The following is a 72,089-nucleotide window of genomic DNA, read 5'->3' as shown; positions in this document are numbered from 1 at the left end:
TGCCCTCTATCACCAGTTCTATTCAATTTAGTTCTTGAAATACTAGCCAGAACAATTAGACAGACAAAAGAAATTAAAGGCATAAAAATAGGAAAAGAAGTATTTAAATTATCGCTATTTGCAGATGTCATGATAATATATTTAACAGACCCCAAAGGGTCTACAATGAAACGGCTAGAGTTAATAAATGAATTCAGCAAAGTGGCAGAATATAAAATCAACACGCATAAATGAAAGGCATTCCTGTATGTCAGCAACACAACTTCTGAAATGGAAATGAGGAAAACCACTCCATTCACAATATCCTCAAATAAAATAAGATACTTGGGAATCAACCTAACAAAAGAGGTGAAAGTTTTATATACTGAAAACTACAGAACCCTAAAGAGAGAGAGAGAAGAAGATCTTAGAAGATTGAAAAACAAAAGACCCAGAATAGCAAAAGCAACTCTAAGCAGAAAATATGAATCTGGAGGTATAGTGATACCAGAGTTCAAACTGTACTAAAAGCAATAGTAACAAAAACAGCGTGGTACTGGTAACAAAATAGGCAGATGGACCAATGGTACAGAATAGAGGACACAGAAACCAATCCACAAAATTACAACTTTCTTATATTTGAAAAAGGGGCTAAAAGCATGCAATGGAAGAAGGATAGCATCTTCAAACAATGGGGTAGGGAAAATTGGGGAAAGAGGGGGCAAGGGAGAGAAGTGAACAACAGCAGAGGAGGTAGAGAAAGAAGATGGGAGGGGATGGGAGGGGGGATAGTAGGGGATAGTAGGAGACAGGAAATGTAGCAGAATACAACAGTCACTAATATGACATTATGTAAAAATGTGAATGTGTAACCGATGTGATTCTGCAACTCGTATTTGGGGAAAATTGGGAGTTCATAACCCAATTGAGTCAAATGTATAAAAGATAATATATGATGAGCTTTGTAATGTTTTGAACAACCAATAAAAAATAAATAAATAAAGGTTTAAAATTGAGTGGGAAGAAATCAGCTAAAAAAGAGTTGAGATGCATTCATTTTGCTAAGCAGAAACTTTGTTTTGTGTTGTTGTAACTATCACAAATTTATTTTACCAGAAAACTGGCTTTAAAAATGCACATAATTGAGATTAAAGGATAATCCACTTACCTTCATGAAAAACTCATAGCATTTTCTATATTTTTCATATTTTATTTTTTTGTGAATATTTTGACATGGACAAGGTCTAGACTTAGGCTATTCTTCCAGAATACTACCTCATCTGACAAGTTGGTACAATGTGTTGGATTGTTCTTTTCATCTTTTATTTAATAGTTTCTAGATGATAATGTGTATTTTTCCTTATCTTTGTTTGGACATACATACCCAACTATATCTTTGCATTTTATGTTTTACTGGGGAAGAGACTCATCAAAAGCTCTTTATTATATGTATCAACAATCAAACATTTAGAGCATGCAATTATACATAATTTTGCATGAAAATATTTTTGTACCATTTTTATAAAGATTTAGAATTATTAATACTGTCCCTACTGTAATTAGTAACTACTTACAAAAAGAATTAAACAATTGACTTTATATCAATTATGAATATGAAAATTACTAAAATAAATATTTGGCAATTAATACACAATTGATAGAAAGTGAAATCACAAGAAAGCCATTTAAAATGTCAGTGCATATGGTCCTTAAATAATAGGTTGTTCAAAAAAAATTTCTCTAATTCAAAAGAGTTAATGTGCCATATTACAGCTAAATGTGATATAAAACCTTAAATTATCAGTATGATAAATAAGAATGATACCTGTTTACTTAAATATGTTTATTTGATTTTCACTGTAAGATGTTAATTCTGGAAGACTTGAGAATTAAGAAAGACTTGGTCTATATTATTTCTAACAGGCTAATCAAAGTACTTTTAAATATATATGTATATATATAATATATGTAACACATATGCATGAATATAGATACATATGCATAATAAATGTATTGCAATATATTTATCAGGTGGTTATAATTTTTAAATTTTCTCAAGAAAAAAGAATGACTATAAAACAGTTTTAAATGTAAATTTCATAGCATAGTACTGTTTGTAATGCTATGAGAGAAAAATACATATGGAGGGAAAATGAAAAAGGAAGAGAGAGAAGGGGAAAATGAGGAAGAAAGTGAGTAAAGAAGAGAGAGAGGAGTGTTTGATGAAAAGATAAAAGTGGAGGGGCTGGGTTTGTGGCTCAGTGTTAACATGCTTGTCTAGCATGTGTGAGGCACTGGGTTATATTCTCAGCACCACAAACAAATAAATAAAATGAAGGTCTATCAACAACTGAAAAAATAAAAAATAAAAAAGGAGAAATATTACCAAAATTCCAAGTTTTTATGAATGTTAAATAAAAAAAAAATATGTTTCATAGCCTTATGTAATTTCTAGACTCCGCAAAATAGTCATTAAATGTTAGATTATTAGTGCTACAACTAAAAATCCATTGCTCTTTCCTCTACATTCAGTGGCATGCTAGTGCTAAAATAAATTGTATTACAACACCAAAAAAATTCTTATATTTCTACAGTAACTGACCCAGTTTAACATCAATGTAAGAAGATTCCTATGGGATATAATGTGTATTTTGACATTCATTTTTATTCAACACTGGTACATTACTATTTCTCCAGTTTATGCACATCATAAAATGTATATTTTATCCACAATTTAGCAAATTTATACGCATTTGTTTTACTTTCAATCACTTCCTGCTTCAGAACACATGTATTCCTCCATGTTTCTTGACTACTCTTTTCATGAGACTTCTTTCCAAACCCATTATTTTCGATTTCCATTATCAATTTTGAAGCAAAACTTACACACCCGTCATGATAAACCATAACCCTAATATTACCATTAGATGTAAAACTGGTTGGAATGAATGATTGTATATCAATATAAGATTTCTTGTATACATTCAGATATCAATTCAATCCAATATTAAAAGTGGCATAAGTTATATTATTTATTCACCGTATGGTCTATTTATGCATTACCTCTATATTGATAGACACAGGGTACACCTCTGTGTACCCCCAATAATAATTTGTATATCTACAAAATATGTTCCTAGTAATGGTGGAAGAAATACTCATGTCAACTGATCTACATATACATTTTATCACAGTAATATTCTGGACAAAAAATAGAAAAGGTCACACTTATGATTGTCCCAAAGCCTAAATGGAAAGTGAACATGGATTACTAAAAACATCCATGTCCAGGTTGCCTAATGCTCTCAAATGTCAATCATATTGGTGACTACATATGTGTTTCTTCCTAAGATTACATTTTCAATCTCAACCCTGTGGTAAATGTCTAAACCTATCACTCATTTTATAATTTTCCTGATTTCCTAATCTCCATTGATTTCTGCTTTCCTACTTTTTCCCCCAGTTCATCATTGTGACTGACTCTTCACATGTGCTGACATTTATATTCAATCTCTACCCGAAACCCTATTGCTAAAGAACTTTTTGTCCAAGTCCTATACTCAATCTTCTTCCTAAACCTACCGACTATCTTCCTAATCCTAGCAACAATCCCTTTTTGACTGGATGTTCTTTCTTTATTCAAGGTACAAGGTCCTATGCCATTTTATATCGATTTACCTGAAACATATGTGCAGAACATAATTCAAAGCTAGGTATCCCACTCAAGGGCCCAATGCCCTTCTGGGATTCAAATCTTCCCTAGATTTCTGTTTCCATACTTATATTTCACCTATATATTCTTGTAAATATCGCAGGTACCCAATTACATTATTCATCCTGCAGAATGATTGCTAACCCATATTGATTATGTTATTAACCCTAACCATACACTGTTCTTCAATCTAACTTTACAGAAGAGCAGAGACAGAGTTGGTCTTACAATACAGGAATGTAGGGATCTTCCACCTGCAGAGAACCTCAAAGGTCCATGCAGAAATAATTCCTGGAGAAGATGTAGGATGCTATGAAGGACCTGAGAGAGCAAAAGTCATCTTCCATGGCAATCAACATGGTCAGGATAAAGGAATGTGTCAGAATCAGCCTCTCTCTTCTTAATGTAGAGAAGATGGACCAAACCAGGACTGTGTGGGGAGCTGTTTCCCTGTACCTATGGTTGATATACCATTCTAACTTATGAAAATGTCACAGGAAGTAGGGGCAGCTTCCATCTCATGGGACCCTTGGAAGCATCTTTTAGGACAAAATGGTTGCCAAGGCAGTGACCTCATTCATTTCCTGAAGGAAGTGACCTACCTCACTTCCTTGGTGATAGAACTTTCTAAACTTGGGATCCAGAAAGCCAGGCACCCAGAGCCAGTCCCAGTCCCAGTCCCAGTGGTCTCACTTATTTGGATTTACCAAGGAGAGAGTCAGTCTTTTTTGGTACCTGCTGATGTGAGGATGGCCAAATGCAAGAAAAGCTCTGAAGAGGGGCCCTTCCTGAGAAAGCAGGTAGTGGCTCACCGCTGGCTTTTCACAACTTCACTGAGTTGGCCAAGGAGAATGGATCTCTGACAGGACAGGCCACTTTGGCGTAACATAGTATGGCCCACCAGTCAGAGGACACTCTGTATAGTCACAGACCTACTTAGGGGAAGGAGGTGCCTTTTTGTGTTGGTGTGAGTTTGTGGTTCTGTTTTATTTTCTGAGAATAGATAGGAAATTCGGTTTGTTTGGTTTGGAGTGGACTCTTTACAGTAGGTCGTTTGACAAGACGAGTTGTTTCTTTGTCTATATATCCCACTATGTCCATGGTTGAAGACATTAGAAAAGAGAATGCATCAAGGATGTGTCCTGTCTAGTAGAAAGCTTACCAACATTCATAATGCCCGATTTGTGAATGGACTGTGGCTTGTCTTATGGATGGGAACACCTACTATCTTCCTAAGTCACTGTTTTCTTCCTGAATTCTGGCCACCCTCCAAAATAGACTCATGGATTTGTGTCCAAGATATGTACCACCTCCAAGCTCTGTGACATGGCCATGTACTGGATAGCTGAAAGGAATGGGAGCATCAGAAAACTCAGATATAAGTGTGACCAGTAATGTCTCAGTGGAGAAACCCTGCTTTTGGCCTTTTGCTTACCTATTGTTCTGTTGCCCTGAATGTCAGTAAGGTCTTTGCCTCAGACCACCCATTTGGGAATCCTGAAGAAAACTGTTTTGAAATGAAAATGCATGGGCATCACCTGTAGCTCTTTGTTTAATTGCTTAGGATAGGGATGTGTCTGAATCTGCCTCTTGGCCTTGTGTGAGGCTGTGGCTTAGATTCTCAGCAACTCAAGGATCTAAAGAAAGATCCCATGTGTGTATCCAAAACAAAAATGGTAAAAAATCAGTCATTGTGGATGAAGTCTCTTGCCTACCTCTGTCAGGTTCCTGACCTCCATCAAGTGAGAATAGTGATCCTTTGGGTCAAATGAATTCTTCAAAGCCCTGCAGAGGCCAGCCCATAGGTGCTTGCGATTTCTCATTACTCGAAATCACATAAAGAATCTATACATGACAGTAAGTAGGCCTCAAAATATAGAATCAGAGCAGTATGAACAGCAGGCCTATTTGATCACTCCTGGTTCACAGGAAGGGTTTCCAGGCCACCCGGACTTTAGGCAAATGAGTGGCAAGGGAGCATATTTTGGACACTGTCTTGGGCTGCGCCCCTCATGGAAACTTCCAGCAAGAGGTGATGATGAGTGTCTATTTGGAAGAGAATGAGGGCCATGTGGGAGTGTTTTGGTTTTAATTGTGGTCATTTGTGTGGTGGTTGGAAGAGATGACTGGGTCAACCTGGGCTTGAACTCTGGTGTGATTCCCCTTAGAGACTGAGGTCTGCAACTGACCTCTGAGAAGTATTGCCATGAATTGTGTTGGGATTTTAGGAGGCCACGCATGAGAGTCGCCCTTGGAAACTGAGATCTTGGACCAGGGTGGCTTTCCACAGAGCACTGGAAATCTCAGCAAGGATATCACAAGATTTCATTCTGAAAGACTTGGCAGCCATAGTTGAGAGTCAAAACACACATGGACCTCACATTGTAGACCTCAATGGGCCTAGCTTCATATGACCTTTTGGCCACTCTTTGGGAAGACTTTCCTCTGAGAGTTCTCCAGAACTTTCATTGAAATGAGCTTTCTCAACATTTAATGGTTCCTGAATAAATTGAAACCCACAGTGCTTCCAACTTCATCCTTGAAAAATGGCTAGATAAATATTATGACATTTTTAAAATTCCAGTGACCAGATGGCACTGGAGTAACTTTGGATCTCCTGTTGTTGATCATGAGTGTACCAGACAGTTCCTTGATTCAATTGGTTTCATGAGAATGGTGTAGAACAGAGATGCCAGTAAGTTGGACCCTCCTGATTAGTGGGCCAAGAGCAGTGGTGTGCAGGTGTGTGATAAAACATCTGTGTTGGGGCCATGCAGATCTGCCATTGGCTTCCAAATGGATATTGACTGACATTGTGCAGCCTGCAGACCCTTATATGTAAAGGCATCTTGTTATATGGAGATTTTTCAGGGCAATGTTCAGAATCAGGTTGCTATGGTCAAGGGGGCAAGCATGTGGGTTAGAAGCCTGGTTGGTGCATTCTCCTGCACTCTCTGAACCACCACATTTGAAAGAACTCCCTCCAGCACTGTGTCCCAGTTGAAACCCTTGTATTTCATGAAGCAAATACCAAACTCCCAGTGCAGCAGCAAGAACCACCACGAAAACTGGAGGATGACCAACTGGCTTCACAGTCCAAACTGGGAGACACTTAGCCACCAATGGCCACAGTTTACCTACAAAGAGAGAAATCAGCAATGCTGCCTCATGTTCATTGGAAAATAAGAAACAACCTCTTCCAGGTCACATAGATGCAGACACAACTTTTTGGTCTCACTAGAAATTAAACTAAAGCTCCTGACAACAACATATATTTGAAGTGCCCAACCTCAGAGGCAGTTTCTCAAGAAGTCTTTAGTCCAGGAAAGCTCCATGTTTGTGGAGTGTTTACCCTGTCCCTTACTTTTGGAAACTCCTCTACCACCTTCAAGGTTGTGAACTCCTGAGCTTTTTCCATTCCAGATATGTATTCACAGATTTTCTAATTCCACTCCTCTAATTGTGTCTTACTTGGGCCGAAGGAAATGTCAAGGCATTGTTCTGTATGAGAGTGGGAAGATTTTTTGTAGCATAAGTTTGCATATACTTTGGATTCATTTTCCTATTTTGCATTTGAAATACTGAATCCCTGACACTGACGCATACACTACTAGACTCTGACTAGTAATTCTAATATGATGGAGAAAAAAAAACCCAAACAGAATAGAAATAGAAACCGTTCAGAGGAGGCATGGTATATATTTGGACTTGCCTTTTGCATGTTAAAGGATAGGTGTTATAAATCTAGTCAATTTTTAATTGAAATAGTCCTCCATGTGTTTTTAAAGTTAACAAATATGTGAATTCCTGTCACCTTTTCTCTGTATCCTTTTCAGCACATGTATTTTTATACGCACATATAGAATACTACATTAATCACACATATATTTTTGTGAGGTGGCTGACGTGGCAGATATAAATTGTGAGAAGAGATCACTCCTCCTAAATGCTGTTGGAACTGAAAATTCAACCTATGGGTGAGCTTCCTAAAAGAACAACATTATACGTAAAACCATGTTTAGTAAAATAAATTTTTTTGCATCTGTGGATGATATATATTTCATGATGAATATCGATTGACAAATATATTGCTACATTTTAATGTCTGTGTGTGTGGTTTGTGTGTGTGTGTGTGTATATATATATATATATATATATATATATATATATATATATATATACACTCTACAGATTTTTCAAAATATGAAATATATGTGTCTTATATACACTCCCTAAATTCAATCATATTCATGTAGGTGGATTTATAATTAACATTTCACAAGATTATTCTCAGAAATATTCATCCACCTGAAATACATAACTGTTTCCTAGTACTGAAACCTAACTTCAGTGAATGATGCTTACAGATCCTAATATTTCTACAGTAACTGACCCAGTGAAACATCAATGCAAGTAGATTTGTATGAGACATGATGTGTATTTTGATGTTCATTTTCATTCAACATTGGTACATTAATATTTCTAAAGATTTGCACATCATTGGATATTGCCCATTCAGACCATGGAGCTGCTCATTGGGGGACTTTTTTGGCTCTGCCCACGTGACCCAGCCAATCTGCCTCAAGAGCAGGAGGATTGTGAGAAGTGGATAGAGGCTTGTGTGGGAGGGAGAGGCTTTTGGGAAGCCGGTGTTGGGAGTTGGGGTTCTGAGGATTTTTCCTGAGAGGCTGTTTTGCTTGGCGTGTGTGGTTCTAAAAATAAAGTTAGTTTCTTTTGACAAGTGGATCCTGATTGTGCCCAGCCAGACTGCGGCATTTGGTGGCTCGCATGGGGAGTGACTGAGGGTAACTGATAAGGTAAACTGCTCGCTCATGAGGGCAGGGCGAGAGGATGCGTAGCCATTTTATGATTCCTCTTTTGTTTTAAGTTGCCTGTCCCTGGAGATGAGTGAGATGGAAGAAAAACCGCTCACATCTGAGGAAAAACTATTTGTGTCTGAGGAACAGATAGGGAGAAAGGCTATAATAATTTTTTGTTGTTCCATTTTTATTTTGTTCTATCTCTTTTTTGTTTCGTGTTATCTTGTTGGTTTGTATTATAGTAGAAATATGGGATCAAAAATTAGTAAAAAACAAACCAAAAAAGTGTTAAGTAAATTGTTAGAGGAAGGAGGCATCCCAGTAAAATTAAGAGCAGTCATGGCAATTGTTGATACAATACAAAAATGTAGACCATGGCTTTTTAAGGAGGAGTTGTTAAATATATCACAATAGAACCATCATGGTGCAGATTTAAAAAGAATAGAAAAGAAAAGCCAAGGAACTCTGCCAGTTGGCACATTGCCATTGTGGACATTCATATCTTGTTTGCTTAGTCCAAAGCCTTCAGTTCAGTCAATGGTAGAGGAAGGAGAAGACATATTGATTCAAGTAAAACAGAAGGTGTCTCAAGTTAGACAGAGGAAAAAATTCAAGTAAAAGAGAAGGTCTCTCGAGCTAGTGAGATAGAGGAAACTATGCAAGTAAAAGAGAACGTCTCTCGAACTAGTCAGACAGAGGAAAAAATTCAAGTAAAAGAGAAGGCCTCTAAAGCTAGTTAGACAGAGAAAGAAAGTGTAAAACAGTAAAAACCATCAGGGGAAATTTACAACAGGAGACTGCTACTAACACCTTTCTATCACCAGATGACATAAGTGTCCAACTAACAAGGCCACCTTCATATGCTGGGAGGCCCTCAACTCCCACAGTTGATAGTTGGGATCCTGAGACAAGATCTCAAATATTAACATGCCCTGTATTTGAGGGAGAAGGGCAGCGTGTTTACCATGCTTTAAATTTCAAAACAGTGAAGCAGCTAAAAGAGGCTGTAACAACCTATCGTCCTCAAGCACCCTTCACTGTAATCATGGTCGAATCCATTAACAACTTGAACATGAAGCGAGCGGATTGGGCTAATATGTGTAATGTTGTGCTAAATGGAGGACAATACATGTTATGGAAGGTTGCCAATGAGGAATGTTGCAAGGAGACATCTAGGCGAAATGCAGGAGCTGGTTATCCTCAGAGAAATCTAGATATGTTGTTAGGAAAGGGACCTTCTGAAGATCAGCAGCAACAAACTGCATATGATCATGGTGTATGTGCACAAATTGCTGTAGATGCAATTAAGGCATGGAAGACTTTACAAGAAAATGGAGGTTTACAAGGTCAATTATCTAAGGTAATTCAAGGAGCTAATGAACCTTATGCTGAATTTGTAGATAGACTTATTCAAAGAGCTACCAGAGTTTTTGGGAATACAGAACAAGCAATGCCATTTCTAAAACAACTGGCTTATGAGCAAGCGAATCGTTGTTGCAGAGATATCATTAGACCATGGAAACATGAAGATTTAAACACATTTATTTAATTATGTAGAGACATTAATGAACAAGAGCAAGTCATGGCAGCTGCAGTAAAACAGGCTTTAGTTACCAGAGACATTAATGAACAAGGGCAAATTGTGGCAGCTGCAGTAAAACAGGCTTTAGATGCCAGACCAAGAACATGCTACAAATGTGAAGATGCAGGACATTTTAAAAGGAATTGGCCCATAGGTGGAGGGTTTAACAAAATTAGGTATCAAAGGAATAGAATACCAGGTATTTGGCCACAATGCCATAGAGGGAGACATTGGGCTAATGAGTGCTCTTCTCAAACCACCATAGAGGGTACTCAATTATCAAAAAATGAACAAGGGCCAGGTGTTTATCCACGACATCATGGAGAAAGGCATTGGGCTCAATTGCCAAAAAAATGGACAGGGTGTTCCAATGCTCCGGGGCCCAAAACCACAAATATACAGAGCACTGGAGGAACCCAGCAACCCCATCAGGGTAGTGCCCAGGACACATTGTCCATCAGATACCTCATCAGACAAACAAGAGGGAGCACAGGGTTGGACATCTGCACCTCTGCCAGATCAGTACTAACTCCAGAGATGGCAGTTCAAATCATTCCCACAGGGGTAAAAGGACCTCTTACCAAAGGAACCATAGGCTTATTATTGGGATGCAGCTCTTCTATTCTAAAAGAACTTATGATAAGTCCTGGGGTGATTGATCCCGATTATGAAGGTGAAATAAAAATTATAGCCAGTTCTCCAAAGGGTATATCAGTAATTTCACAAGGAGATAGAATAGCACAGTTACTAATAATACCCAGCCTACATGATAAATTTTTCAGTCGTACTGTAGAAAGATGTTCCAAGGGATTAGGCTCCACAAGTGTAGATTTGGCTATGCTTTCTTTAAATTTAGAGTCTCGCCCCATGCTAAAACTAAATATTCAAGGGCATGAATTTAATGGGCTACTGGATACAGGTGCAGACATTAGCATCATCTCTCGTCAAGAATGGCAAAAACATTGGCCATTACAACAAGCCACTCAAACGCTTCGAGGCCTATGAGTGGCGACTAATCCCCATAGAAGTGCAATGGTATTAGATAGGAAGGATCCTGAAGGATGTGAAGGAACTATACAGCCATATGTATTGGATCATCTTCCCATAAATTTATGGGGACGAGATGTCCTAGATCAATTAGGTTTGACATTAACAAATAACATCACCAAAAATTCAGCCACTATTATGACTAGACAAGGTTTTAGGAAAGGAAAAAGATTAGAAAAACAAGAACAAGGCATTGCAGCACAAATACAAATAGATCAAGGAACAGACAGACATGGGTTGGATTTTCAAAAAGGGCCACTGAGAAAATAAAAATTACCTGGAAATCAGAAAGACAGTATGGGTTCCTCAGTGGCCCCTGACGAAAGAAAAGATACAAGCAGTCCATTACCTGGTTAAACAACAATTAGCAGAAGGACATATACAACCGACTGTATATCCCCAAAATACTCCCATTTATGTCATCAAAAAGAAATCTGGTAAATGGAAACTATTGCAAGATTTTAGAGCCATTAATAATGAGATGGTTATTATGGGACCTGCTCAATCAGGGATTCCTCAATTGTCTGCTTTGCCAATAACCTGGTATGTTTTAGTTATAGATATTAAAGATTGTTTTTTTTTTTTCAATTATAATTCATCCTGAGGATAGTCCAGGTTTTGCTTTTACTATCCCTGCACTGAACCATGAAGGTCCTGATCAGAGATATGAATGGAAAGTACTCCCTCAAGGGATGGCTAACAGCCCAACTATGTGTCAAATTTATGTTAACAAAGTAATCCAGCCACTTAGAAATCAAAATCCAGAACTACAAATATTTCACTATATGGATGATGTATTATTAGCACACAAAGCTAAAAACACATTACTAGAAAGTTATGCCACACTTACAAACTTATTAAAAATTATAATCTAGAGATAGCAATAGATAAAGTACAATTAAATTTTCCAATTAATTATTTAGGAGTTCTATTATCCTCAACCATGGTCAGTCCACCAAAAATTCAAATACAAGTAGATCAACTCAAATCACATAACGACTTTCAAAAGTTATTAGGAGACATAAATTGGATAAGGCCTTATATAGGTATACCAACAGGAGAGTTGGGACCTTTATTTGATATCCTAAAAGTTCTATCAGTAAAAATTCACCCCGCATGTTAACGCCTGAAGCAAGAAAGGCATTAAAAATCAATGAAACATATATGGAAAATATGCATTTGGATAGAATTGATATGTTTGCCTTTATTATTTATTGTACTACCAACAAAAAAAATATTCCTACAGAAGTATTTTGGCAAGAAGGTCCATTATTATGGATACATTTATCTTATTCTCCTAACACTATTCTTACTAGGTATCCTGAGGCTTTAGGATAATTAATACTCAAAGGAATTAAAGCAGCAAAGGGAGTGTTTGGAATTTCTTCCAATAAAATTTTTACTCCATATACTCTGAATCAAACTGATGAGTTAGCTAATGAGTTAAATACTTGGGCAATAATCATGTTCCAATCTAATGTTTCATTTGATAACCACTTACCATATAACCCTGTATTGTCTTTTTGGTCATCGCATCCTGTAATTTTTCCAAAATTGAGAAGAAAAACACTTATCATGAATGCTCCAAATATATTCACTGATGTATCAAATAATGGTACAGCAGCAATAGTTATACCTGATAAAACTTATACATTTTTAGTACCCAAACAATCAGCTCAAAAGGTAGAGCTTAATGCAGTATTACAAGCTTTTGAGATATTTAAATATTCTGTATTTAATTTATTTTCCGATAGTCAGTATATAGTTAATGCTATAGTATCCCTTGAAGATGCTGGTAAGACTTCTCCTTTCTCTACTGTTTTCTCTTTGCTTTCCAATATACAAAGTCTAATCTGGGACAGAAAAGATCCATTCTTTATAAGACATATCAGGGCACATCCAAAAAGAAGATGATTTGACTCAAGTCCATATCAGCTGATATCCAAAATTCCAGTTTGGCTATCCTTACATCTGAGATAGAACCAGGATGCTTTTTTCATTATCTATTTTATTATTGCCCTTTCCCACATTCTATTTTGTTTTTTGAGCTCATACAGACCTAGTTTAATGTTTTGCTGATCAGTTCTATTTTTTGACAAAAGAGTTTTTGAACATTGCAATGGAGATTTCACGTGTAAAAAGTTATAAGGCCTTTACTATTAGGTTATGTGTTGTATGTATTATATTATGTGTGCACACTTGTGTTTTGTGTTATATGTTTGAATGTTCGTATGTCCATATATCATATATGATGAGTGGTCATAAAAAAATGGATCCAAATATTTTTTTTATTCACATTATTTAAATGGTTTAATTTAAATTGGGTAAAGAGCTGTTAAGGTTTGTTTTAAAATGTGAAAAAAAGGAGGTTAACAGATCTGTTTCCCTTCTTTCACCTTTCCTTTTCATTATATTTAATAATTATCTTCAAGACAATGTAAATAGTTAAGAAAATTGTTTTCTTTCAGTGCCTTCTGGAATGTTACATAATTTTTCTTTAGCCATTATTGCCAGAATTCCTATCTTCATCCCAGTGCCGGTGAAATCAAAGATAAAACCAATCTACAGCTTCTGCAATAGCCATCACTGAAATGCTTGCAGAACTTGCCTAGACACATTGAGAACTCACCTGTATGCATTGTAAACTATCTGTGCAGCGACTTGTGGTAGTATTCGGGTATATTTGCTGATGATGTCATCAGTGGTACAATTTTTCCAAAAGGAGCCGTCAATTGGCTTGGTGTATCTTCCTCTCTTCTGTGTGTCATTATCGTCCAGCTAATGTTTGGAGGCCATTAGAGGTGAGGCAAAGAACCTCACCACCCCCCGGTGGTACAAAGACCTCTCCACAGGTGTTGCTGTATACTGGACCGGTAGTCAGTGACGGGTAAGATCCAATTGCAATGGTACCAACTTAACGGGTAAGGACCATATGTACTATTGGACAACCTAAGGCAGGCACTGTCCCTAAGCCACATGTGTGTTGTTTAAACAGAGAGGGGGAGATGTTGAGAGCCACATCCGAAGGGGCCCCAGCAAAATTCCAGAAGCCAGGAAACTTCCAGCTGCTGGCTGATGATTGGCTCACAGAGGCCCCAGCAACATGTAGCTGATTGGCTCCTCTGTGGTGATGCTGAATGGAGATGCTCATTGAGATGTTTCCCGCCCTTTCAGACTGTCAGCTGATGATTGGATCACAGCGGCCCCAGCAACACCTAGCTGATTGGCTCCTCTGCGGTGATGCTCATTGGGCTGTTTCCCTGCCCTTTCAGACCACAGAGTTGCTCATTAGGGGAATTTTTTGGCTCTGCCCACATGACCCAGCCAATCGGCCTCAAGAGCAGGAGGATTGTGGGAGGTGGAGAGAGGCTTGTGTGGGAGAAAAAGGCTTTTGGGAAGCCAATGGTGGCAGTTGGGGCTCTGAGGGTTTTTCCTGACAGGCTGTTTTGTTTGGCGTGTGTGGTTTTAAAAATAAAGTTAGTTTCTTTTGACAAGTGGCTCCTGATTGTGCCCAGGAAGACTGCGGCATTATCCTAATATTTCTACAGTAACTGCCCCAGTTTAACAGCAATGCAAGTAGACTCTTATGGGACATGATTTGTATTTTGACGTTCATTTTTATCCAACACTGGTACATTACTATTTCTTCAGTTTATGCACATCAGAGGGTATATATATTTCTTGAACAAGTTAGCAAATTTATAGGCATTTGTTTCACTTTCAATCACTTCCTGCTTCAGAACACATGTATTACTCCAGGTTTCCTAACTGGTCTATTCATGAGACTTCTTTCCAAACATATTATTTCCAATTTTCTTTATAATTGTTGAAGCAAAACTCACACACCCTTCATGATATACCATAACTATAATTTCACAATTAGATGTATAACTGGTTGGAATGAATGATTGTATATCAATATAAGATTTCTTATATATTTTCTGATATCAATTCAATCCATGATTTAAAGTGGAACCAGTTATATTATTTATTCACAGTATGGTCTATTCATGCATTATCTCTATATTCATAGACACAGGGTACACCTCTTTGTACCCCCAATACTAATTTATACGTTTTCAAAATATTGCTCCCAGTAATGGAGGAAGAAATACTCATGTCACCTGATCTAAATATGCATGTTATCACAGTAATATTCTGGACGCAAAATGCAAAATTCACACGTGTGATTGCACCAAAGCCTAAATGGAAACTGATCATGGATTACTAAAAACATCCATGTCCAGCTTGCATAACGCTCTCAAATGTCAATCCTATCAGTGACTACATATTTGTTTCTTCCTAATATATTCAACCTCAAAACTATTGAAAATGTCTAATACTATCACTCACTTTATACTTTGCCTGATTTCCTAATGTCTCTATTGATATCGGCTTTCCTACATATTTTCCCCAGTTCATCATTGTGACTGACCCTTCACATGTGCTGACATTGATATTCACTCTCTAACCAAAACCCAATTGCTAAAGAACTTTTGGTACAAATACTAAATTCACCCTTGTTCCGAAATCTACCGACTATCTTCCTCATCCTATTGATTATCCCTGTTTGAGTGGAAGTTCTCCTCTACATTCAATCATCCAAGGTACAAGTCCTATGGTATTGTATATCGATTTATCTGAGACATGTGTGCAGAATGTAATTTAAAGCTATGTATCGCAATCAATTGCCCAATGCAGTTCTGAGCTTCAAATCTCACCTAGATTTCTGTTTACATACTTATATTTCACCTCTGTATTCCTATAAATATTGCAGGTTCCCAATACCATTATTCATCCCGCAGAATGATTCCTAAACCAAATCGATCCTGTTATTATCCCTAACCATACACTGTTGCCTCAATCTAACATTACAAAAGAGCAGGGACAGAGTTCGTCTTACAATACAGGAATGTAGGGGATCTTACACCTGCTGAGAACCTCAAATTTCCATGCAGAAATGATCCCTGGAGAAGATGTAGGCAGCTATGAAGGACCTGAGAGAGCAAAAGCCATCTTCCATGCCAAACACCTTGTGATAACGAAGTGATGTGTATGAATCAGCCTCTCTCTTCTTAATGTAGAGAAGATGGACCAAACCAGACCTGCGTGGAGAGGTGTTCCCAGGTGGCCATTGTTGATATACCATTCAAACTTGTCAAAGTGTCACAGGAAGTAGGGGCAGCCTCCATCTCATGAGACCCATGAAAGCAACTGTTAGGACAAAGTGGTCGCCAAGGCAGTGATCTCATTCAGTTCCTGAAGGAGGTGACCTACCTAACTTCGTTGGTGATGGAACTCTCTGAAATTGGGATCCAAGAAGCCAGCCACCCAGAGCCAGTCCCAGTCCCAGTCCCAGTGGTCGAACTTGTTTGGATTTACCAAGGACAGATTCAGTCTTTCTTGGTACCTAATGATATGAGGATGGCCAAATGCCAGTAGAGTTCAGAAAAGGGGCCTTTCCCGAGATAGCAGGTAGTGGCTCAATGCTGCCTGCTGACAACTTTGTAGAGTGGGCCAAGGAGAACAGATCTGAGATAGGACAGGCCATTTTGGGGGAACATAGTATGGCCCACCAGTCAGAGGACAGTCCAGATAGTCACAGACCTACTTGGGGGAAGGAGGTGCTTTTGTGGATGTGGATGTGAGTTTGTGGTTTTTGTCTCATGTTCTGAAAATAGGTAGGAATGGTGGTTTGTATGGTTTGGAGTTGACTGTTTCTAGGAAGTCGTTTGGCAAGGCAAGTGTTTCTATGTCTGTGTATCCACTGTGTTCGTGGTTGTAGTCTTTAGAAAAGAGAATGCATCATTGGAGGTTTCCTGTCTAGTTGGAAGCTTCCCAGCATTCATCCTGCCCACTTTATAAATGGACTGCGGCTTGCCTTATGGATGGGCAACACCTACTATCTTCCTAAGGTCCTGTTCACATCTTGATTTCTGGCCTCTCTCCAGAATAGGCTCATGGTTTTGTGGCCAAGATATGTACCACCTCCAAAATCTGTGACATGGCTATGTAATGGATAGCTGAAGGGAATGGGAACATCTCAGAAAACTCAGATATCAGTGTAACCAGTAAAGTCTCAGTGGAAAAACCTTGCTTTGGGCCATTTGCTTACCTATTGTTCTGTTGCCCTGAATGTCAGGAAGGTATTTGCCTCAGGCCGCCCCTTTCTGAAGCCTGAAGAAAACATTTTTCAAACGGAAATGAATGGGCATCACCTGTGGATCTTTGCTTAATTGCTTTGGAAAGAGATGTGGCTGAATCAGCCTCTTGGCCCTGTGTGAGGTTGGGGCTTTGATTCTCAGAATGATAGATCTAAAGAAAGATCCCATGTGTGCTTTGGTTTTCTATTGCATCCAAATCACATAAAGAATTTATACCTGACAATCAGTAGGATTAAATTGGAGAATCAGAACTGTATTAACGGCAGGCCTATTTGATCACTCCTGGTTCACAGGAAGGGTGTCCAGGTCACCCTGACTTTAGGAAAATGAGGGGAGGGAGTTTATTTTGGACACTGTCTTGGGCTTCGCCCCTCATGGAAAACTCCATCCAGAGGTTACGATGAGTGTCTATATGGAAGATGATGAGGGCCATGTGGCAGTGTTTTGGTTTTAATTGTGGTCATTTGTGTGTTGGTTGGAAGAGATGACTGGGTCCACCTGCACCTGAACTCTGGTGTCATTCCCCTTAGAGACTGAGTTCTGGAACTGACTTCAGGGAAGTATTGCCATGAATTGTGGTGGGATTTTAGGAGACCACGCATGAGAGTCGCCCTTGGAAACTGAGATCTAGTCTCAGGGTGTCTTTCCACAGTGCACTGGGAATCTCCACCAGGATATAACACGATTTTATTCTGAAAGTCTTGGCAATTATAGTTAAGAGTCAAAACACATATGGAACTCACATTGAGTAGACATCAATGGGTCTGTCTTCATGTGACATTTTGGCCACTTGTTGGGAAGCGTTGCCTTTTAGAGTTCTCCAGAGCTTTCATTGAAATCAGCTTACTCACCATTTAATGGTTCCTGAATGAATTGAAAAACCAGTGCATCCAACTTGATACTTGAAAAATGGCTAGATAAATACAATGAAATTTTTGAAATTCCCATGACCAGGTGGCACTGGAGAACCTTTGGATGTCCTGTTGCTGATCATGAGTGTACCAGACAGTGCCATGAATCACTGGTTTTCATGAAAATGGTGTAGAACAGAGATGCCAGTAAGTTGGAATTTGCTGAGTAGTGGGCCTAGGACAGTGGTGGGCAGGTGTGTGATTAAACATCTGTTTTGGTGTCATGTGGATCTGCCATTGGCTTCCAAATGGCTTATGACTGATATTGTGCAGCCAGCAGACCCTTGTATGTAAAGGCATCTTGTTATATGGAGAGTTTTTAGGGCAATGTTCAGAATCAAGTTGCTAGGCACAAGGGGGAAGTCTATGTTGGATAGAAGACTGGTTGGTGCATTCTCCTGGCAGACCCTGACCCACAACACATGACAGAACTCCCTCCAGCACTGTGTCCCAGTTGAACTCCTTGTATTTTGTAAAGCAAACACCAAACTCCCATTGCAGCAGCTAGAAAGACCATGAAAAATGGAGGATGACCACATGGCTTCAGAGTCCACGCAGGAAGACACTTAGCCACCATTGGTCACAGTTTACCTACAAAGAGAGAATTCTGCACTACTGCCTCATGTTCATTAAAGAATAAGAAAACATGTGCTCCAGGTTACATAGATGCAGACCCAGCTTTGATGGTCTCACTGCAAAAGAAGCTAAAGCTCCTGACTACAACATATATTTCCAGTGCCCAAACTCAGAGGCAGTATCTCATAAGTCTATCGGTCAGCAGAGCACCATGTTTATGAAGTGTTTACCCTGTCCCTTACTTTTGGAAACTCTTCTACCACCGCCAAAGTTGTGAACTCCTGAGCATATTCCATTCCAGATAAGTATTCATAGATTTTCTAACTCTTCTCCTCTAATTGTGTCTAACTTGGGGCAAAGGTAATGTCAAGGCATTGTTCTTGATGAGAGTGGGAAGATTATTTTTAGCACATATTTGCATAAACATTGGATTCATTTTCCTAATTTTTATTTGAAATACTGAATCACTGACACTAACCCATACCCTACTAGACTCTATATTCTGATTCCGAATCCTAATATAATGGAGAAAAATAACCCAAAATGAATAGACATACAAGCATTTCAGAGGAGGCATGGTGTATAATTGGACTTGCCTTTTGCATTATGTAGAATTGTAGTTATAAATCTAATCAATTTTTTGTTGAAATAGTTCTCCATGTTTTTTTTTTAACTTTTGTTGTTTGTTGTTCAAAACATTATATAGTTCTTGATATATCCTATTTCAGACTTTGATTCAAGTGGGTTATGAACTCCCATTTTTATCCCGTATACAGTTTGCAAAATCATATCAGTTACGCATCCATTGATTTACATATTGTCATACTAGTGTCTGTTGTATTTTGCTGCCTTTCCTATCCTCTACTATCCCCCTCCCCTCCCCTACCCTCCCATCTTCTCTCTCTATCCCCTCTACTGTAATTTATTTTCCCCCTTGTATTTTTCCCTTTCCCCTCACTTCCTCTTGACCGTAATTTTGTATGACCCTGAGGGTTTTCTTCCATTTCCATGCAATTTCCCTTCTCTCTCCCTTTCCCTCCTACCTCTCATCCCTGTTTAATGTTAATCTTCTTCTCATGCTCTTCATCCCTACTCTGTTCTTAGTTACTCTCCTTATATCAAAGAAGATATTTGGCATTTGTTTTTTAGGGATTGGCTACCTTCACTTAGCATAATCTGCTCTAATGCCATTCATTTCCCTGCAAATTCTATGATTTTGTCATTTTTTAATGCAGAGTAAAACTCCATAGTGTATTAGTGCCACATTTTTTAACCATTCGTCTATTGAAGGGCATCTAGGTTGGTTTCACACTCTTGCTATTGTGAATTGTGCTGCTATGAACATCAATGTAGCAGTGTCCATGTACCATGCTCTTTTTAGGTCTTTATGAAATAGACTGAGAAGAATAGTAGCTGGGTCAAATGGTGGTTCCATTTCAAGCTTTCCATGAAATCTCCATACCGCTTTCAAAATTGGCTGCACCAATTTGCAGCCCCACCAGAAATGTACATGTGTACCCATTTACACACATCCTCGCCAGCACTTGTTGATGTTTGACTTCATAATGGCTGCCAATCTTACTGGAGTGAGATGGTATCTAATGGTGGTTTTGATTTGCATTTCTCTGACTGCTAGAGATGGTGAGCATTTTTTCATGTACTTGTTGATTGATTGTATTCCTCCTCTATGAAGTGTCTGTTCAGGTTCTTGGGCCATTTGTTGATTGGGTTATTTGTTATCTTATTGTCTAATTTTTTGAGTTCTTTGTATACTCTGGATATTAGAGCGCTATCTGAAGGGTGAAGAGTAATGATTTGTTCCCAGGATGTAGTCTCCCTATTTACCTCTCTTATTCTTTCTTTTGCTGAGAAAAAAAAATTAAGTTTGATTAAGTCCCATTTCTTTATTCTTGTCATTAACTCTTGTGCTATGGGTGTCCTTTTGAGGAATTTAGAGCTCGATCCCACAGTATGTAGATCATAGCCAACATTTTCTTCTATCAGACGCCATGTCTCTGATTTGATATAAAGCTCCTTGATCCATTTTTTGTTAACTTTTGTGCATGGCGAGAGGAAGGGATTCAGTTTCATTTTTTTTCATATGAATTTCCAGTTTTCCCAGCACCATTTGTTGAAGATGCTATCCTTCCTCCATTGCATGATTTTAGTCCCTTTATCAAATATAAGATAGTATGTAGTTTTTTGGATTGGTTTCTGTGTCCTCTATTCTGTACCATTGGTCCACCCGCCTGTTTTGGTACCAGTACCATGCTCTTTGTGTTACTATTGCTCTGTAGTATAGTTTGATGTGTGGTATCGCTATACCGCCTGATTCACACTTTCTGCTTAGCATTATTTTTGCTATTCTGGGTCTTTTATTTTTCCATATGAATTTCATGATTGCTTTCTCTATTTCTACATGAAATGCCGTTGGGATTTTGATTGGCATTGCATTAAACCTATAAAGAACTTTTGGTAATATCGCCATTTTGATGATGTTAGTTCTGCCTATCCATGAACAAGGTATATTTTTCCATCTTCTAAAATCTTCTACTATTTCTCTCTTTAGGGTTCTGTAGTTTTTATTGTATAAGTTTTTCACCTCTTTTGTTAGGTTGATTCCCAAGTATTTTTTTTTTTCCTGAGGATATTGTAAATGGAGTGGTTGTCCTCATTTCCATTTCAGACAATTTTTCGCTGATATACAGGAATGCCTTTGATTTGTGCATGTTGATTTTACATCCTGCCACTTTGGTGAATTCATTTATTATCTCTAATAGTTTCTTTGTAGACCCTTTTGGGTCTGCTAGGTATAGAATCATGTCATCTGCAAATAGTGATAATTTAAGTTTTTGTTTTCCTATTTTTATGCCTTTAATTTCTTTTGTCTGTCTAATTGCTCTGGCCAGTGTTTCCAGAACTATGTTGAACAGAAATGGTGAGAGAGGGCATCCCTGTCTTTTTCAAGATTTTAGAGGGAATGCCTTCAATTTTTCTCCATTCAGAATGATGCTAGCCTGAGGCTTAGCATAGATTGCTTTTACATTATTGAGGTAGGTTCCTGTTATCCCTAGTTTTTCTAGAGTTTTGAACATAAAGGAATGCTGTACTTTGTTGAATGCTTTTTCTGCATCTATCGAGATGATCATATAGTTCTTATTTTTAAGTCTATTGATGTGGGAAATAACATTTATTGATTTCTGTATATTGAATCAGCCTTGCATCCCAGGGATGAATCCTACTTGCTCATGGTGCACAATTTTTTGATATTTTTTCGTATCCGTTTCACCAGAATTTTATTGAGGATTTTTGCACCTAGGTTCATTAGAGATATTGGTCTGTAGTTTTGTTACTTTATAGTGAGTTTCTCTGGTTTAGGAATCAGGGTGATGTTGGCCTCGTAGAATGAATTTGGAAGTTCTCCCTCTTTTTCTATTTCCTAAAAGAGCTTGAAAAGTATTGGTATTAATTCCTCTTTAAATGTTTTTTAAAACTCCGCTGTATACATATCCGGTCCTGGGATTTACTTAGTTCATAGTCTTTGGATGGTGTCTTCTATTTCCTCAATTGATATTGGTCTGTTTAGGTTGTCTCTATCCTTCTGACTCAATCTGGGCAGATCAGATGACTTAAGAAATTTATCGATGCCTTCACTATCTTCTATTTTATTGGAGTATAAGGATTCAAAGTAATTTCTGATTATCTTCTGTATTTCTGAAATATCTGTTGTGATATTGCCTTTTTCATCCCGTATGATAGTAATTTGAGTTCTCTCTCCTCTTCGTTAGCATGGCTAGGGGTCTGTCCATTTTATTTATTTTTTGAAAGAACCGACGTTAAGTTTTGTCAATTTTTTCAATTGTTTCTTTTGTTTCGATTTCATTAATTTCAGCTCTGGTTTTAATTATTTCTTGCCTTGTACTTCTTTTTCTGTTGTTTTCTTCTTCTTTTTCTAGGGTTTTGAGATGAAGTATGAGATCATTTATTTGTTGGTTTTTTTCTTTTTTTAAGGAATGAATTCCAAGCAATGAAATTTCGTCTTAGAACTGCTTTAAATGTGTCCCATAGATTTTGATATGTTGTGTCTGTGTTTTCATTTATCTCTAAAATTTTTTTAATTTCCTCCTTGATGTCTTCTAAAACACATTGATCATTCAGTAACCTATTGTTCATTCTCCAAGTGATGCATGATTTTTCTTTACTTCTTTTATCATTGATTTTCAGTTTCATTCCATTATGATCAGATGAGATGCATGGTATTATCTTTACTCCTTTATATTGTTTAAGTGTTGCCCTGTGACGTAATATATGATCTATTTTGAGAAGGATCCATGTGCTGCTGATAAAAAAGTGTAACTGCTTGATGTTGGGTGATTTATTCTGTATATGTCAGTTACGTCAATGTTATTAATTGTGTTATTGAGTTCTATACTGTTTCCTCAATCTAACATTACAAAAGAGCAGGGACAGAGTTCGCCTTACAATAAAGGAATGTAGGTTATCTTCTAACTACTGAGAACCTCAAAGTTCCATGCAGAAATGATCCCTGGAGAAGATGTAGGGAGCTATGAAGGACCTGAGAGAGCAAAAGCCATTTTCCATGGCAAACGACCTGGACAGGATGAAGGGATGTGTCTGAATCAGCCTCTCTCTTCTTAGTATAGAGAAGATGGACCAAACCAGGCCTGCGTGTACAGCTGTTCCCAGGTGCCTATTGTTGATATTCCATTCTAAGTAGTCAAATTGTCACAGGAAGTAGGGGCAGCCTCCATCTCATGGGACCCATGAAAGCAACTGTTAGGACAAAGTGGTTGCCAAGGCAGCGACCTCATTCAGTTCCTGAAGGAAGTGACCTACCTAACTTCCTTGTTGATGGAACTCTATGAACTTGGGATCCAAGAAGCCAGGTACTCAGAGCCAGTCGCAGTACCAGTACCAGTGGGCTCACTTGTTTGGATTTACAAAGTACAGAGTCAGACCTTCTTGGTAACTACTGATGTGAGGATGGCCAAATGCCAGTAGAGCTCTGAAGAGGGTCTTTTCCTGAGATTGCAGGTAGTGGCTAACCGCTGACACCTCACAGTTTCACAGAGTTGGCAAAGGAGACCAGATCTGAGACAGGACAGGCCATTTCGGGGGGAAAATATTATGGCCCACCAGTCAGAGGACACTCCAGATAATCACAGTCCTACTTGGGGGAAGGAGGTGCCATTGTGGGTGTGGGTGTGATTTTGTGGTGTACCAGACAGTGCCTTGATTAAATGGGTTTAAGGAAAATTGTGTAGAACAGAGTTGCCAGTAAGTTGGACCCTCCTGAGTAGTGGGGCCAAAGCTGTGGTGTGCAGGTGTGTGATAAATCATCTGTGGTGGGGCCATGTGGATTTGCCATTTATTTCCAAATGGATTGACACTGACACGGTGCGGTGAGCAGACCCTTGTATGTAATGGCATCTTGTTATATGGATAATTTTCAGGGCAATGTGCAGAATCAGGTTGCTATGGACAAGGGGGCAAGCTATGTGGGAATGAAGCCTGATTGTTGTATTCTCTTGTAGACCCTGAAAAACCACACATGACAGAACTCCCTGTAGCACTGTGTCCCAGTTGAACTCCTTGTATTTCATAAAGTAAATACCAAACTCCCAGTGCAGCAGCAGGAAAAAACCACGAAAAATTGAGGATGACCAAAAAGCTTCACTGTCCACACGGGGAGACACTTAGCCCCCAGTGGCCACAGTTTACCTTCAAAGTGAGAATTCAGCACTGCTGCCTCATGTGCATTGGAAAATAAGAAAGAATGTCCTCCAGGAAACATAGATGCAGACCCAGCTTTGATGGTCTCTATACAAAGGTAGAAAAAGCTCCTGACAACAACATATATTTCAAGTGCCCATCCTCAGAGGCAGTTTCTCAAGAATTTTTTTAGGCCAGCAGACCTCCATATTTCTGGAGTGTTTACCCTGTCCCTTACTTTGGAAGACTCCTCTACTACATCCAAGTTTGTGAACTCCTGAGCATTTTCTATTGCAGATATATATTCACAGAATTTCTAACTCTTCTCCTCTAATTGTTTCTTATTTGGGGCGAAAGGTGACGTGAAGGCATTGTTGTGGATGAGAGTGGGAAGATTTTCATGTAGCACATGTTTGCATATACATTGGATTCATTTTCCTATTTTCCATTCGAAATACTGAATCTCTGACACTAACGCATACCCTACTAGACTCAGACTACTATTCCTAATATGATGGAGAAAAATAACCCAAACAGAATAGAAATACAAGCAGTTCAGAGGAGGCATGGTGTATAGTTGGACTTCCTTTTGCATGAAAAAGTGTAGGTGTTATAAATCTAGTCAATTTTTATTCAAATAGTTCTCCATGAGTTTTTTTTCCTTTAATTTTTATTGTTGGATCTTCAAAGCATTACATAGTTTTTGACATATCATAGTTCACACTTTGATTCAAGTGGGTTATGAACTTCCATTTTTCCCCGTATACAGTTTGCAGCATCCCATCGGTTACACACTACTGTTTTACATATTGCTATAGTGTCTGTTGTATTCTGCTGTCTTTCCTATCTACTATCTCCCATCCCCTTCCCTCCAAACTTCTCTCTCTACACCACCTACTGTAATTTATTTCTTCCCATTGTTTCATTCCCCTTTCCCCTCACTTCCTCTTGTATTTAATTTTGTATAACCATGAGGGTCTCCTTCAATTTCGATGCAATTTCCCTTCTCTTTCCTTTCACTCCCACCTCTCACCCCGGTTTAATGTTAATCTTCTTCTCATGCTCTTCCTCCCAACTCTGTTCTTAGTTACTCTCCTTATATCAAAGAAAGCATTTGGCATTTGTTTTTTAGGCATTGGCTCTCTTCACTTAGCATAATCTGTTCTAATGCCATCCATTTCTCTGCAAATTGTATGATTTTGTCATTTTTTAATGCAGAGTAATACACCATTGTGTATAAATGCCACAATTTTTTTTTTTATCCATTCATCTTTTGAAGGGCATCGAGTTTGGTTCCACAGTCTTCCTATTGTGAATTGTGCTGCTAGGAACATCGATTTATCAGTGTTCCTGTACCATGCTCTTTTTAGGTCTTTAGCGAATAGACCGAAAAGGGAAATAGCTGGGTCAAATAATGTTTCCATTCCCAGCTTTCCAAGAAATCTTCATACTTCTTTCCAAATTGGCTGCACCAATTTGCAGTCCCACCAGCAATGTACAGGTGTACCCTTTTCCCCACATCCTTGCCAGCACTTGTGGTTGTTTGACTTCATATTGGCTGCCACTCATACTGGAGCGAGATGGTATCTTAGGGTGGGTTTGTTTTGCATTTCTCTGACTGCTAGAGATGGTGAACATTTTTTCATGGACTTGTTGATTGATTGTATGTCCTCCTCTGAGAAGTGTCTGTTCAGGTCCTTGGCCCATTTGTTGATTGCGTTATTCATTTTCTTATTGTTTAATTTTTTGAGTTCCTTGTATACTCTGGATATTAGGGCTCTCTCTGAAGTGTGAGGAGTAAGATTTGTTCCCAGGATGTAGGCTCTCTATTTACCTCTCTTATTATTTTTGTTACTGAGAAAAATCTATTTAGTTTGAGTAAGTCCCATTTGTTCATTCTAGTTATTAAATCTTGTGCTATGGGTGTCCTATTGACGGATTTGGAGCCCGACCCCACAGTATGTACATCGTAGCCAAGGTTTTCTTCTATCAGATGCCATGTCTCTGATTTGATATCAAGCTGTTTGATTCATTTTGACTTAACTTTTGTGTATGGTGAGAGAAAGGGATTCAGTTTCATTTTGTTACATATGGAACTCCAGTTTTCCCAGCACTATTTGTTGAAGATGCTATCCTTCCTCCATTGCATGCTTTTAGCCCCTTTATCAAATATAAGATAGTTGTGGTTTTGTGGATTTGTTTCTGTGTCCCCTATTATGTACCATTAGTCCAACCGCCTGTTTTGGTACCAGTACTATGCTCTTTTTGTTAGTATTGCTCTGTAGTATAGTTTGAGGTCTGGTATCGCTATACCGCCTGATTCACACTTCCAGCTTAGAGTTGTTTTTGCTATTCTAAGTCTTTTATTTTTCCATATGAATTTCATTATTGTTTTATATATTTCTACAAGAAATGCCATTGGGATTTTGATTGGCATTGCATTAAACCTATAGAGAACTTTTGGTAATATCGCCATTTTGATGATGTTAGTTCTGCGTATCCATGAACAGGGTATATTTTTTCATCGTCTAAGATCTTCTTCTATTTTTCTCTTTAGGGTTCTGTAGTTTTCATTGTGCAAGTCTTTCACCTCTTTTGTTAGGTTGATTCCCAAGTATTTTATTTTTTTGAGGATATTCTGAATGGAGTGGTTTCCTCATTTCCATTTCAGAGGATTTGTCACTGATATACAGGAATTCCTTTGATTTATGCGTGTTGATTTTATATCCTGCCACTTTGCTGAATTCATTTATTAGCTCTAATAGGTTCTTTGTAGACCCTTTTGGGTCTGCTAGGTACATAATCATGTCAGCTACAAATAGTGATAATTTAAATTCTTCTTTTCCTTCTTTTATGCCTTTAATTTCTTTCATTTGTGTAATTGCTCTTTCCAGTGTTTCGAAAACTATGTTGAACAGAAGTGTTGAGAGAGGGCATCCCTATCTTGTTCCAGATTTTAGAGAGAATTCCTTCAGTTTTTCTCAATTCATAATGATGCGGGCCTGAGGCTTAGCATAGATTGCTTTTACAATATTGAGGTATGTTCCTGTTATCCCTAGTTTTTCTAGAGTTTTGAACAGAACGGGATGCTGTACTTTGTCGAATGTTTTTTTCTGCATATATCGGGATTAATCTTATGGTTCCTATTTTTAAGTCTATTGAAGTGGTGAATAACAATTATTGATTTCCGTATATTGAACCAGCCTTGCATCCCAGGGATGAATCCAACTTGATCATGTTGCACAATTTTTTAATATGTTTTTGTGTCTGATTTGCCAGAATTTTATTGAGGATTTTTGCATCTAGGTTCATTAGAGATATTGGTCTGTAGTTTTGTTTCTTTGAAGTGTCTTTGTCTGGTTTAGAAATCAGGGTAATATTGGCCTCCTAGAATAAAATGGAAGTTGTCCCTCTTTTTCTATTTCCTGAAATGTCTTGAAAACTATTGGTATTAGTTCCTCTTTAAAGGTTTTGTAAAACTCTGCTGTATATATATCCAGTCCTGGGCTTTTCTTTGTTGGTAGTATTTGGATGATTTCTTCTGTTTCCTCTATTGATATTGGTCTGTTTAGGTTATCTATATCCCCCTGACTCAATCTGGGCAGTTCATATGACTTAAGAAATTTGTTGATGCCTTCACTATCTTCTAATTTATTGGAGTATAAGGATTCAAAATAATTTTTGATTATCTTCTGTATCTTTGAAGTGTCTGTTGTGATATTGCCATTTTCATCCCGTATGCTAGGAATTTGAGTTCTCTCTCTTCTTCTCTTCCTTAACACGGCTAAGGGTCTGTCGATTATATTTATTTTTTCAAAGAATCAACTTTTAGTTTTGTCAATTTTTTTCAAATGTTTCTTTTGTTTCAATTTTATTAATTTCAGCTCTGATTTTAATAATTTCTTGCCTTCTACTTCTTTTGAGGTTGTTTTCTCATGTTTTTCTAGAATTTTGAGATGAACTATGAGATCATTTATTTGTTGTCTTTTTCTTTTTTTAAGGAAAGTACTCCAAGCAATGAATTTTCCTCTTAGAACTGCTTTCAATGTTTCCCCTAGATTCTGATATGTTCAGTCTGTCTTTTCATTTATCTCTAAGATTTTTTTTATTTTCCTCCTAGATGTCTTCGATAACCCATTGATCATTCAGTAGTCTATTGTTCATTCTCCAATTGGTGTATGATTTTTCCTTCCTTCTTTTACCGTTGATTTTCAGTTTCATTCCATTATGATCAGATAAGATGCCTGGTATTATCTGTACTCCTTTATATTGTCTAAGAGTTGCCCTGTGACATAATATATGGTGTATTTTTGAGAGGTATCTATGTGCTACTGAGAAAAAAGTGTAACTGCTTGATGTTTGGTGGTATATTCTATATATGTCAATTAAGTCCAAGTTATTAATTGTGTTATTGAGTTCTATTGTTTCCTTTTCAACTTTTGTTTGGAAGATCTGTCTAGTAGTGAGAGAGGTGTGTTGAAGTCTCCCATGGTTATTGTATGGTGGTCTATTAGACTCTTGAACTTGAGAAGAGTTTGTTTAGTGAACATAGCTGCACCATTGTTTGGGGCATATATATTTATGATTGTTATGTCTTGTTGGTGTATGGTTCCCTTGAGCAGTATGTAGTGTCCCTCTTTATCCCTTTTGATAAAATTTGACTTGAAATGTATTTTATTTTATATGAGTATGGACACTCCTGCTAGTTTCTGAAGTCCATATGAGTTATATGATTTTTCTCAACTGTTCACCTTCAGTCTATGTATGTTTTTTCCTATCAAATGCGTCTCCTGTAGGCAGCATATTGTTGGGTCTTTTTTTGTGATTCATTCTACTAGCCTGTGTCTCTTAATTTGTGAGTTTAAGCCATTAACTTTTACGGTTATTATTGAGATATGGGTTGTTCTTCCAGCCATATTTGTTTATTTATGTTACTAAACATGGTTTGTTTTTCTTTGATTATTTTCCCCCCTTTACTGTACTACCTCCCACTGTAGGTTTTCATTGTTATTTTCCATTTCCTCTTCCTATCATCTTTTGCTGAGTATGTTTTGAGGAGATGGTTTTCTAGCTGCAAATTCTTTTAACTTTTGTTTATCATGGAAGGTTTTAATTTCATCTTCCATCCTGAAGCTTAATTTCGCTGGATGCACAATTATTGGTTGAAACCCATTTTCTTTCAGTTTTGCAAAAATGTTATTCCAGGATCTTCTAGCTTTCAGAGTCTGTGTTGAAAGATCAGCTGTTATAATGATTGGTTTACCGCTAAATGTAATCTGCTTCCTTTCTCTTGTAGCTTTTAAAATCCTCTCCTTATTCTGTATGTTTGGCATATTCATTATAATATGTCTAAATGTGGATCTCTTATGATTTTGCACATTCGGCATCCTGTAGGCTTCTACGATTTGGGATTCTGTCTCATTCAGAATATGTTTTCCCATATTATTTCATTGAATTGATTTCTCATTCCTTTGGTTTGGACCTCTATACCTTCCTGTATCCCAATGATTCTTAAGTTTGGTGTCTTTATGTTATCCCATATTTCTTGGATGTTCTGCTCATGGTTTCTTAACAGTCTTGCTAGCTGTCTCTGTTCTTTTCAAGTTGAAATACATTGTCTGATGTTCTATCTTCTAAGTGATCTCCTCTGCTGGTAGTATTCTCAATTGAGTATTTAAGTTGGTTTATTGCTTCCTGCATTTCTATGATTTCTGTTTGTTTGTTTTTTATAATCTCTATCTCCCTGTATAGTTGATCTTTTGCTTCTTGGATTTGTTTATGTAATTCATTGTCAAAGTGATTTTTCATTGTCTGATTTTGCTGTCTAATGACTTCCTTGAGACTCCAGATCATCTGAAGCATGTATGTTTTTAATTCTTTATCTGACATTCCATCTGCTGCAGGTATTACCTCTTGTAATGTTGAGTTGAACTTCATTGCTTGTTGTCCTTTATTTCCTTGTCTTTTCATACTGTTCGCGTTTCTTTCTGCTTGTTCAAATTTTTGTGTTATTGAATTTTACCCCTAAATATTTACACTTCTCTTTTATAGTCGCAAAGTCTCCCTCACAGGCGCAGGCCGTGGCTCTGCCCCTCCTCCAAATGGGGCAATGTGCCTACCTCACCAGCAGGCTGCTGGGCCTCTTCTGCCGGTCGGTAGCAGGTCTGCCTACCTTGCAGGAGCGGGCAGCGGCTCTACCCCTCTGCGGGCGCTGGGCCTGTTCTGCCAGTGGGTCACAGGTCCACCTACCCTGCAGGCGCAGTTGTCGGCTCTGCCCCTCCGCACGACGCTGGGCCTCTTCTGTCTGTGGTTTGCAGGTCTGTCTACCTTGCAGCCGCGGGTGGCGCCTCTGCCCCTTCCCAAACTGGGGTGATGTGTCTAACATGCTGGCAAGTCGCAGGGCCTTTTGTGTTGGTGGGTCAGAAGTCCACCTACCTTGCAGGCACGGGCGGCATCTCGGACCCTCCCCCAACCTGGTGATGTGTCTACCACCCTTTCGGGCCCCTTGGCCTGGTCTGTCCATGTTCGCAGGTCCGCCTACTTCGCAGGCACGGGGGGCGTCTCTGCCCCTCTGAAGGCCGCTGGGCCTGTTCTGCTGGTGGGTTGCTGTTCACCAACCTTGACGTCGCAAGGGGCGCCTCTGCCCCACCGCGGTTTTCTGGGCCTGTTCTGCCTGTGGGTCACAGGTCCGCGTACCTTGCAGCGGGGCGGTGGCTCTGCCCTTTCCCCAACCAGTGCGATGTGTCTTTTACGATTGGCGGGCCGCTAGGCCTGTTCTACTGGTGGGTGGAGGGTCCGCCTACCTTGCAGGCGCGGTTGGTGGCTCTGTCCCTCCCCCTCTTCATGTGTTTTTAAAGTTAACAAATATGTGAATTCCTGTCTCCATTTCTCTGTACCCTATTCAGCACATGTATTTTTATATGCACATATACAATCCTACCTGGTATCACAAGTAAATACTTATGAGGTTGCTGACTTGGCAGATACAAATTGTGAGAAGAGATCACTCCTCCTAAACGCTGTTGGAAATTAAAACTCAAACTATGGGTGAGCTTCCTAGTTGAACAACATTATACATAAATCTATGTTCAGTAAAATGAAGATTTTTGGATTTGTGGGTGATATATATTTCATGATGTATTTCGATTGGCATATATATTGCTACTTTTAAATGTCTGTGTGTGTGTGTGTGTGTGTGTGTGTGTGTGTAGGTATAAATAAATAAATATATATATATATATATATATATATATATATATATATATATATATATATATTTACTCTCCAGATTTTTCAAAATATAAAATACATGTGATTTATACATTTTACACAGCTAATCTAATTAGCATAAAATAGATACAGCAGTCAACCAATAAGGAATCTCCACACTTAATGCCTCGCTTTTGTTACTTCACAAACCACTCCCTCTGGCATTTTGCCAGGCACCATGAAGACTTGTTTACACACTCTAACATTTCTCTGGCAAAATAACAGATGCCATTCTGACTTGTTTACAGACCTTAACAGCCCAATCTCGGAGTTGGATGTCCCCCAGAATGATCCTTCCACTTCCCTCGAACCCGAAAAGTCAGAGATATTGTCTTTCAGCTGGGGCCACATGTCCACCCAGATCAACAGCCATATAACCCTTCCCCCACGATCCTATCATTCAAAACTTCCACTCCTCCCCCTCTTCCCTTCATTCTCCCTGAGTCACAAGACTGGACACTCCTCCCCCTCCTTATCCTCTACCGTTGCTCCCCAAACACAAATATGTTCTTGATGATCTTCCCGCTGCTGACTCAGCCTCTCCACCACTATAGGCATTTAGTCCGGACCCAAGCCCTCCAGGGGACTTCCCCGCAGTAGCAGCTGCCCCTACGACCCTGGAGGAAGCTGGGCCACCTAAAGAAAACCGCCAACAATGGATAATAGAAAACTCAGAAGCCCCTGTGATGCTCCCTCTCCATCCTTACGGGCCAATGAAACGACCCAACTGGGACCCCAACACCTTTGAAGGTAGGTAGCATCTGTCCACTTATCGCCGGGCTCTAATAGCAGGTCTCCGAGTGGCTGCCAGAGGGCTGACTAATTTGGCCAAAGTAAGAGAGATTATCAAAGGGCCTAATGAGTCTCCCTCTATGTTTCTTGAGAGAATTATGGAAGCATATAGGAAATATACTCCTTTTGATCCTCAGGCAAAGGACCAAAGAGCATCTGTTGCAATGGCCTTTATCGAGCAGGCTGCCCCAGATATTAGGAGAGATTTACAAAGTCTAGATGGATTACAATATATGACTTTAAGAGATTTATTCAGAGAAGTTGAGAAAGTATATTATAAGAGAGAAACTGAGGAGGAGAGGAAACAGAGGAGAGAAAAGGAAAGAGAACAAAAGGAGGATGAAATGAGCAAAAGGCAGACTAAAGCATTGGCTAAGGTTTTGTTCACAGCAGCAAATATGCCAGAAGTTAAAAAGCAGGGAGACAGGAAGGGATACCTGGTCCCATGCCAAAGGCTGCCCCTGGCCTCAGATCAATGTGCCTACTTTAAAGAAAAAGGACACTGGGCCAAAGAGTGCCCCAAAAAGAAGCAGCCACCCCAGCCCACCATGCTGACTCTAGAAGAGGACTAGGAATGTTGGGGCTCGGATCTCCTCCCCAAGATCAGGGTAACATTTGAAGTGGAGGAGACTCCAGTGAACTTTGAAGGGGATACAGGAGTAGTATACTCAGCCTTTAAGACCCCACTGGGCCCCCTATCAAATAAATGGTCGCTTGTTCAAGGGGCTAATGGCAGTAGATATCGGGCTTGGAAAACTAAGAGGATTATGGATGTAGGAAAGGGAAAAGTCCACCACTCTTTCCTACTAGTCCTAGAATGCCCAGCCCCATTGATGGGCAGGGAATTGCTTACCAAACTCCGGGATAGAATAACCTTTAACTCTGATGGTCCCCAAGTGAAGTTTCTAAAGCCTTCAGTAAAAACTTCCATAGTCACGGCTTTGACTATGTCCACAGAAGATGAACAACAACTCTTCTCGCTCCCTAGGACTGATCAAACAGGCAAACTACCACAGAAATGTATAAAAGATTATCCTAATACCTGGGCAGAAACTGCTGGATTAGGTCTAGCCATAAAACAACCTCCAATAGTAGTAGAATTAAAAGCCTCTGTCTCTCTAATCAGTGTTAAACAATATCCTCCAAGCAAAGAAGCTAAGGATGGGATAAGGCGCCATATTCAGAAATACCTGGCTCTTGGTATCCTAAGGCCCTGTCAATCAGCCAGGAATACCCCCCTGCTACCAGTAGGAAAGCCAGGAACTGGGGACTATCATCCTGTTCAAGACCTAAGAGAGATCAACAACAGAGTGCAGGACATTCACCCCACAGTACCCACTCCATATAATTTGCTTAGCACTGTGAATCTGGGGCGGGAATGGTACACTGTGCTGGACTTAAAAGATGCTTACTTCTGCTTTCCACCTACATAAGGACAGTAAGTTCCTGTTTGCTTTCAAGTAGATAGACCCAGAAACTGGAACATCTGGCCAAGTAACCTGGACTAGACTCCCACAGGGGTTCAAATACTCCCCCACTCTCTTTGATGAAGCCCTCCACAGGGACTTCAACGACTTCAGAACTGCACACCCCGAAGTCACCCTACTCCAATATGTGAATGATCTCCTACTGTCAGTCGACACCAAGGAGAACTATGAGTCTGGGGCCCAAGCACTATTATCTGAGCTTGCTCGGCTTGGATATAGGGCTTCTGCCATAAGGTCCAAATTTGTCAGCAAGAAGTAATCTTCCTTGGTTATTCTCTTAGGGGTGGCAAACGATGGCTCACTGAGCGCAGAAAACAAACTGTTGTGCAGATACCGCCCCCATATAATAAGAGACAACTCAGAGAGTTTCTTGGGGCTGCCGACTTTTGCAGGTTATGGATTCCTGGGTTTGCATCTCTGGCTGCCCCTTTATACCCGCTGATAAAGGGGAATGCCTACTTCCAATGGAACCCTGAGCACCAACAAGCTTTTTATAATGTCAAAAAAAGGGGCTGCTATCTGCTCCGGCCTTAGCACTCCCAGATGTAGAAAAACCCTTCACTCTCTACATCGAGGAAAAGAAAGAAATAGCACTGGGAGTGCTCACTCAGACTTTGGGACCTTGGAAAATGCCGGTAGCATTCTTATCAAAAAAACTGGACCCATTGGCTAGCGGGTGGCTCCATTGCTTAAGAGCTATAACAGCGGCAACCCTTCTAATAAAAGATGCTCGTATATGAACTTGGGACAGAAGCGAACCATTATAGCCCCCCATGCCCTGGAGAGCATCATCTGTCAGCCTCCAGAGAGGTGGCTATCAAACTTCAGAATAAACCACTACCAGAGCCTCTTGCTTGACAAAGACAGAATAATGTTGGGACCCCCTGCTCCACTCAACCCGGCTACACTGCTGCCAGAAGTATCATCAGGACCCGTCGCTCATGAGTGTCAACACATACTGGCAGAGGAAACCAGTATACGACGATACTTGAAGGATCAGCCACTGCCTCGCCCTGAAGTCGTATGGTTTACGGAGGGCACCAGCTTCCTCCAAGACGGTAAGCAGCAGGCTGGAGCAGCAGTAGTTAGCGAAACTAATGTCATCTGGTCCTCTGGTCTCCCAGAAGGGACATCAGCCCAAAAAGCAGAACTGATTGCCCTTACGAAACCATTGGAACTAGCAACAGGCAAAAGGGCCACCATATACACTGATAGCTGCTATGCATTTGTCACTGCAAATGTGCAGGGGGCTACTTACCAGCAAAGGTGTCTATTAACCTCCGCTGGGAAAGAAATAAAGAACAAAGATGAGATCCTCCAACTTCTCTCAGCAGTGCAGGGCCCTAAGGACCTAGCTATAGTGCACTGTCAAGGGCACCAGAAGGGAAACAACCCCGTGGCGGTTGGAAACAGAAGGGCAGATGAGGAAGCTTAATTGGCAGCCCTAAACGGAGTGACTCTTTTAACTTTTTCCACACCTGGGAGAACAAAAAGTGGTCAAAAAGATCCTAGAAGACATTTTCCAAGGTTTGGCCTGCCTAAGGTACTAGGGTCGGATAACGGACCAGCATTCGAAGCCCAGGTAAGTCAGGGATTCACCAGGACCCTGCGGATTAATTGGAAGTTACATTGTGCTTATAGACCCCAGAGCTCAGGACAGGTTCAAAAGATGAATAGAACCATCAAAGGGAACTTAACAAAATTAAACTTGGAGACCGGCATAAAAAATTGGATTATGCTCCTACCTTATGCAATGTTTCGTGCAAGAAATAACCTCTCTGCCTCTTTGTGTAACTTAACCCCTTATGAAATACTCTATGGTGCCCCTCCTCCAGTAAGGGACCTAACCCCAACTCTGAGACTTAATGATTCCTTTCACACCCCCTTGCTTGACAGACTTAAAGCCCTTGAACAAACCCAGCACCCAGCGATACCTGTGGAAACAGTTGGCCACTGCTTATCAGCCTGGAGATGAGGGAACCCCACATCAATATCATGTTGGAGACTTTGTCTACGTGAGACGGCATCAGGTGTCATCCCTGGAACCCCGCTGGAAAGTTACCATACCAGGTGCTGCTAATAACACCTACAGTGGTGAAAGTGGATGGGATCACTTCCTAGATCAATGCCTCCCATCTCAAGCCTGAGCCCTGTCCAGACTCCGGCTGGAAATTAGAACAGACTGGTAACCCTCTCAAGTTGCGTGTCTGTCTTGTGGGTAGGGCTATGGATTCTTCCCCTGACCACCAGCAGTCCTAATCCCCCTCAGCCTGTTCAGCAACAATGGCAAGTTATAAATCCTACTGGGCAAGTAGTGTGGTCTATTTCACATACAGCCCCCTTATGGACTTGGTGGCCATCTCTCCACCCGGACATTTGTCAGCTTGCCATAGGCCTCTCTGACTGGGATCTCCCTGACATAGAGGACCCCACACAGATCCCACAGAAACCCAAACCAGGGCAACATAGACCACCTTACCCCATGAATTATGGATGTCATCTCCTCCAGCCCAGGTGTAAACTGGCCAGTCTTGATTTTTATGTGTGTCCAGCTGATATCCGAAGTCGCAAACAGGCCCAACCCTGTGGAGGACCCAGTGCCTAGATCTACCAGAACCCCTCTATCATCTCATACTTCCCAGTTTCCATTTTTGCCTACTTCTCCAGTCCAGAGTACACGTGACTCCTGCCCCTGGGAACTAAATAAAGGAACCTTTATTTTACTGAACTCCACATAGTCAGAACTCCTTGCATTTCAGACCAGGTATTGGACAGCTCTCTAAAATATTGTGTATTGGTGAAGATACTCCCCAGGGTGCTCTATCATGATGCAGAAACATTTGAAGGTCTACTAGGGGGACAAAAAACCCGATTTCGCTGGGAGCCAGTGTCCCTTACTCTAGCCATCCTATTGGGGATAGGAGCTGCTGCAGGAGTTGGTACAGGAACAGCTGCTATGATCCGTGGGTCACAACAAATTGCCCAATTAGAAACAGCAATATCTCAAGACTTGAAGACGTTAGAGACCTGCATCACAGTTTTCCAGAAATCCTTAACCTCTCTCTCTGAAGTGGTTTTACAGAACACGTGAGGATTAGACCTCCTCTTCATGAGGGAGAGGAGCTTCTGTGCTGCACTGAGAGAAGAATGTTGTTTTTATCCTGACCATACTGGAGTTGTAAAAGAATCCTTGAGTAAATTGAGAAAATGCCTTTAAGAGCACCAGAGAGAAAGGAAGATTCAACAAGGGTGGTTTGAGTCATGGTTTACCCAGTCCCCCTGGTTAACTACACTTCTATCAGCCTTAGCATGACCCCTGATCATCCTTATGGTGTTGCTAGCTGTGGGAACTTGTTTCCTTAATAGCATATTTACCTTTCTCCAGGCTCAGATTGGGCATGTAAAACTAATTGTAATCAGACAGAAATACGCTCCACTGGCAGAAATAGAATGTGAGACCCCGCAATAATTATGATTCATTATTTTTAAGATTAAAAGTTGTCAGAAAACGCAGTGGGAAATTAAATAATAAAAGAAATTGAAATTGAAACATAAGAAACCAGGTTTTGTGAAGTTTACAAGCTGCACTCAGAACCTGAAATTCCTGTGGCAGTTAAGACATTTCCCGGAACTGCCCATTAGATGTGTGTTGAAATCTTCCCTGACCACCTAGTTACTTAACAACCCCTTCCCAGAAACTGTGAAGCTCAGCACATATACGTCTCAGGGCTTCAACCAATCAGTTTAAATGTATACCCATTCTCAGGGCTAACCAATCACCCCTGCCCAACGTGTGTCCACCATTGAATGTGCTAATCATGTTTTAGACTTGTTATTTGATTTTCCCGTGGTATATGATGATTTGCAAAAGGAGGCTAGAATGTATGTAAAGTCCCTGCCCTCTCTAAAGAATGTATATAAACACTGCTCAAGTTGTTCTTGGGGCTCTTTGCTCTTTGCTGTTCTGAAGTGAGCTCTGAGCCCCAGCATGCTGGACCCCCAAAAAACCCTTGGCTGTGGCATGAGACAGTCTCTTGGTGGTCTTTTCCTCTGACATTCGACCGACCTTTTCACCTATCAAGGACCTGAGAGAGCAAAAGTCAACTCTATGTCAACTTCCATATCAAACTACCTGGTCAGAATGAAGGGATGTGTCTGAATCAGCCTCTCTCTTCTTAATGTACATTAAATGAACCAAACCAGACCTGTGTGGAGAGCTGTTCCCGGGGGCCTATTGTTGATATACCATTCTAACTTGTGAAAGTGTCACATGAAGTAGGGGCAGCCTCCATCTCATGGGACCCTTGGAAGCAATTGTTAGAACAAAGTGATTGCCAAGGCAGTGACCTCGTTCAGTTCCTGAAGGAAGTGACCTACCACACTTTCTTGGTGATGGAACTCTCTGAACTTGGGATCCGGGAAGCCAGGCACCCAGAGCAAGGCCCAGTCCCAGTCCCTGTGATCTCAATTGTTTGGATTTACCAAGGACAGAGTCAGTCTTTCTTGGTACCTACTTATGTGATGATGGCCAAATGCCAGGAGAGCTTTGAAGAGGGGCCTTTTCTGGGGAAGCAGGTAGTGGCTAAACCATGACTCCTGACAACTTCAAAGAGTTGGCCAAAAAGACCAGATCTGAGACAGGACACACAATTTTGGGGGAACATAGTATGGCCCACCAGTCAGAGGACACTCAAGATAGTCACAGACATACTTGGGGGAAGGAGGTGCCATTGTGGGTTTCCGTGTTAGTGTGTGGTTTTGTCTCAGGTTCTGAGAATAGGTAGGAAAGGCGGTTTATTTGTTTGGACTGGAATGTTTCAAGAAAGTCGTTTGATAACACGAATGTTTCTATGTCTGTGTATCCCACTGTATCCGTGGTTGTAGACATTTGAAAAGCGAATGCATCAATGATTGTGTCCTGTGTAGTAGAAAGCTACCCAGCATTCATCCCGCCCAATTTAAGAATGGAGAGTGGCTTGCCTTATGGATGGGCAACACCTACTACCTTCCTAAGTTCCTCTTTTCTTCTTGAATACTGGCCACTCTCTTGGATAGCCTCATGGTTTTGTTTCCAATATATGTACCACCTCCAAACTCTGTGACATGACCATGTACTGGATAGCTGAAGGGAATGGGAGCATCTCAAAAAACTCAGATATCAGTGTGACCAGTAAAGTCTCAGTGGAGAAACACTGCTTTGGGCCTTTTGCTTACCTATTGTTCTGTTGTCCTGAATGTCAGGAAGGTCTTTGCCTCAGGCCACCCCTTTGTGAAGCCTGAAGAAAACAGTTTTCAAATGGAAATGAATGGGCATCACCTGTGGCTCTTTGCTTAATTGCTTTGGAAAGGGATGTGGCTGAATCAGCCTCTTGGCCCTGTGTGAGACAGTGGCTCAGATTTTCAGCACCTGATGGATCTAAAGAAAGTTTCCAAGTGTGCATCATAACCAAAATGGCCAAAAGAGCAGTCATTGTGGATGAAGGTTCTCGCCTTCCTCTGTTAGCTTCCTGACCTCCATCAAGTGAGAATATGTATCTTTTGGGTCAAATCAGTTCTTCAAACCCTGCAGAGGCTAGTCGATATGTGCTTAGGTTTTCTCATGACACCAATTCACATAAAGAATCTATACCAGTCAGTAAGCCTCATTCAGGAGAAGCAGAGCAGTTATATAGCTGGCATATTTGATCACTCTTGGTTCACAGGAAGGGTGTCCAGGCCACCCTCACTTTAGGCAAATAAGGGGCAATGGTGCTTATTTTGGACAATGTCTAAGGCTGCACCCCTCATGGAAAACTTTAGTCAGAGGTTATTATGAGCGTCTATATGGAAGAAGATGAGGGTCATGTGGGACTGTTTTGGTTTTAATTGCGGTCAGATGCCTCAGTCTCTGGCTGGGCACAAATCACTAGTCTCCACACAGATTGTAGATTCAAACAGCAATTCTTTATTCCCGAACTCACACCGGCCGTCTACCGACACGTTCTGGGGAAATCCATGTTCTCTGCCCAAATCCACTCTCTGCCCAAATCCACTCTCTGCCCAAATCCACTACTCCTGGGCTTCTGTCTCCCAAATATACTGTCTGACCCTAAGAACTCAAGAGGAACTCAGTAGCAGGATACGCCCTATTCTAAAGGGGAACACCCTAATCTCCTATTATGCTAAACTGCCCTATTCTAAAGGGGGAACACCCTAATCTCCTATTATGCTAAAACAGGAACACCCTAAACATGGATCCGCCCTGGTCCTTGAGCAAGGTCACCTTACATGCAATGTCCTGCAGAATGTCCTATTTCCATGAGTCCTTCCACTAAAGAAACATGGGGGTACGCTGGCAAGGAAATTGTCATACCTACTTGGCTGATGGCTCCCAGCATCTCCCCCGTTCTGATTGATTAAACAACAAGTAATGTGGCTTAAGGACCGTGCCTGGTAGGTTGTCCAGTTCAACATATGGTTCTTACCCGTCATTGGAAAACTGACCTTTAGGCGTCAGCCTCCTGTCTTAGGTTGATACCACTGCAACTGGATCATACCCGTCACTGACTACCGGTCCAGCATACAGCCATATTTGTGGATAGGTCTATGCACCAGTGGGGGGGTGAGGTTCTTTGCCTCACCTCTGTTGGCCCCCAAATTTGGCCTTGGTGCCAGTGGGGGAGTGAGGTTAATGTGGCTTAAGGACGGTGCCTGGTAGGTTGTCCAATTCAACATATGGTTCTTACCCGTCATCGGAAAACTGACCTTTAGGCAACTGACCTTTAGGCATCAGCCTCCTGTCTTAGGTTGATACCACTGCAATTGGATCATACCCGTCACTGACTACCGGTCCAGCAAATAGCCATTGGCCCCCAAATTTAGACCATCACTAGCAGAAGGGAGGAGGATACAGAAATGCCACGACACCAAGCCAATTGACAGTTCCTTTGGAAAAATTGCATCATTGGTGACATCATCAGCAAAAATCACTGGTGACACCATCAGCAAAGATGTGCCAGCATTATCACAATTCACTGTACCAAACGATAGTTACATAGTCTAGGCAAGTTCTGTAAGCAGTTCAAAGTGGAGAAATTCTTCTTCTACTGTTTTCTCTTTGTTTTCCACAATACAAAGTCTAATCTGGGACAGAAAAGATCCATTCTTTATAGGACATATTAGAGCACATACAGGATTGCCTGGAGCCCTTAGATTGGGCAATGATTTAGCAGATAAAACTAAACACGACATACATATTTTCTCTACACTAGAAGAAGACAATTTCCTTGTGAGTGTACCCCCATTTTTCTTTATATAAAGCCCAGCTTTATAGCCCAGAAAGTTACACAAAAGGGGGGTTACAGATAACAGAACTCTGACAAGCATCACACTAATGGTAGTTTACATTTTTTTTTTTTGCTGGCACAAACATCAGAATTTATGGGGACCATTAGAGCCTCAGAGAGTGTCATCTGACCAGGGAAGGTCCAATATTTATGAGGTGTCAACAAAGTTTCAGAGAGGGCTGTTATCTGGTCAGAGAGCCAGCCATGGGTGAGTTCAAGGCACGGGCAGGCATTCCAAACAGGTTTGGAATTTGCTGCAATTAATAGTTAAGAAAAATTATCCTTTCTTGGCTTTGTGGCAAGATGGCTCCAAACTTTAATAAAAGATCAGGTTGGGTCTATCATTCCCCCCTTTTCTAATGTGTCCCTTTCATATCTTTCATACGGTAGGTGAAGAGCACTGAGGGAATTTTATTCTCTGATGTAACAGTCTCCCTAATTTTTGAAATCACCCAAAACCGGTCTCCCTGATTTTACCTGACTTAATTAATTACGTATATTGATAGTCTATTTATTTTTGGCTCCACTGTTGTAAGAAGAGAGGCATCACTCATTTTGGCTTCTTCTGAGCTACGAGAGGGTGATGTGAGGGGGAACGGCATAAGGGACATGAGTTGCCTTTTAGAGGTCAGTTCGGTTTGAAGTCTCATTGGGGAAGAACAGGTTGTAAAGTCATCTGGGGATGGGTTCTTCTATGAGAGAAACAAAAAACATGAGTACTGAATAAATGTTGCAACAGCTAGAACATGTCACTGTACAGAAGTTCCCTCACAAGTCTTTAATATCCCCAGTTATCAGGACTGTCAACTTAATTCTTAACATTTAGTGTTACAGTTTTTCCTCCCCATAAGATACAGTTTAATAATTTAATGTCATCTGATCTTGCAAAATCATTTTACTAGAATGACCTCTGTGTCTAATAGAAAAACCTTTAATTCTGTTACTCAGTGCTGGATAATCGTACTAGCCAACACCAAGCCTAACCGTGTAGGTTAGAAATATCTGAGGCCTTAAACTAAAAACTTCTGCCTCTGGCAGCTCCTCTTGATAGTGTCTTTTTATAGTTATCAGGCATTCGTGTCTGAGAATCCTTCTTTGTAGCCTCCAGTCTTACTTATTTTGGGAGGCTAATATAAAGTGTATACATTAAAATATTATTATTATTATTATTATTATTATTATTATTATTATTATTTATTTTTTTTAAATGACCAGGAATGGCTGTATTTTGCTTTCAACTGTCTTTGCTAAGTGTTTGAGATGAAGCAGTCAAACTGACTTTTGTTTCTATCTATTCTTAACAGTCAGCTGAGCTTTTATGGTTGTCATTCCTGGGGAAACTTGAGAGCAGCTTCTCAGTTCTGCTAGTGCCATTTGGGCTAGGTGGGTCCAGGTCTTCCTTGACCATGTGGCTTCTCTTGGCAGCATCAGGCATGTATCCCTTCTCTGATGACTCTCCTCTTCTTAGCAAATGCACTGATTGGCTTTCTGTTCTCCAGTGGTCTCATTAATCCCCCTGATGGGGAGGTTATATGGCCCAGAGTTGAAAAGCTCTTTAGAGAAGTCCCCTGTTCCCTGGATTCAGACTGACTCAGAGGGCAAGAGCCAAATATTAGTTTTCTTGTCCCTTTTCATTTAACTTTAATTTTAAATCCTAATCTTAAATATCCAGCAAATAAATTTTAACTGCCTTATGTTAAGAGTACTGGGCTTTAATGTCTATAACTTTATAATTATTTATCTTTTTATTAATTGGGATCTGTGTTATTCTGTCTGTCTTGTATGTGATGACTTATTATCTTAAATTAACCCATGTTGTGTTCTTAAAGCAACACTTCTGTAAAACACTATCAGAGAATCTTTAGATCACTTATAAGGAAATTACAAAATAAATTTTTTTAACAAGAGTAAATATACTTATTTTGCATAATAGCTACCCTGAATTTTTTTGCTTAGTTATAATTATATCCCCTGTTATAGATCCTAGTAATCTTGACAGAAAAAAAAAAAAACAACTTTTGAACAAAACTTTAAATGAAACATAATCTAACCTACTGTTTTCATAGTCATTCTCACATGTAGTAAGAGGGACACAGAGCCTTATCTCAGGTAAGGCAGGTCTCTTTATAAATCTTAAGGGTTTTAGTTCTAAAGCTGATCTTTTTTTTAAATATCATTTTACAAAGTTTACATAAATTGTTTTAGGTCACATGAACATTAGCTAACACCATATGATATCACATTTAAAACATGAATTAAAGAAAGGCTGAAAGTTTTTAACCTTTACATAGATTAGGCTCTCATTAACTTAAAAATACATTTAAATTGTTCCCAATGTAAAAAGTAACATAAAACTATACTTATCTTTATGATAACAGATAAATAATTTCCCAATATATATTTTTACCATACAACTTAAGAACGCCAGCATGATATAATGCTCTTTTAAGTTTCTATCTTACAGACTTGTACATGGAAGATATGAGCACATTAATAGCATCATAATTACATTGATGTTTCCACATTAACCAAGTTTAGCTTTTAAAGTAATTGCAGTACAGTTCTCTAAAATAACAGTTCTTATTTAATCAGTTGTTTAATTTTTATGGTTGCTAGCTCTAGAAAAAATAAAACTTAATAAACACAATGTTATGGGTAAACTTATGTTTTAAGAAATTTTTGTCTCTTTAACACATGACTGATTTTTACAATCTTATACAGACTTTAGTACAAATTTGTACAGACCTTAGTTAATCAATCAGATATCTAACAAAAGTACTCATGAATGAGTAATCTCATATCAAATTTAATTTACTTATTTATCAAAATATTAGACAAATGTATTGAAGATTGTAAACCATTTTTTTTGTTGAAGGAAAAGTCCTACAACCAAGTCATATTAGATATTTTGTAGACATTAATATTTTATTAGATATCTGAACACCTAGAAAAACTTGTAAGCTTAAATTTAAAGACATTCATTTTTATCTGTTTATCCAATTTAAATTGAACCATTTAAATCACGTGAATTAAGGATCCTTGGATCCACTTTTTAAAATTTGTTTTTATGAGTGTTTTTTATGAGCGTTCTTTATATGTGTAAATTTTTGTATCAGATATTTGATATATGGATATATGTATATATAGACATACAACACATAACAGAAGTGTGCACACATAAAAATAGTAAAGGCCTTATAGCTTTTCGCAGATGAAATCTCCATTGCAATGTTTCAAAAACTCCACAGTTGGTCAAAGATAGAACTGATCAGAAAAACATTAACTTAGGTCTGTAGGATCAAAATCATGAGACAAAAAAAAAAAATAAAGTATCTAAGGAAAAAAATAAGAGTCCTAGAAAAAACGACTGGCCAGTAATTAGTAAAAACCATACAATTTGCCTTTTTTTCCTGCTTAGGCCTCAGATCAGTCTCCTACTGAGCTTGCAGGCTTCTTTTATTTGCACTTCAAAATAAGTCCTGGCTGAGGTCAGGAAGGAGCAGGAAAAAACTGCTATTCAGAGCATACACATCAGGCCTAAGGCATTTTAACCATAATTTTCAGGTTAGGATGTTGAAAATTATGAAACAAGTTTAAGATACAATTTACAAAATTTTATATCTTTACGTCTTGTTTTGTCAACAGATACCATAAAATGATTTACTATCTTTGTCCAAATTAATGCACTGGTACACACAGTGACATTTTCCCAGGCTACCCAATTCAAAATAGGTGAAATAAAAGACTGAATGATTGGGAAGTTACTTGCCAACTTGGAAGTAGAGTTCTTTAGTTTTTCATCCTAAGTATTTAAGTTCTCTGGCATAAATTATCTGAAATCATAAACTAAACAATTACCTAAACCCGACTTTTACCTGCAAGATTGTGCAATGCTTCAAAAACCCATTCAGATACCAGATTGTTACAATAAAACATCATCATTTAGACACACATTCAGCTAAGATCATTCCCAAGAAACAATTTAAAATATCAACACATTATTGCACATGTCTTAAAGGGCCAGAAACAAAGACACAAGACAGACAGAAGGGAGCTCCAGACTATGGCTGACAGACAGAAGCCTTTAAAACAGAGCAGATAAGAGAAAAATCTCCTACATCAGTGGCACCATAGAAGTCCCCACAAGGGGACCACATGTTTTTACAGAGGGGCAACCTGAAATGTAAAATCAAGGGTCTCCATGGTGACTTTACTGAATTTAGTATCCCCTTTTTCTTTTTCTCTTTTTTAAGAAGACAGACGTTACTTAATGCTTACAGTGCAGCGAAGGAAGGAGGGAATTCCCTGAAGTAACAGGGCTTCGGCAGCTGCTGGAAGTCCCTGGGTCCCTCCTTTTACTTACAGGATTAGCTCCTCTGGTTCTGTTCCACCCCAACCATGCTCCATCTCCTAACACATCAGTAGTCAGCTCTCAAAATGTTCCGGGGCGGGGGCGGCGTCGTTTATCAAACTTTGAAACTTAAAGTTCAGTTCCTGACCTTGAAGCCAATTAATGCCAATTTAATAATGAGTACAGGGTTTTTGAGAAAAAGAAAAAGGGAGGTTTATTGCTTTGCTAACAAAGGAGAAACACAGGGGACTCTGCCCAAAGGTTGTGACTCTTTTGATCTGGAGGTACAAGTGGTTTTAAAGGAGTTTCACTTGTTAACCTGTGAGATACTCAGTTTTTAGCTCTGCAGCAGGCATTGCCCTGTGCAGTGGGTGTGCTCCAGGAAGTCAGCTAGGGGCTGCTCTTATCCTGCTTAACAAAGGGAGGTAAAGTTCATCGCAGTTCCTTAAAACACGGTCCAAAAAGGTGTCACGCTTACTTGCTTTATTACCCATTTTCACGTCCAATATCTTTAAGTTTTTACCACAGAAATCACACAACAAAACGCACAATAACAAACAAACAAAAAAATATAGAACCCAGAACAAAACAGAAAAAAAAAAAAAAAACAGAAACCCGGCACCAAAAAAAAAAAAAAAGCAGAGGAGCAATGCAACGTCTTGCTAAAGCTCCTGGGTAGGACCGCGTGCGTGCCCATCCGCACCTCTGTACCCATCCAGAAAAATTCCCTACATAACAGAAAAAAGGACAGCATGATTCTCATTACTGTCCCGGACAGGAGTATATGTGAGCCTCCCCAGGACTCCTCTCTATCATCAGAAGAGATCTCCCTTAACCAGATATCAGATGTTATAAAGGTGCCACTTACCTATGGAGGCCTCCTCCACCAGGTGCTTGCTAATAGTTATAGTCCAGTGGTTCATTGCAGTGCTCCCTGGACCTAAGTCTCACTCCAAGTCGTTGAAACATCTTAAGTTGTACATCCCCTAGAGTGGCTCTGTAGCCAGGAGCCCTGGAGGGAAGGCCAGCTTCAGAATTTCCAACAGTCTGGTCTTGTGATCTGTACGGGCAAGGTCATCTTGCTGGGGAACTGCAAAATGTTAGACCAGGATGAAAGTAAAGACCACTGACTCCAATTAAAATCAAATTAAGGCAACTTTATTATTTCAACTGGCCGGCCTGCCTCTCCCTCACAAAACGGCGGGAACAAGACAGCAACCCCACCTTTAATACAGCCCAGCTATATAGCCCAGAAAGTTACACAAAGGGGGATTTCAGATAACAGAACTTTGACAAGCATCACACTAAATGTAGTTTACTTTTTTTTTTTTTTTGCTGGCACAAACATCAGAAATCATGATGACCATTAGACCTCAGAGAGGGTCGTTGTCTGGCCAGGGAAGGCCAAAAATTATGATGTGTCACTAAACTTTCAGAGAGGGCTGCTATCGGGTCAGAGAGATAGGCATGGGTGAGTTCAAGGCACGGGCAGACATTCCAAACGAGTTCAGAAATTGCAGTAATTTATAGTAAACCCAAAATTAGCTTTTCATGGCTTTGTGGCAAGATGGCTCCCAATTTTAATAAAAGATAAGGTTGGGTCTATCAACCCTGTCCCTTACTTTTGGAAACTCCTTTTCCACCTCCAAGTTTGTGAACTCCTGAGGATTTTCCAGATATGTATTCACAGATTTTCTAACTCTTCTCCTCTAATTGTGTCTTACTTGGGGGGAAGGCAATGTCAAGTCATCGTTCTGGATGAGAGTGAGAAGATTTTTGTATAGCACATATGTGCATACACATTGGATTCCTTATCTAATTTTCCATTCAAAATACCGAAACCCTGACACTAACACATATCCTACTAGACTCTGACAACTAATCCTAATATGATGGAGAAGCATAACCCAACAGAATAGAAATACAAGCAGTTCAGAGGAGGCATGGTGTATTGTTGGACTTTCATTTTGCATGATAAAGGGTTGGTGTTATAAATCTAGTCAATTTTTAATTGAAATAGTTCACCATGTGTTTTTAAAGTTAACAAATATGTGAATTCCTGTCTTGCTTTCTCTGTAGCCTACTCAGCACATGTATTTTTGCATGCACATACAGAATCCTACCTTTTATCACACGTACATTCTTGTGAGGTGGCTGACTTGCCAGATACAAATTGTGAGAAGAGATCACTCCTCCTAAACACAGTTGGAACTGAAAACTCAATCTATGGGTGAGGTTCCTAGTTTAACAAAATTATAAATAAATCCATGTTTAGTAAAATAAATAGTTTGGGTCTGTGGATGATATATATTTAATGATGAATTTCAATTGGCATATATATTGCTACTTTTTAATATCTGTGTCGGTGTTTTGTGTATATATATATATATATATATATATATATATATATATATATATATATAATCTCCAGATATTTCAAAATATGAAATATATGTGTCTTATTATACACTCCCTAAATTCATTCATGTTCATGTATTTGGATTTATAATCAACTTTTACAAGATTATTATCAGAAATATGCATCCACCTGAAATACATATTTGTTTCCTAGTACTGAAAATTAACTTTGGTGAATGGTTCATCCAAATCCTAATATTTCTACAGTAACTTACCCAGTTTAACATCAATGTAAGTAGATTCCTATGATACAAAATGTTTATTTTGACGTTCATTTTTATTCAACACTGGTACATTTCTATTTCTTCAGTTTATGCACATAATAGGATATCTATTTATCCACAAGTTCACAAATTTATAGGCATTTGTCTCTCTATCAATCACTTCCTGCTTCAGAACACATGTATTCCTCCAGGTTTCCTGGCTGGACTTTTCATGAGACTTCTTTCAAAAGACATTATTTTCGATTTCTATAATCATTTTGAAGCAAAACTCACACACTCTTCATGATAAACCTTTACCCTAATATTACCATTAGATGTATAACGGGTTGGAATGAATGATTGTATATCAATATAAGATTTCGTGTATATTTTCAGATATCAATTCAATCCTTTATTTAAAGTTGGAAGTACTTATATTATTTATTCACAGTATGGACTATTCATGCATTTTCTCTATATTGATAGACAAACATACACCTCTTTGTATCCCCAATACTAATTTATATGTCTTCAAAATATTGCACCCAGAAATGGTGGAAGAAATACTCATGTCACCTGATCTACATATACATTTTATCACAGTAATATTCTGGACAAAACTACAAAGATCAAACTTATGTTTTTACCAAAGCCTAAATGGAAAGTGAGCATGGATTATGAAAAACATCTATTGCTCTCAAATGTCAATCCTATTGGTGACTACATATTTCTTTCTTCCTAAGATTATATATTCAACCTCAAGGCTGTTGAAAATGTCTAATCCTATCACTCACTTTATAATTGGCCTGATTTCCTAAAGTCTCTATTGATATCTGCTTTCCTACATATTTTCCCCAGTTCAACATTGTGACAGATTCTTCACATGTGATAACATTTACATTCACTCTCTACCTGAAACCCTATTGCTAAAGAACTTTTGGTACAAATCCTATCCTCACTCTTCTTTCTAAACCTATTGAATATCTTCCTAATCCTATTGACTATCTCTTTTTGACGGGATGTTCTCTTCTACATTCAATCATCCAAGGTACAAGGACCTATGCCATTTTTTATCGATTTATTGGAGACAATTTTGCAGAACATAATTCAAAGCTAAGTATCCCAATCAAGGGCCCCATGCCCTTCTGGTCTCCAAAGCTTACCTAGATTTCTGTTTACCTACTTATATTTCACCTATATATTCTAATAAATATCACAGGTTCAGAATACCATTATTCATCCCGAAGAATGATTTCTAACCCAAATTGTACATGTTATTAACCCTAACCATACACTCTTTCCTCAATCTAACTTTACAGAAGAGGAGGTACAGAGTTGGTCTTATAATACAGGAATGGAGGGGATATTCCATCTCCTGAGAACCTGAAAGGTCCATGCAGAATTTATCCCAAATTGTAGAAGATGTAGGCTGCTGTGAAGGACCAGAGAGAGAAAAAGTCATCTTTCACGGCAAACAACCTGGTCAGGATGAAGGGATATGTCTGAATCAACATCTATCTTTTTATTGTAGAAAAGATGGACTAAACCAGGTCTGAGTAGAGAGCTGTTCCTGGGTGCCTATGGTTGATATACCATTCTAACTTGTGAAAGTGTCACAGGAAGTAGGGGCAGCCTCCATTTCATGCGAACCTTGGAAGGAACTGTTAGGGCAAAGTGGTTGCCAAGGCAGTGACCTAATACAGTTCCTGATGGAAGTGATCTACCTAACTTCCTTGGTGATGAAACTCTCTGAACATGGGATCCTGGAAGCCAGGCAAACAGAGCCAGTCCCAGTCCCAGTCCAGGTGGGCTCACTTATTTGGATTTACCAATGACAGAGTCAGTCTTTCTTGGTACCTACTGATGTGAGGATGGCTAAAAGCCAGGAGAGCTCTGAAGAGGGGCCTTTCCTGAGAAAGCAGAAAGTGGTTCACTGCGGGATCCTGACAACTTCACAGAGTTGGCCAACGAGATCAGATCTGAAACAGGACAGGCCATTTTGGGGTAACATTGTATGGCTCACCAGTCAGAGGACATTCCGGACAGTCACAGACCTACTTTGGGTAAGGAGAAGCCTTTGTGGGTGTGGATGTGAGTTTGTGGTTTTGTCTCATGTTCTGAGAATAATTAGAAAAGGAGGTTTGTTTGTTTTGGAGTGGGCTGATCTACTAAGTCATTTGACAAGGCGAGTTTTTCCATGTCTGTGTATCCCATTGTGTCCATTGATGTAGACAGTAGAAAAGAGAATGCATCAATGGATGTGCCCTGTCTAGTAGAATGCTTCCTAGCATTCATCCTGCCCAATTTATGAATGGACTGTGGCTTGCCTTAGGAATGGGCAACACCTAATATGTTTCTAAGTTCCTGTTTTCTTCCTGAATTCTGGCCAATCTCCAGAATAGGCTCATGGTTTTGTACCACCTCCAAGCTCAGTGACATGGCCATGTTCTGGATAGCTGAAGGGAATGGCCAGCATGTCAGAAAACTCAAATATCAGTGTGACCAGGAAAGACTCAGTTGAGAAACCCTGCTTTGGGCCTTTTGCTTACATATAGTTCCATTTCCCTGAATGTCAGGAAGGACTTTTTTTCAGGCCAAACTTTTTTGAAGCCTGAAGAAAACAGTTTTCAAATGGAAATAAATGGGCATCACCTGTGGCTCTTTGCTTAATTGCTTTGGAAAGGGATGTGTCTTTATCAGCCTCTTGGCCCTGTGTGAGGCAGTGGGTTAGATTCTCAGCACCTGATGGATCTAAAGAAAGATCCCATGTGTGCATCCAAAACCAAAATGACCAAAATTGCTGTCATTGTGGATGAAGTCTCTAGCCTTCTTCAGTAAGGTTCCTGACCTCCATCAAGAGAGAATAGGGATACATTGGGTCAAATGAGTTTTTCAAAGCCCTGCAGAGGCTAGCTCATAGGTGCTTGGCTTTTATCATCACTCCAATTCACACAAAGAATCTAAACACCACAATCAGAACGCCTCAAATTGAAGAAGCAGAGTATTATTAACGACAGGCCTATTTGATCACTCCTGGTTCACAGGAAGGGTGTCCATTCCACCCTGACATCAGGCAAATGAGGGGCAAGGTAGCTTATTTTGGACACTGTCTAGGGCTGCGCCCCTCATCGAAAACTCCAGCCAGAGTTTATGATGAGTGTATATATGGACCTATGTGTATATAGGACCATGGTACATGGTCCTATGCCATTGTATATGGATTTATCTGAGACATCTGTGAAGAACGTAATTCAAAGCTAAGAATCCCAATCAAGGGCCCAATGCCCTTCTGGGCATCAAATAACACTTGGATTTATGTTTTCATACATATATTTCACCTCTATAGTCTTATACATATCGTAGTTCCCAATAGCATTTTTCATCCAGTAGAATGATTCCTAACCCAAATTGAAAATGTTATTAATCCAAACCATACACTGTTCCCTCAACCTAACTTTACAGAAGAGCATGAACAGGGCTGTTCTTACAATACAGGAATGTATGGGATCTTTGACTTGCTGAGAACCTCAAAGGTCCATGCAGAAATGATCTCTGCACAAGATATAATCAGCGATGAAGGACCTGAGTGAGCAAAAGTCTTCTTCCATGGTAAACAACTTGGTCAGGATGAAGAGTTGTGTCTGAATCTGCCTCTCTCTTCTTAATGTAAAGAAGATGGGCCAAACCAGGCCTGTGTGGAGAGCTCTACCTGGGTGCCTATGGTTAATATATCATTCTAACTTGTGAAAGTGTCACAGGAAATATGGGCAGCCTCCATGGTACCCTGGAAGCAACTGTTAGGACAAATTGGTTGCCAAGGCAGTGTGTCCTCATTCAGTTTCTGAAGGAAGTGACTTCACCTCACTCCCTTGGTGATAGAAATCTCTGAACGTGGAATCCAGGAAGCCAGGAACACAGAGCCAGTCCCATTCCCAGTACCAGTGGTCTCACTTGTTTGGATTTACCAAGAACAGAGTCAGTCTTTCTTGGCACCTACCGATGTGAGGATGGCCAAATGCCAGGATAGCTCAGAAGAGGGGATTTCCTGAGAAAGCAGTTAGTGGCTCAATACTGGCTCCTGACAACTTCACACAGTTGGCCAAGGAGACCAGAACTGAGACAGGACAGGCCATTTCAGGGGAACATAGTATGGCCCACCAGTCTGAGGACACTGCGCCTAGTCACAGACCTACTTGGGGAAAGGAGGTGCCTTTGTGGGTGTGGATGTGGGTTTGTGGTTTTGTCTCATGTTCTGAGGATAGGAAAGGTGGTTTGTTTGGTTTAGAGTCAACTGTTTCTAGTAAGTCCTTTGGCAAGGCGAGTCTTTCTATGTCTGAATATCCCACTGTGTCTGTGGTTGTAGATATTAGAAAAGGGAATGTATCAATGAATGTATCCTGTCTTGTAGAACACTTCCCAGCATTCATCCTGCATAATTTATCAATGGACTGCAGCTTGCCTTATCTATGGGCAACACCTACTATCTTTCTATGTTCCGGTTTTCTTCATAAATTCTAGCCACTCTCCAAAATAGGCTCATGGTTTTGTGTCCAAGATGTCTACCACCTCCAAGCTCTGTGACATGGCCATGTACTGGATAGCTGAAGGGAATGGCCAGCATCTCAGAAAACTCAGATATCAGTGTGACCACGCAAGTCTCAGGGAGAAACCCCGCTTTGGGCCTTTTGCTTACCTACTGATATGTTGACCTGAATGTCAGGAAGGTCTCTTGCCTCAGGCAAACCCTTTGTGAACCATGAAGAAACACTTTTCAAATGGAAATTAGTGGGCATCACCTGTGTCTCTATGCTTAATTGCTTTGGAAAGGGATATGTCTGAATCAGCCTCTTGGCCCTGTGTGAGGCTGTGGCTTTGATTCTCAGCACTTGATGGATCTGAAGAAAGATTCAAAGTGTGCATTCAAAACCAAAATGGCCAAAATTGCTGTCATTGTGGATGAAGTCTCTAGCCTTCTTCAGAAAGGTTCCTGACCTCCATGAAGTGAGAATAGGGACCCTTTGGGTCAAATGGGTTCTTCAAATCCCGGAAGAGGCTAGCCCATATATGCTTGGGTATTCTCATGACTCCAATTCACATAAAGAGTCTCCACCTCACAGTCAGTAGGCCTCAAATTGGAGAAGTGGAACAGTATTAACGGCAGGCCTATTTGATCACTCTTGGTTCACAGGAATGGTGTCCAGGCCACCCTGACTTTAGGCAAATGAGGGGGAAGGGAGCTTATTTTGGACACCGACTTGGGCTGCACCCTTCATGGTAACCTCCAGTCAGAGGTTATGATGACTGTCTATATGGAAGAAGATGTGGGCCATGTGGCAGTATTTTGGTTTTAATCTTGGTCATTTGTGTGGTGGTTGGAAGAGATGACTGGGTCCACCTGGGCTTGTTCTCTGGTGTGATTCCCCTTAGAGACTGAGTTCTGGAACTGACCTCAGAGAAGTATTGCCATGAATTGTGTTGGGATTTTAGGAGGCCACACATGAGAGTCGCCTTGGAAACTGAGATCTATGCCCAGGGTGGATTTGCACAGAGCACTGGGAATCTCAGTCAGGATATCATATGATTTTATTCCTAAGGACTTGGAAGCCATAGGTGAGAGTCAATACACACATGGAGCTCACATTGTAGACCTCATGGGCCTGGATTCATGTGACCATTTGGGCACTCTTTGGGAAGCCTTGCCTGTGAGAGTTCTGCAGAATTTTCATTGAAACGAGCTTCCTCACCATTTAATGGTTCCTGAATTAATTGAAACCCACAGAGCCTCCAACTATATTATTGAAAAATGGCTAGATAAATACCAGGGAATTTTTGAATTTCCCATGACCAGGTGGCACTGGAGAACCTGTGGATGTCCTGTTGCTAATCAAGAGTATACCAGACAGTGCCTTTATTGACTGGGTTTCATGAAAATGGTGTAGAACAGAGATTCCAGTAAGTTGGAGCCTGCAGAGTAGTGGGCCTAGAGCAGTGGTGTGCAGGTGTGTAATAAAACATTTGTGGCGGGGCCATGTGAATCTTCCATTGGCTTCCAAATGGCTTGTGACTGACATGGTGCAGCCAGGAGTCCCTTATATGTAAAGACATCTTGTTATATGGAGAAGTTTCAGGGCAATCTCCAGAATCAGATGGCTATGGTCAAGGGGGCAATGTCTGTGGGATAGAAGCCTGTTGGTGCATTCTCCTGCAGACCCTGACCCACCACACGTGACAGAACTCCCTCCAGCACTGTGTCCCAGTTGAACTCCTTGTATTTTGTTAAACAAATAACAAACTCCCTATGCAGCAGCAAGAAAGACAATGAAAAGTGGAGGATGACCAAAGGGCTTCACAGTCCACATGGGGAGACACTTTGCCCCAATGGCCATAGTTTACCTACAAAAATAGAATTCATCACTGCTGCACCATGTTCATTGGAAAATAAGAAAACATGTCCTCCAGGTCACATAGATGCAGATCCAGCTCTGATGGTCTCACTACAAAGAAGCTAAACTCCTGACAACAACATATATTTCAAGGACCCATCCTCAAGGAGTCTTTAGGCCAGCAGAGCTCCATGTTTGTGGAGAGTTTACCCTGTCCCTTACTTTTTGAAACTCATCTACCACCTCCAAGTTTGTGAATTCCTGAGCATTTTCCATTCCAGATATGTATTCAGAGATTTTCAAACACTTCCCCTCTCATTGTGTCTTACTTGGGGCCAAGGTAATGTTAAGGCTTTGTTCTGGATGAAAGTGAGAAGATGTTTGTGTAGCACATATGTGCATACTCATTGGATTCATTATCCTATTTTCCATTGAAATACAGAATCCCTGATATGAACATATACCCTACTAGACTCTGACTAATAATCCTAAAATGATGTAGAAAAATAACCCAAGCAGAATAGAAATACAAGCAGTTCAGAGGATGCATGCTGTATAGTTGGACTTGCCTTTTGCATGATAAATGGTAGGTGTTAAATATGTAGTCAATTTTTAATTGAAATAGTTCTCCATGTGTTTTTAAAGTAAACAAATATGTGAATTCCTGTCTCCCTTTCTTTGTAGCCAAATCAACACATGTATTTTTATATGCACATATAGATTCCTACATGGTATCACATGTACAATTTGTGAGGTGGCTGATGGAAGATACAACTTATGAGAAGAGATCACTCCTCCTAAACGCAGTTGTAACTGAAAATACAACCTATGGGTGAGCATCCTAGTATAACAATATTATACATAAATCCATGTTCAGTAAAAAGAATATTTTTGCATCTGTGGATGATACATATTTTGTAATGAATTTCGATTTGCATATATTTCTACCTTTTAATGTCTGTGGGGTTTTTTTGTAAATGTGTGTGTGTGTGTGTATATATATATATATATATATATATATATATATATATATATATACTTTCCAGATTTTTCAAAATATGAAATATATATGTGTTATTTTACACTCCCTAAATTCACTCATATTCATGTATGTGGATTTATAATCAACTTTTCACAAGATTATTCTCAGAATTATTCATCCACCTGAAATACATATTTATTTTCTAGTACTGAAAACTAACTTCAGTGAATGGTGCATACAAATCCTAATTATTCTACAGTAACTGACCCTGTTTAACATCAATCCAAGTAGATTACTATGGGACATGATGTATGTTTTGACGTTCATTTTCATTCAAAACTGGTACATTACTATTTCTTCAGGTTATGCATATCATCGGATATGTATTTCATTCACAAGTTAGCAAAATTATTTGCATTTGTTTCACTTTCAATCACTTCGTATTCAGAACACATGAATTCCTCTATGTTTGTTGACTGGTATTTTCATGAGACTTCTTTCCAAACACAATATTTTTCAAATCCATAATCAGTTTTGAAGCAAAACTCACACACCCTTCATGAGAAAACATAACTCTAATATTACCATTAGATGTATAACTCGTTGGAATGAATGATTGTATATCAATATAAGATTTCTTATATATTTTCAGATATCAATTCAATCCATTATTTAAAGTGGAACTAGTTATATTATTTATTCACTGTATGGTCTTTTCATACATTATCTCTATATTCATAGACAAAGTGTACACCTCTCTGTACCCCCAATACTAATTTATACATCTTCAAAATATGGCCCTCAGAAAAGGTGGAAGAAATACTCATGTCACCTGATCTACATATACATTTTATCAGAGTAATATTCTGGACACAAAATACAAAGGTCACACTTATGACTGTACCAAAGCCTAAATGGAAAGTGAGAAAGGATTACTACAATCATCCATGTCATGTTGCCTAATGCTCTCAAATGTCAGTCCTATTGGTGAGTACATATTTGTTTCTTCCTAAGATTGTATATTCAAACTCAACCCTGTTGAAAATGTCTAATCCTCTCACTGACTTTATACTTAGCCTGATTTCATAATGTCTCTATTGATATCTGCTTTCCTACATATTTTCCCCTGTTCATCATTGTGACTGACTCTTAACTTGTGTTGACATTTACATTCACTGTCTAACTGAAACCGTATTGCTAAAGAACTTTTGTTCCAAATCCTATATTCACTCTTCTTCCTAATCCTTTCGACTATCAGTTTTTGAATGGATGTTCTCTTCTATATTCAATCATCCAACTAAAGGTCATGTGAGCATCAGAGGAAGAGACTACCAAGAGAATACATCATGCAACAGCAAAGCGTTTATTTGGGGTCCAACATGCTGGGGCACAGAGCTCACTTAATTAGAGCAGAGAGCCCTGAGAAGAGCTTATGCAGAGTTTATATACTTTTCTTGGAGAGGGCAGAAAGGGAAGTTTATTGATGGTTCAGGGTGAGTGGCTGGTTTGCATTCAACCGGGTGAGGGAGTACATTCTGCAGTTTGGCCGTTGGGGACAGCACATTCTGGGACAAGATTAGGAAACATTTCTCAACATTTCAACAGTGTTTTGTTAAGCGTACAGAAAAACAGGAAGTGACAAGTACATATTTTATTGACCTTTCATTCCCCACTTCTTCTTCTGGCAACTTTTAATCATAAAAATGATCGTTGGGGGATGTCACATTCTATATTTGCTAGTGGGGAATTACCATAAGTTTAACTTGTCCAATTTGAGCTTGGAGAAAAGAAATTACATGGTTGAGGAAACAGGGTTTTATAGTTAGCAATAATATGAGGATTATTTTTGGACGGGCCAGAGTTGATAAAAACGTAGTTAACCAGGGGGACTGTGTAAACCACGACTCAAACCACCCTTTTTGGGCCTCTCTCTCTCCTTGACTCTCTTCAAGGCATCTTTTTAATTTACTCATAGATTATTTTACAACTCCATTATGGTCGACATGAAAAAAACATTCTTCCCTCAATGCAGCAAAAAGGCCCCCTTCTCTAGTGAAAAAGAGATCCAACCCTCGACTGTTCTGTAAAACAACTTCAGAGAGAGAGGTTAAAGATTCCTGCAAAGCTCTGATGGAGGTTACTAATATGTTTAAGTTTTTATATATTCCTGCTCCTAATTGGGTCATTTGTTGTGTCCCATGGACCACGGCAGTGGTTCCTCGGCCCAACCCTGCAGCAACTCCTATTTCCAATGGAATGGCTAAGGTGAGGGATATATGTTTTCAGAGGAACCGGATTGTATGCCCCCCTATTTGAACTTCAAATAAACCTGCGTCATGATAGAGCACTCTGGAAAACATCCGCACCATTACACATTTAATCACATCTGTCGACAATTTCATTAAAACATAAACAATGTTTAAGTATATAGAATTAAACTGTTGTAGGGACGGACAAGGCAAGGCACCAAAGATAGCACCAAAGACAGGGAAACAGTCTTATTTGGTTGCAACCAGATTCAGAGGGCATTGCTTCTGTTGTAATCAATTAATCCCCTGAAACCTAAGTTTATGTAGTTTCAAAATTATGTACCCAACATGAAAGGGAAGGGGCTCAGAAGTTCACAGTCTGCAGAAGTTCACAAAAAGCAGTTTTTGTTTCTGTTTTTTCCTTAGGTCTGGGCAAGTTAAATTTTCAAGAACACCTGGGAGGGGGAGAGCTTTTTCTTCCCTTTCTTCTTTCCCCCTGCCAGCTGTTTCCATGAAGCCCAGTTTGTAACTTCTTTATCTTAGAAATGTAGCAATGTCTGTGAAGCCCCAGCTCAAGGCCAGAAGCCTTGTTCACATATTTTGTGAAAAACTAGTGAGGGTGTGTCTAGCTCAGGAGTGCTGATTTTTTAGCCAGTTGCCAAGTAGACCAGGTCAACACAAAAAGAGGAAGTTTATGTACACTGAAGTCTTTTATAGGGACTCTTTTCCTGAAAGTCCCATAGGCAGCCATATTGAAGACTTCTGGAGAAGGTCAGTTAAGACTTTTCCATGGGTCTGGTACAGAGGAGGAAGATAGGGAAGCAGGGCTGAGAGCAGCTCCTTGGATCTGAGAATGAGGAAGGAGAGATGTAAAGAATAATGGGCAAGGGTTTTGGGATCTTCCTAGCAACAGAAACATGAGCAGTAGAACATGTAGAACAGAGGGGGAAACGGGAGTGAGTATACCAAAAAGCCTGTGAGGGACTTTAAATTTTTAGTAACCGTTTTCAGTGATGACAAAGCAACATTAAAGGCCATTTTTATTACATCTTGGATACTGGTATGTGGGTTCTCCTCAGCTGGTTTGAGATTTGGTTTAGCTGGTAAGAGGACCTGTTGGGACCCGGTGCGGGCACTGACAAGAAAAGGGAGGAGTGAGTGAGTGGAGGGGTACCTCAGTAGCTGCTACCTCAGGAAGGGGGCAGTTGTCTGAGATCCAGCGGAGGTTTGGGTTTTTGATCTATTAATTTTAGGGGAGAAATCAAGTTGCTGATGTGGGAGTGACAGCAGAGAGTCTGGAGTAGAAGGCTGAGGGTGAGCATCTATTGGAGAAGCATAGTTCAGGATGTGAGCAAAGGAGGGAAAAAGCCTCCACATAAGGGAATCTCCTTTCACCCTTTTGAGCACTTGTAGAAGTTAAAAAGGTCACTCATAATTTGAGGATCTAGAGACCCCTCTGTGGGCCATCAGTTTTGGTTATCTAATTGGTAATAATGCCAATATTGTCTACAAAATTTGATGAGGAGTTTGGGTTCCGCCTGGAAGTCCCTGTATGCTGACATCCCCATGACTTACAGAAGAAGTCGTCTTTCCCCCACACAGCTGTGACTGTTTATGGCTTTGACAGTCCGCCAGGCAAACATAGTAATCTAGGATAGCCAAGCTGCATCTGGCTCACGTGTCCCTACATCCATAATGTTTGTTTCCATTATCTATGTATGGAAGGGATTTAATGGAATTTTAGTGTAATCCTCTTCATCAGGGATATCCCAATAGAAAAGACCTATAGCCAGCTGAGAAATATCTGGGTGGAGAGATGGTCATCAGGTCCTTAAGGGGGATGTATGCGAGATAGACCATACTTCCGGTTTTCTTCCTAAATTCTGGCCACTCTCAAGAATAGGCTCATGGTTTGGTGTCCAAGATATGTACCACCTCCAAGCTCTGTGACATGGCCATGTACTGGATAGCTGAAGGAAATGGCCAGCATCTCATAAAACTCAGATATCAGTGTGACCAGTAAAGTCTCAGTGGAGAAACCCTGCTTTAGGCCTTTTGCTTACCTTTTGTTCTGTTCCCCAGTAAGTCAGGAAGGTCGATGCCTCAGGCCACACCTCTGTGAAGCCTGAAGAAAACATTTTTCAAATGGAAATGAATAGGCCTCACCTGTGGCTCTCTGCTTAATTGCTTTGGAAAGGGGTGTGTCTGAATCAGCCTCTTGGCCCTATGTGAGGCAGTGGCTTACATTGTCAGCACCTGATGGATGTAAAGAAAGATCCCATGTGTGCATCCAAAACCAAAATGGCCAAAATAGCAGTTATTGTGGATGAACTCTCTCACCTTCCACTGTAAGGTTCCTTACCTCCATCAAGTGAGAATCCGTATCCTTTGGGTCAAATGAGTTCTTCAATGCCCTGCAGAGGCTAGCCTAGAGGTGCTTGTGTTTTCTCTGGGCTCCAATTCACATTAAGAATCTAAACCCCACAGTCAGTAGGCCTCAAATTGGAGAAGCAGAGCAGTATTAATGGCACACCTATTTGATCACTCCTGGTTCACATGAAGGGTGTCCAGGCCACCCTGACTTAGGCAAATGAGGGGCAAGGAAGCTTATTGTGGACACTGTTTTGGGCTGCATCCCTCATGGAAACCTACAGCTTGAGGTTAAGATGAGTGTCTGTATGGAATAAGATGAGGGTGATTTGGGAGTGTTTTGGTTTTAATTGTGGTCATTTGTGTGGGGGTTGGAAGAGATGTGTAGGTCAACCTGGGCTGGAACTCTGGTGTGTTTCCCCTTAGAGACTGAGTTCTGGAACTGACCTCAGAGAGGTATTGCCATGAACTGTGTTATGATTTTAAGGAGGCCACGCATGAGAGTCGCCCTTGGAAACTGAGATCTAGGCCCAGGGTGGCTTTCCACAGAGCACTAGGTATCTCAGCCAGGATATCACATGATTTTATTCTGAAAGACTTGGCAGCTATAGTTGAGAGTCAAAAGACACATAGACCTCACATTGTAGACCTCAATGGGCCTGGCTTTATGTGACCTTTTGGCTACTCTTTGGGAAGACATTCCTGTGAGTGTCCTCCAGAGATTTCACTGAAATGAGGTTCCTCACCATTTAATGGTTCCTGAATAAATTGAAACATACAGTGTTTCCAACTTCAACCTTGAAAAATGGATAGATAGATACCATGAAATTTTTGAAATTCCCATGACCAGGTGGCACTGGAGAACCTTTGTATGCCCTGTTGCTGATCATGAGTGTACCAAATAGTGCCTTGATTTACTGGGTTTCATGAAAATGGTGTAGAACAGAGATGTCAGTAAGTTGGAGACTGCTCAATTGAGGGCACGAGCTGTGGTGTGCAGGTTTGTGATAAAACATTTGTGGTGGGGCCATGTGGATCTGCCATTGCTTCCAAATGGCTTGTGACTGACGTGGTGCAGCCCGTAATCCCTTATATGTTTGATCTCTTCATATAAAGGCATCTTGTTATATGGAGAGGTTTCAGGGCAATGTTCAGAATCAGCTTGCAATGGTCAAGGGGGAAAGCTATGTGAGATAGAAGCCTGGTTGGTGTATTCTCCTGCAGACCCTGACCCACCACACCATTAAATTGTGAGGAAGCTCATTTCAATGAAAGCTGTGGAGAACTCTCACAGGCAAGGCGTCCCAAAGAGTGCCCAAAAGGTCACATGAAGCTAGGCCCATTGAGGTCTACAATGTGAAGTCTATGTGTGTTTTGACTCTCAACTATGGCTGCCAAGTCTTTCAGAATAAAATCATGTGATATCCTGGCTGAGATACCCAGTGCTCTGTGGAAAGCCACACTGGGCCTAGATCTCAGTTTCCAAGGGCGACTCTCATGCATGGCCTCCTAAAATCCCAACAAAATTTATGGCAATACTTCTCTGAGTTCATTACCAGAACTCATTTTCTAAGGGAAATCACACCAGAGTTCAAGTGGGGGAGTTTTTGAACCCCTGTGGGAGTCTAATCCAGGTTTGTTGGCCAGATGTTCCTGTTTCTGGGTCTATCCACTTGAAAGCAAACAGCATCTGACTGTCCTTATGTAGGGGCAAGCAGAAGTAAGCATCTTTTAAGTGCAGCATAGTGTACCATTCCCACTCCGGATTCAGAGTGCTAAGCAAATTATGTAGATTGGGTACCATGGGGTGAATGTCCTGCAGTCTGTGGTTGATCTCTCTTAGGTCTTGAACAGGACGGTAGTCCCCAGTTCCTGGCTTTCTTACTGGTAGCAGGGGGGTATTCTAGGCTGATTGACAGGGCCTTAGGACCCCAAGAGCCAGGTATTTCTGAATATTGGGCCTTATCCCATCCTTACCTTCTTTGATTATAGGATATTATTTAACACTGATTGGAGAGGTAGAGGCTTTTAATTCTACTACTATTGGAGGTTTCTTTTATGGCTAGACCTAACCCAGCAGTTTCTGCCCAGGCATTAGGATAATCTTTTATCAATTTCTCGGATAGTTTGCCTGTTTGATCAGTTCTAGGGCACGCAAAGAGTTGATGTTCATCTTCTACGGACATAGTCAAAGCAGTGACTATGGGAGTTTTTACTGAAGCGTTTAGAAACACCACTTGGGGACCATCAGGGTTAAAGGTTATTCTAGCCCCGAGTTTTGTAAGCAGATCCCTGCCCATCAATGGGGCCTGGCATTCTGGGATTACTAGGAAAGAGTGGTGGACTTTTCCATTCCCTAGGCCCATTGTCCTCTTAGTTGTCCAAGCTCATTATCTACTGCCATCAGCCCCTTGAACAAGCGACCATTTATTTGATAGGGGGCCCAGTGGGGTCTTAAAGGTTGAGTATACTGCTCCTGTTTTCACTTCAAAGTTCACTGGGGTTTCCTCCACTTCAAATGTTACTCTGAGCTTGGGGAGGAGATCTGAGTCCCGACTTTCCCAGTCCTGTTCTAGAGTCAGCACGGCGGTCTGGCATCTCTGCTTCTTTTTGGGGCACTCTTTGGCCCAGTGTCCTTTTTCTTTACAGTAGGCACATTGATCTGAGGCCAGGGACAGCCTTTGGCATGGGCCCATATATTCCTTCCTGTCTCCGTGCTTTTTAACTTCTGGCCTATTTACTGCTCTGATCAGAACCTTAGCCAGTGCTTTAGTCTGCCTTTTGCTCCTTTCATCTTCCTTTTGTTCCCTTTCTTTCTGTCTCCTCTGTTCCCATTCCTCCTCAGTTTCTTTCTTATAATATATTTTCTCAGCTTCTCTGACTAAATCTCTTAAGGTCATATCTTGTAATCCATCAAGACGTTGCAACTTTCTCTTAATATCTAGGGCAGCCTGCTGGATAAAGGCCATTGCAACAGATGTTTTTTCGTCCTCTGCCTGAGAATCAAAAGGAGTATATTTCCTAAATGCTTCCATAATTCTCTCTAAAATCATAGAGGGAGACTCATTAGGCCTTTGGATAATCTCTCTTACTATGGCCAAATTAGTCGGCCTTCTGGCAGCCACTCAGAGACCCACTATTAGAGCCCGGTGATAAGTGGACAGATGCTACCTAACTTCAATGGTGTTGGGGTCCCAGTTTGGTTGGTTCATGGGCCCATAGGGAAGGAGAGGGAGCATCACAGGGGCTTCTGAGTCTTTTTATTATCTGTCGCTGGCGGGTTCCTTTAGATGGCCCAGCTTCCACCAGAGGGGGAGGGGCTGCTGCTGCTGCGGAGAAGTCCCCTGGAGGGCTTGGGTCTGGCCCAATTGCCTCTAGTGGCGGAGAGGCTGTGTCAGCGGCATGAGGATCATCTGGAACGTGCTCGAGGTTGGGGAGCGAGGGTAGAGGATATGGAGGGGGAGGAGTGTCCAGTCTTGTGACTCAGGGAGAATGGAGGGAAGGGGGGGAGTGAAAGGTTTGAATGATAGGATCCTGGGGAAGGGGTATATGGCTATTGATCTGGGTGGCCACGTGGTCCCGGCTGAAAGACAATATCTCTGATTTTCGGATTAGAGGGAAGTGGAAGGATCCTTCTGGGGGCCACCCGACTTTGAGAATGGGCCATTCTGAAGCACAGAGCATCTGCCAGGTCCAGCATTTTACTGAAAAATAAAGATTCTGGGCCCTTGAGCGGACAACAGTCCAATGATCAAGGGTCAGAGACAGAAGCGTGGAAGTGATTTGTCCCATAATGGCAGTTACTCAAAGAGAGATAGTGAAGACACAAACGCAACACAGACAAAGACGAACAGTAAACGTTTAACATGTGTCCAAGATAAAGATTAGAACTGAGTAACTGGCAAAACCTGATGAGTTAGACAATTAAAACAGACAATAAACTCAACATGAGTTCAGGACAATGAACAAAATTGAGTAGCCAGCAAAACCTGATGGGCTGGCAAACCGAATCCTGAAGCAAAATATAACCGAGTTGAGGAAACTACTATTCCTTGATTTCCATCGTCCCCTGGAGTGTCCCACAGGGACGTGGCCTGCAGCTCTGTGACACGTCTGTCAGCCACTATCAGAGAGAGCTAATGCTCTTCACCAACAGCCACTTTGCCAAGCCCTAACCTGAAACCCGAAACCAGAAAGAGGCACCTTACTTACCCTGAGAGATGTCCCTTGGGGTCTTTCGTCCACCGCGCCAAATATCTCACCTGGGGCCTCCAGATGAAAAGGTGGGGTTAACATCGGAGGAAAAGACCATCAACAGGCTTTCTCATGCAACTCTAAAGGGTTTATTGGGGGTCCAGCATGCTGGAGCTCAGGACTCACTTCAGAGGAGCAAAGAACAAAGAGCCCCGAGAACAACTTGAGCAGAGTTTATATACATTCTTTAGAGAGGGCAGGGACTTTACATACATCATAGCCTCCTTTAGCAAATCATCATATACCAAGGGAAAATCAAATAACAACTCTAAAACATGATTAGCACATTCATTGGTGGGAACAGGTCGGGCAGGGGGTGATTGGTCAGCCCTAAGAAGGGGTATACATTTAAACTCATTGGTTGAAGCCCTGAGATGTATACGTGGTGAGCTGCACGGTTTCTGGGAAGGGGTTGTTAAGTACCTAGGTGGTCAGGGAAGATTTCAACACACACCTAATGTGCAGATCTGGGAATTGTCTTAACTGCCACCGGAATTTCAGGTGCTGAGTGCAGCTTGGAAACTTTTCGAAACCTGGTTCTTTACATTTCAATTTCAATTTCTTTTATTCTTTCAGAACCTTACAGAGGAAGGTGAGAGACTTCATCCACAATGACTGCTCTTTTCGCCATTCTGGTTTTGGATGCACACATGGGATCTTTCTTTAGATCCATCTGGTGCTGATAATCTAAGCCACAGCCTCAAACAGGGCCAAGAGGCTGATTAAGTCATATTCATTTCCAAAGCAATTACTACTCTGAGGTCAGTTACAGAGCTCAGTCTCTGAGGAGAATCACACCATTGTTCTAGCGCAGGTGAACACAGTCATCTCTTCCAACAGCCACACAAGTGAACACAATTAAAACCAAACAATCCCACATGGTCCTCATCTTCTTCCATATAGTCACTCATCATAACCTCTGGCTGGAGGTTTCCTTAAATGGCACAGCCTAAGAGAGTGTCCAAAATAAGCTCCCTTGCCCTTCATTTGCCTAAACTCAGGGTGGCCTGGAAACCCTTCAAGTGAACCAGGATTGATCACATAGTTCTGCCATTAATACTGCTCTTCTTCTACAATTTGAGGCCTACTGACTGTCAGGTATAGATTCCTTATGTGATTTGGAGTCATGATTAAACCCAAGGACCTCTGCAGGGATTGGAAGAACTCATTTGACCCAAAAAATCCCTATACTCCCTTGATGGAGGTCAGGAACCCAATAGAGGAAGGCAAGAGACTTCATCCACAATGACTAATCTTTTTGCCATTTTGGTTTTGGATGCACACATTGGATCTTTCTTTAGATCCATCAGGTGCTGAGAATCTAAGCCACTGCCTCACACAGGGCCAGGAGGCTGATTCAGACACATCCCTTTCCAAAGCAATTAAGCAAAGAGCCACTGGTGAGGCCCATTCATTTCCATTTGAAAACTGTTTTCTTCAGGCTTCACAAAGGGGTTGCCTGAGGCAAAGACCTTCCTGACATTCAGGGCAACAGAACAATAGGTAAGCAAAAGGCCCAAAGCAGGGTTTCTCCACTGAGACTTTCCTGGTCACACTGATATCTGAGTTTTCTGAGATGCTTGCCATTCCCTTCAGCTATCCATTACATGGCCATGTCACAGAATTTAGAAGTGGTACATATTTTGGAAACAAAACCATCAGCCTATTCTGGCGAGTGGCCAGAATTCAGGAAGAAAACAGGAACTTAGGAAGATAGTAGGTGTTGCCCATCCATAAGACAAAAGGCAGTCCATTCCTAAAATGGGTAGGATGAATGCTGGGAAGCTTTCTACTAGACAGGACACATCCATTGATGCATTCTCTTTTCTAATGTCTACAACCACGGACACAGTGGTATACACAGACACAGAAACACTCGCCTTGTCAAAGGACTTTCTAGAAACTGTCCACTCCAAACCAAGCAAACCGCCTTTTCTACCTATTCTCAGAACATGAGACAAAACCACAAACTCACACCCACACTCAAAAAGGCACCTCCTTCCCCCAAGTAAGTCTGTGACTATCCAGAGTGTCCTCTGACTGGTGGGCCATACTATGTTCCCCCAAGGTGGCCTGTCCTGTCTAAGATCTGGTCTTCTTGTCCAACTCTGTGAAGTTGTCAGGAGCCTGCGCTCACCACTACATGCTTTCTCAGGAAAGGCTCTCCTCGCATCTGGCCATCGTCACATCAGTAGGTACCAAAAAAGACAGACTCTGTCCTTGGTAAATCCAAACAAGTTAGCCCACTGGTACTGGGACTGGGACTGGCTGTGTGTTCCTGTCTTCCTGGAACCCAAGTTCAGGGAGCTCCATCACCAAAGAAGCGATGTAGGTCAATTCCTTCACGAACTGAATGAAGTCAGTTCCTTGGCAAACACTATTTTATTAAATTTTCAATATAATTATGAAAACAGAAATCAAGGTAAGATTTGAAGTCCAGAAGGGCCCTTGATTGGGATACTTAGCATTGAATTAGGTTCTGCACAGATGTCCGAGATAAATCAATATACAATGGCATAGGACCTTGTACCTTGGATGATTGAAGGTAGAAGAGAACTTCCTGTCTAAAAGGGATAGTCAGTAGGATTAGGAAGATAGTCGGTAGGTTTAGGAAAAAGAGTGAGTATAGGATTTAGACCAAAAGTTCTTTAGCAATCAAGTTTGGGTAGAAAGTGAACAAAATATCAGCACATGTGAAGAGTCAGTCACAATGATGAACCGGGGAAAACATGCAGAATGTGCTGTTCCCAACTGCCAAACTGAGGATTGTAATCCCTCACAGCTTGTACCAAACTACCCACTCGCTCTGACCCATCAATAAGTTTTCCTCCCTGCCCACTCCAAGAAAAGTATATAAGGTCTGATTAAGCTGTTCTCAGGGCTCTCTGCTCTATTCAAGTGAGCTCTGAGCCCCAGCATGCTGGACCCCCAATAAACCCTTTGTTGTTGCTGAGTGAAAATGGTATACTGTTCTGGACATAAAACATGCTTTGTTTTGCTTGCCTCTACATAGAGATAGTCAGTTGCTGTTTGCTTTTGAGTGGGTAGACCCAGAAACCGGAACGTCTGGTCAACTAACTTGGAGTAGACTCCCACAGGGGTTCAAAAACTCCCCCACTCTCTTTGATGAAGCCCTCCACAGAGATCTCAACAACTTCAGAACTACACACTCCTAAGTCACCCTGATTCAATATGTGTATGTCCTGCTACTGGCAGCCAACACCAAGGAAAACTGTGAGTTGCAACGCAAGCACTGTTATCCGAGCTTGCTCAGCTCGGGATAGAGCTTCTGGCAAAAAAGCCCAAATTTGCCAGCAAGAAGTAATCTTTCGGTGTATTCCCTTAGGGGTGGTAAATGGTGGCTCACTGAGCCAAAAAAAAAAAAAAAAAAACCATTGTGCAGATACCACCCCCATCTTACAAGAGACAACTCAAGAGAGTTTCTTGGGACTGCTGGCTTTTGCAGGTATGGATACCTGGGTTTGTGTTCTTAGCTTCTCCTTTATACCCGCTGTTAAATGAGGATGCCCAATTCCAATGGACCCTTTGAGCACCAGCAAGCTTTTGATAACATCTAAGGACACTGACACTGAATTCCTCAACTTCACTGAGCCCAGCCTTCAATTACAGAAAGCCATACACTACTTTAAAAATGTACATCAACTCACTCACCTTGGTTCAAAGAAACTGCAGGCATTCCTGAAGGATCAAGAACAGAGTTTTCAATTAACCGACTCACAGCGAAAGGAAATATCTGAACGGGTAACAAAAGCCTGTCGGATCTATCAATTGGTTAATGCTTACCATTCCAAGCTTCCTGCAGGAAAGCACCTACGAGGAACCAGACCAGGACAATTCTGAGAAGTGGACTTTACTGAAATTAAGCCAGCAAGGTATGGACTTAAATATCTCCTAGTCTTTGTAGATACATTTTCAGGATGGATTGCAGCCTTTCCCACAAAATAAAAATTAACGGCGCAAATGATGGTCAAGAATATCCTGAAAGATATTTTCCAAGATACGGCCTGCCTAAGGTAATAGGTTTTGATAAAGGACCGGCGTTCATGGCCCAGGTAAGTCAGGGGTTAGCCAGGACCCTGGAAATTAATTGGAAGTCACATTGTGCTTGTAGACCCCAGAGCGCAGGACAGGTAAAAAATAAATAGAACCATTAAAGAGACCTGAAAGAAATTAAGCTTAGAGACCAGCATAAAAGATTGGACTATGCTCCTGCCTTATCCACTGTTTCATGCAAGAAATTCTCCCTCTGTTTCTTTGTGTAACCTCACCCCCTATGAAATTCTCAATGGTGTCCCTCCTCCAGTAAGGGACCTAACCCCAACTCTAAGACCGAACGATCCCTTCCACACCCCCTTGCTTGACAGACTAAAAGCTCTCGAAAGAACTCAGCGATACCTGTTGAAACACCTGGCCACTGCCTACCAACCTGCGGACGAGGGGACTCCACATCAATATCAAGTAAGAGACTTCATCTACATAAGATGACATCAGGTGTCATCCCTGGAACCCCGCTGGAAAGAACCATACCAGGTGCTACTTATAACACCTACAGCGGTTAAAGTAGACGGAATCACTTCCTGGATCCATGCCTCAAGTCTCAAGCCTGTGCCCTGTCCAGACTCTGGCTGGAAACTGGAAAAGACTGGTAACCCTTTCAAATTGTGTATTCGCCATATGGATATGGCTATAGACTCTCCCCTTGGCCACCAGCAGTCCTAACCCTCATCAGCCTGTTCAGCAGCGATTGCTGATCACAAATTCTACTAGACAAAAAGTATGGTCTACCTTGCATACAGCCCACTTAGGAACCTGGTAGCCTTCTCTCCATCCAGACATTTGTCAGCTGGCTATAGGTCTTTCCTATTGAGATATTCCTGATGAAGAGGATCCCAATAAAATTCTATTAAATACCTTCTGTACCATAGATAATGGAAACAAATATTATGGATATAGGGACACGCTAGCCAGATGCAGGTTGGCTAGCCTAGATTACTATGTTTGCCAGGCAGAGTATCAAAGTCACAAACAGCCATGGCTGTGTGGGGGAAAAGCTGACTTCTTCTGTAAGTCATGGGGATGTGAGCATACAGGGGGTGCCTGGTGGAAAACAACTGCTCATCAAATTAAGTACACACCATTGACCATATTACCAATTAGAGAAAGAAAACTGATGGCCCACAGAGGGGTCTCTAGATCCTCAAATTCTGTGTGACCTTTTTAACTTCTGCAAGTGCTCAAAAGAGTGAAAGGAGATTCCCCTATGTGGAAGCCTTTTCCCTCCTTTGCTCACATCCTGAACTATGCTTTTCCAATAGATCCTTACCCTCAGCTTTCTGCTACAGACTTTCTGTTGTCACTCCCACCTCAGCAACCTGATTTCTCCCCTCCAATTACTAGATCCAAAACCCAAACCTCCACCGGTTCTCAGACCATTGCCCCCTTGTTGAGGTAGCAGGCACTGAGGCACCCCTCCACCCACTCCCTCCTCTCTTGTCCTGTCAGTCCCTGCACCGGGTCCCACCAGGTCCTCTTACCAGCTAACCCAAAGCTCAAACCAGCTGAGGAGTACCCTCAGACCCCTATCCAAGATGTAATGAAAATGGCCTTTAAAGTTGCTTTGTCATCACTGAAAACAGTTTACTAAGAATTTAAAAGCCCTCACAGGCTTTTTGGGATACTCACTTCGGTCTTCCCCTCGGCACTATCTGTTCTACTGCTCAAGTTTTTGTTACTAGGAAAATCACAATCCCCATTCCTATTATTCTTTTAGATCTCTCCTTCCTCATACTCAGATCCACCAACCGGGTCTTACCCCCCGCCTTTCCCATCTTCCCCCTCTGTACCAGGCCCACAGAATAGTCTGAACTGACTTCTCTAGAAGTTTTCACCATGGCTAACTTTAGGACTTTCAGCAAAAGAGACCCTATAAAAGAGATCAATGTAGATAAACTTCCTGTTTTAGTGTTGCCTGTTCTACTTGGGCACTGGCTTGAAAAATCAACACTCCTAAGCTAGACACCCCCATACTAGTTTTTCACAAAATATGTGAACAAGGCCCCTTTCCTTGAGCTGGGGCTTCAAAGAGATGGCTACATTTCTAAGATAAAGAAGTTACCAACTGGGCTCCATGGTAACAGCTGGCAAGTAGGAAAAAAAAAAAGAGAGAGAAGAAAAAAGCTTAGGTGTCCTTAAAAATGTTACTTGCCCAGAACAGAAGGAAAAAAAAACAGAAACAAAAACTTCTTTTTGTGAAATTCTGCAGACTGTGAACTTCTGAGCCCCTTCCCTTACATGTTGGGTACAAAATTATGAAACTAACTAAACTTGAGGTTGAGGGGATTCATTGATTACAACAGAAGCAATGCCTTCTAAATCAGGTTGCAACTAAATATAACTGTTTCCCTGTCTTCCATTCTATCTTAGGTACCTTGCCTTTTCCATACCTAAAACAGTATAATTCTATATACTTAAACATTGTTTATGTTTTCATAAAATGGTCAACAGATATGATTAATAATGTAATGATGCAGATGTTTCCCAGAGTGCTCTATCATGACACAGTATCATTTAAAGTTCATATAGTGGGGCATACAACCCGGTTCTGCCGGGAACCTGTTTTCCTCACTTTAGCCATCCTTTTGGGAATAGGAATTGCTGCAGGGGTGGGCACAGGAACCACTGCCCTAGTTCATGGGACACAAGAAATGACCCAATTAGAAGCAGCAGTATACAAAATCTTAAAGATAGTAAAAACCTCCATCACAGCTTTACAGGAATCTTGAACCTCTCTCTCTAAAGTTGTTTAACAGAACTGGCGAGGGTTGGAACTCCTTTTCATGAGAAAAGGGGGCATTTATGCTACATTGAGGGAACAATGTTGTTTTTATGCCGACCATACTGGTTGTAAAATAATCTATGAGTAAATTAAGAAGACGCCTTGAAGAGCGTCAACGAAAGAGAGAGGCCCAAAAAGGGTGGTTTGAGTCTTCTTTAACATAGTCCCCTGGGTTAACTACGCTTTTATCAGCCCTGGCTGGTCCATTAATAATCCTTATTAATTGCTAACTGTAGGAACTTGCTTGCTCCACCATGTAGTTTCATTTCTCCAAGCTCAAATTAGACAAGTTAAACTTTTGGTAATCAGACAACAATATACCCCACTAGCAGACATAAAATATGACACCGTCCAATGATCACTTTTATGATTAAAAGTAACCAGAAGAAATGGGGAATGAAAGGTTCATAAAAAAGGAATTTGTCACTTCCTGTTTTTCTGTATGCTTAACAAAACACTGTTGAAATCTTGAGAACTGTTTGCTAATCTTATTCCCAGAATGTGCAGTCCCCAACTGCTAAACTGCAGATTGTACTCCCTCACCCGGTTGCACGCAAACCAGCCACTCGCCCTGACCCATCAATAAACTTCCCTCCCTGACCTCTCCATGGAAAGTAAATAAGCTC

This window comes from Callospermophilus lateralis, chromosome 16 (genome assembly GCF_048772815.1).
Source record: "Callospermophilus lateralis isolate mCalLat2 chromosome 16, mCalLat2.hap1, whole genome shotgun sequence".
Classification (NCBI taxonomy): Eukaryota; Metazoa; Chordata; class Mammalia; order Rodentia; family Sciuridae; genus Callospermophilus; species Callospermophilus lateralis.
This window is presented reverse-complemented; position numbering follows the sequence as displayed.